A 72,089-nucleotide genomic window follows, 5' to 3' on the forward strand; every position below is an offset into this window, starting at 1 on the left:
CTGACACAACTTCAGGCCATTCTCTCGGGTCCTGTCACTGATCACCACAGAGAAGAGATCATTGCCTGCCCCTCCTCTTCCCCTCATGAGGAAGTTGTAACTGCAATGAGGTCTCCCCTCAGTCTCCTCCAGGCAGAACAGACCAAGTGCCCTCAGCCGCTCCTCATCCGGCTTCCCCTCAAGGCCCTTCACCCACCTCCATTGCTCTTCTTTGGACAATGAGTCCTGTCTCTAGGGGGTAAGTAAATGCTTTGTTTTACAAGGAAAGCCCATGGAAATTGTTCAGATGATCTAAAACCAGCAGTTTACGTAGTTATCAGACATTATAACAAAACTCTACAGCTGGGTACTATATGACAATGCAGTGCTGGCTTGTAGCTTCAGTAACTTAAGTGAACCTTTAAATGACCCTCCATCTGTAATTTCTTTTTCTTTCAAATTCCATTTGACTCCCTTTCTGCAAAGTAGAACACTGATCTTTATTTAAACCCCAGACACAGTTTATGCTTGACCATATTTTCACTTCTTAATAAATACCTTTTTTCTGTGGTGTCTTAAATTTACCCAGCGAGATCCACAAACACAATGTGTTTGTTGCAGACTATCTCACAATGCTAAAATGCATCCCTACTTTCTTCTGAATTCCCATGGTTAGGTTTCAAGCACATATTTACATACATGCATCCACATTTAACCACCTAAGCCAGTATGTTTTTTTAAACATTGAGCTTTAAGTGCCCAGGAAAGTGCATGCAACAAAAGTTTAAAAATTAAATAAATAACTGTCTATATGAATGTAACACTATCACATCCAGGTCAGATGATACAGATGGTATGTATAAATGCCAACACTGACAACTTGAATCTTTAGGATCACCCTCATTTGGTCCAGAGATGCTTTTTCTCGATTACAAGCTTTGTCAATTACGCTGAAATTGCATCTAGGCTTTATTGTGTCAGTCATTTGGAAATTATGAGCAGGAAGGAAATAAATTGGGAAAAAATGGCACTATTGTTTATATTAAGCTAAAAATGCCTTGTTTCAAGTAGCACGTCATTTTGATTGAAGTAAGTGTTCAGCTACTGAGTTATGAACTTGAGGCAATGCAGGAGAGTGGTATCCCTCTCCAGCACTATCATTCCATGGAGTAGTATCTCCAGGGAGCCAGAGAATGGTTTTGATCAGATGTTGAGTCAAAAACCCCCATCATTTCATATTTACAGTTTTGGTTTGTTTCTTTAAGTAAAGCATCTGCAGAAACATCTGCAGAGACCTTTTATAGCACATGTCTTAGGAAGGCTGGAGTGACTGCAGAAAGGCCATTACCAGGGGCATGGCTGTCTAGATGGTTCCAGTTCCCAGTGAGACTGGTTGTGTGCCATCATAATGCCATCTGTGTGGAACAGGGTCTGGTACAAGCTGCTGCCCAAAGGCTGGGCCATGGTAGTACATACACTCTTGTTCTGTGTGCTGCTGCAGCTAAGGAAGTGCTGGCAGGTGAGTCTGGCAGTTCGCATGCCCACAACTGGAGAGAGGAAACTTCAGCCATCCCAGGCTTAACCAGGGATATGCAGCCTTGGCTTACACAGGATCCTTTGTGTGTATGCTTTGGTATGATCAGTGCTGGGCTACAGCACACAAGGTTTGCAGTAAAGTTGTGCCCTACCATGATACTGTTTCGCTGTCTGCATTAGCCTCTCTATGTACTGGCATCAAGTGCTTTTCAACACAAACTTATCGAAACTGATCTCTGACCTCAGAAAAGTTGCAGTTTTGATGAAACTGCAAAGAATGTACTGGAAAGGTTTTGAGCACTTCTGTTTGAATACAAAACACAGACACAGTTGCTGAATTAGGGACTTACTTATCCTGCTGGAGGAAGTTGTACTAATCAGAGAGGGGGTGGCGCAATTTGCTTGTTAGCCATACATGATCCAATATATTTCTAGTGAAAGTCTGAGGCAAATGTCTCAAACACAAGTAAATATTTACCACAGCATTTTCAAAAATGTTTGGTCACTGCCCTCTTCATAAGTAAATCCTGCTGTCTGCATGCTTCACCCTTCCAACTCACACCCATGAGGTCTAGTGTGAAGAGGGGCAATACTTATTACTTCTCATCTTCTTTTCTGGAGTATGTGCTGCTCCTTTTCCTACTCCTCCTCAAAGAACAGGACTGGTTGAGGAATGAGCCTCCAATACAGTAAAGAACAGTTATTTCTGCTTTAGAAATGAGGATGTGATCATTTAAGGGAATTAGTTTCTTAGAAACCACATCCGAGGATTAGAAAAAGTCGTTGAAGGATTCAGTGGAACAGCAATGATCTGCAGGAAGGTCACATGACTGTATTAGTGTACTGAGCCTTGTCATCGGGCTTCTTGTCTTCCCCATTTGTAAAATACTGCAAAAGGCACTTGAAGTCACTTCACTCAGACAAAATTTTAAGAGAAATAAATGCTCAGGCTTAATTCACAGTTACCTCTTGGAAAATTCAAGTAAATGCTCCATAAGCTTCACATCTTCTGTAATGGGGCAAACCTTCCTCTGTGCAGCACTGGGTGAGGTTTTCATCTTAACTCACTTGAGTCAGAAATTAAGCATCTACTCTACTTTAGCCATCACTGATCAGTGATGGGAGAGAGAGGCATGTCCAGAGGGCAACTCCTCTCTCCTAAAAAGGCCTGGTAGCTAAGTGGTATATTCACCTCGCAGCACTGACCAAAGGAGAATCTGAAACAATGTGTTTGGACAAGGTGTCTTTATTGCCTTGCGGAAACTACTGTGAGTTTCACCCTTAGGATTTGATTGTAAGGCCCGTGTTACCACTTCAAAACCACCTTTTTCTCAGTTTTTCTGAAGAATGTCTATCTCGGGACAGATAGCAAGAGAGGATTAAATAAACCTCAGGCAGAACTTCCTTTTCTTGAAATTCTGTTTGGGTTTGCAACTAAATTATTTTCTTGGTAGTAAACCTCATAGCATGAGAATTCACATCCAGACAAATATGGTGAATGCTTCCTGGCCCAGCAGGGTGCCAAGAACTGTTTTCGGTGTCACGGAAAGGGAGATTCTTTTCATTCTGCCTAAATAATGGACATAAGTGCTGGAAACTCAAAGCTGTAATATCCTGCTCAAGCTCCTCATAAATAAACTCCAAATAAACAGCAAGTGAGATATATCCTCCTGCCAGTCAGAAAGCCTCTCATGCTAGAGAATTTTTATCATATGTTCAGAAAAACAAGTTTGGGTCTCCACTGGATGATAAACCAGACAAAAAGAAGCCCCCTATGGCATATTAACTTACTTTGGAGATAAAAGTACGCTATGAAAGTTTTAGCAGCAATCAGGTTACTGTGCCATAAAATCCAAATGAACATTGTTTAAAAAAAAAAAAAAAATCAAACCAGACAGAGCAGATAATGATAGCTTAGTTTGCTTGACTTTGAGTGGGAAAGAGTACTTACTGCATTAGATTTTTGTGTTAAATTCTGTTTGTTGGCAATGAACAGTTATCACACATCTATGCTGTAGCCATCTTTACAAAACCTGCATGTCAGTGGACTTTTACACATTTCTTAAGCTGATGGATACTGAGGCTTTCTTTCCAAACCACTGCACATTCTGACCAAGGAGAAGTTCTCCAAAGAAGTGTTTCCAGGAGGGAAGAGAACACTGTCTTCAGCTTGGTGGTAGTCAGAGCTCAGTTTCGGAATGCTCCCACTCTGCTTGCTTTGCTAATGAAGTTTTTTAGGAGGTCGTGGTCCATTTCTGCAAAGCCTTGAGTTTGCGTAACAACAGTTAAATGGTTTATGCAAAATCTGAAGCAAAATTCTTCCAAGTCCTAGGAACAAATTGAGATAATTTGTAATATGAATGACTGATAAAAAATTATTATTATTTGTTTCAAAACTGTCATTAGCAGAGAACACACCAGACTGTTCATATTACTAACCCCTTTACTGATCTGTTTGATGAGATCACAAATGATAGGATGAAATTTGTTCATAGAAATTATTCAATAAACCCTCTTTGAGAAAACAAGAATAGCCACCTAAATAAAATCAAGAACTCCATCACGTTTACTGAGGTCATTAGAAAAGTTACCAGTAAGTGAAACCATCAATTTTCCCTACATAGAACTACTAGAGCATCAATAACTCCTTTCTTTTCCTTCCTGCCCTGAATTCAGTAGTACTCCTTTAAAAAATAGCAGATATTCTAGTCTTGCTGAAAATAAAAGCAAAATAGGATGCAATATTTGATGATGCTCACTGAACACAAACTGGATGTTAGGATACATGTATCTGTTGTGGCAAACCTAGGAATTGTATCCCCCGTCCACTGGGATTCCTAGATAGAAGAAAAAGGTTCTGGCTTGTCCTGGTCAGGCTGAAACAGGATGCTCAGATATTCAGCACAGGTTAAGTACAAGCCATTAAGCCACATAACCATGATTTCATGCAGCGAATTTTGCCCACTCAAACTCCTCACAACAGTGGCAATCCTTCTCTCCATGCACTAGGTCAGCCTCCTTTATGCAACAACTTGCTGTGAAGCAAAATGAATTACCTCCTGCGGGAAGCAGACCTGGAGCCAGCAGCAAGTCAAGTCTAAATTGGCAGTATGATCCATAACCTACGAACTCCTCAAGGGTTGCAGCAAAAAGAGGTCTCTTAACCCATGCCAACTTGATTCTGTGTTAACTACACTAACATTGCAGCCTGGAGATTAATATTATAAAGATACTCAGCACAATACTTGTGCATTTTCCCTTTGAAACCCTTAAGGAATTCCTTAGATTCCATGTTTCAAGTCTATTTCCCCTGTCAAGATGTAACTAAAGCTTTAACAGAAGCACAAAATATCCTTCAAGAAATAAGATATAATAAGTATGCATAGCAAGTAAATTGCATCTCTCATCAACAAGTACTGGAAAAGTAAGGAAAGGAATGAGAACAAAAGAAGCAGCAAATTCCAGAGGAAATAAAAAATGCAGAAGATCAAAAACAAGGACAGCTTTAGTTCCAGCAGACCTGAAATGGTACTACCAGAACATCATTCTCAAACCAGGAGTTACTGATGTCGTAGAGTAAAAAATCCTGGCTTTGTCCATGATTCCTTAGGCAGAGGCTATCCCATGTCTTTGATATGGGAATCTTTGCTGCACTTCCCCAAAGCACTTCTACCACAGCCCTTTCTGAGCTGTGGATGTAGGGAGGAGGAGCAATGCACTCCTGAGTTTGGCACATGCTGCAGCCAGAGCAGGGGAACCAATTCATCATCTGACAATGGTGTAAAATATGACATGTTTTGAAGGAGTAAAGCACTGAATCATAGAAGGAAGAGGAGGATAACATACATTTAGTCATCTAGCCAATCCCTTTTATTATCTTTCTGCTGTTATAAACTTTAGAACTCTGTCCAGGCTAGTTTTACTACTTCACAATACACCTAAATATATCTTTAACTACTCCTAATTACTTCACCTGGTACAGGACAACTGAAAATATTTCTGCTTCAAAGATGTTGAAACGTTTACAAGAGGAGAAACTCCAGAGTAAAGTTTTAATGACAAGACTGCTGTTAAGAGAACCACATCATTGGGTCATACCTTCCTGTACAGTCTTCCCCGATATGCTGGGCTTGTACCAGCACAGTACACTGAAAGTACAACTCCTCTTTGCCTCAGTTGTTCATGCCCTCTGTTACTGATACCTTGGTCACAAATACAGCTGGCAATCTTCTTATCTACTAATCTGTTGTTAACCCCTCTTTCAATTTACAGAACTCACTGACTTCCCGGCCTCCTCTTCATAACTCCTATACAAATTCATCTCCTCTAGTCACCATACAGCACTGACTACTGGAACATTTTTAACACAGTTTTTGTTTCAGTTTCTTCTATTTGCTTCCTGTACTGGGAAGGTATAGGTAGATTGATCCACCCTGTTATGCTTCTAGCCTCTCCTCCTTTAAAACTTCATCCTGCATTTCACAGCCAGGCAAAGGCAAAAACCCAAGTATTTTTAAAAATAAAAATATTGTAACCAGCTACACAACCTGACTCTTCTCATGGGTAATCTTCTGTTTGGCTATATCAATTTTATTCTTGTAAAGCAGGAGCCCTTAAAAGAAAGATGAGGACTTCTCAAACAACATGTTGATTCATAACAATGAATTAACTAAGTCTAAATACACAAGCAGACTTTTTGAATAATAAAGTCCACCACATCATTATTTCCAAAATCAGCACAGCATTAAAAAGTTGAGAAAAGGAATACATCTTTGAAAGCTTTTGTTTACAACAAAAAGTGCTTGCAGTGCACTGATAACAGGTTGAGTGCTGGTGACACATTCCAGAGCCAAGGGCAGACCAGATGACAGGATATGGGGAGAGTAATAACAATAGGTAATTTGTTGTATGTCAGCACAATTCACTGTAAACAGTACTGAAAAAGCACTTTATTTAAGCACAATAAATAAGTGTAAATAAGGAGGGACTTCACAGGTAAATTCTCCCACTGCCTGTAAAAGGCAGTACCAGAATGACTGTACCAGACACTGGCAGACAAAATGATCAGGTGTCGAACTTGAGGAGCGAAAGGCAGTGCAAAATTCAAAGGCAGGGAGAAATTTCCATGCCATGCCCTGACATGCCAGGAAGCAGATTAAGAACCCTGACTCACAGGTGCAAGCCAAAAGGCCAGGAAGAATACACTAGTACCTAATTGGTTGGTTGGATTTTTTTGTTGCTGTTGTTTGGTTTTTTGTTTTGTTTTGTTGTGGGTTTTTTTTTGAGGGGGGGGTAGTAGTGTTGGTTTTTTTATAGTTTAAAAAGGAGAAAACAAACATCTGGGAAGCCGGAAAGGGAAATTACAGTAACCATGACTCATCAATTAAATGCAGCGATGTTTATATTAAGCAGCTTCATTTCTCAGAAAACAACTGCTTGCCTGAAGAGAAGTTCTTACCTGAGCTTCGTATTTGACAGCAGCAGAAAGAAGAGCAATGGCATTCTCTTCACAAATGCCTTGTTTGATCGTTTGCTGGCAAAGCTTTTTCAATCTGTTTTCTCTATACAGTGTTGCCAAATCTAGCAGCCCTGTGAAAATTCATACAGCTTTAACCTTCCTGGTGCAAAACATACTAATTTCTTTTCAAATCAATCAATTACCATATTATTTTAGGCTGAAACCATCAAAGACGTAATATTTTTTCTCCTAGATGATGTGTGCATCCTTTAAGGTCCTCTACAGACATATCAAAAAAGAAACCATTTTATTACTATGCAGGTGTTCTCTTTTCTTGTTCACTGTATTGCATCTCATTCTAGGTATCAATTACTGACTTGCATCCTCTTAAATTCATCTGGGGAACAGCTCTCTTTTCATTCATGATCAAGTCACCGCAGATAGTCAAACAGAAGAGTTTTAGGATGGAATTTGTGCCTTTTAAGTGGAAAAAAACCCCAGTTCTTAGTAAGAGAAATTAAGAGTCCTTATTGAACATTTTGCATCTTTGATCCCACTACTCATTCCCCATGGACATGTTTTCTGCTGTTGCATCCCTTCTTCCAGACACATGCCAAAGTCAAGATTTAAGTGCAAATAAAACTAAAATTAACAAGCCCTGCTTTCCTCACCCTATTACGACACACAGCTTGAACTTTTCAGAAACAGTAACCTAGAGTTATTTCCATTTCTGGCAAATACCTATTGCATCTTCGGGAGGGAGCCTAATGTTGTCTGTATACAGGTATTCCAAGAAGGCTCGGTAAACAGGATAAGAAAATTCACTCATTTCTATAATTTCATCATCACTGTTCAGTGTGGAGCGAAAATGTTCACACCTACAAAACATGAACAGAGATTGCACACTGTAAAGAGTTAAGCTTGAAAGATGTTAGTAAAGAAGTTGGTAATGAAGATGACAAAAAAAAAAAAAAGGCAAGAAGTTGGTAAAAAAATAAATCAGTCATAACAGACAAAATACACAAGCATAAACTCTAGCTACATGATTTCTTGGTTTGAACATTTTAATTTCTTTAAGCCTTATAAGACTGATATATATAATTCAGATTTTTAATTCTGTTATTAATATTTCATGGTAGGCTCCATTTCTACTTATAATATCTTACAAGGATGACCCATGACGGTTTTATGCCATTTTCTTAAATACATTATACATTAACTATGAATTTTATTAGCTGGTTCATAACAGATAAGAGATTAATTTAGACAATTTTGAGATTTGACCCTGATTTCTCCAACATGAGCTAATGAAGAGGGAAATTATTAACACTTTTAGATATCATTTATTTCAGAGTCCATCCACAATTTAGCATTAAACACTATATTCAATTCAATTATTACATTATTTGAAGACACTCTCAGATTTTTTATTACCTTTTTCTTCTAAGTCTGAATACTTTCGTGACAGATACAAACAAGGACAAAGCATTGCCTTTGATAGCTGTAATCTGCAATTTACAGTTCACAGTACTTTACAATGCACTGTAACTTACTGTTCCTTAAAAAACATCCTAATCCATGCATTGTTTTCAAAAATTTTTGTTGAGGTAAATGAACATCCCCACTTCTGATAACCTTTCCTATAACAACCACAATTTAATTGGACTTTTTTATACAACACTAATTTATAACTCTCCCACATCTGAATTTTCTCTTCTTTTACTAAAACTTGTCTATAAAAAGTAGGATGGTTTTCTTTTAGTGTCCCTGGGACAAAACTACAACAAAGACAGTATCACTTAAATATAGATGAAAAATAATTATTTAACTTATCACTTCTTCAGATTTGATTTTACGAGTTATCGAAAGAAATTATTTTCTTAGTATTCTGGGACTTCTAATAAATTAAAAGGAAACTCAAGTCAAAATCATAAAGAAATAAGAAGTCATTATCTAGCTTCTGGCATGTCTTTTACCACATTCTGGCATTGGGAGAGGCAGACCAAACCCCACTGTTTGGCTTCCCAGGGCCTCATGTTAAGTAGTGGTGACCATGCTATCCATCCAGCGTGGAACAGGCCTTGGGAATAGTCTGTTGCTCCAATGGCACCACACGGAAGTCAGGGAGAAGGTGGTGCACATTGCTCCCTTAAAGATTAATAAGTAAATAAATAAAAATTGGTTAGTATACATCCTCTGGTCTGCAAAGTATCTCGGAGTGACTCATCCTTTGGAGCATCTGTCTCCCTCTCACTATCTCTCAGTGGAGACAGACCAGACACCTAATTTTGGCTGGCCAAATGCAGAGCTGATGAATCCCACCCACAGGCTCATATGTGTCTGTTTCTGTGGCTTGGGCTGCCTCTCTCTGAGCGGGGCATTCCCTGACATCTCGCCTCCATCGCAAGCCAATAACCACCAACAGTTAGATCTAGTTCAAGAATAGGAACAGAACAACACAGAAAAAATTCCTCTCAAGTAGTAAAGAAATGTCTGGATAATGAAGAGGAACTTTACTGCACTCATGACAACGGTCTGAACAGGCCGAATGTTGCAAAATACCATTTTAAATACATTATCCTCTGATCCAGTTGCATCTGAGACTTAAAGAAAATATTAAGTTTACAGACTGTGCCTGATGCTTTATTATTCTTCCATATTATTTTGATAATGCCATATACTTAAATTCATTTTAGAATTAGACACATTTCCTTCACAGAATGCCATATAGTCCAAGAAAAGTAGAGCAAGAAAAAGGAAATAAGGAAAAGTTACATATAGTCAGATTATCACAAAAAAGAAACTCAGGAACATTTTGGGGATACATGAAATTTGCTGAGGTATCTGATGGAGGACACATGGCATTCCAAAGAAAGAGGGGAGACTATAGGCACGAGTGTAATGCACAAGCAATGAATCCAGTGAAGGGAAAAAAAGAGTAATATAGGTAATTGAAGCAGTAAGAGGAGAGCAGAAAAGACCAAAGAAAAAAAAAAAAGGACAGGCAAGAATTGACAGGGAATTTTAATTTTATGTAGTAATAGACAAGAAATCACTACCAGGACTCAGGAGCAAAAGTAGGAAGATAAAAGTGGTGATTATCCAGATGAGATAGCCAAGCATTTTGAGAAAGAAATAACAAAGAGAAAAAAATATTGTAACAATGAGGAGGACAAAATAGAAGCAATTAGCAAGGCAGAAAAGATCTAAAGTAGCGTCTCTAGAATATCCCAGCAGAAACTGTTCTGGCAGTAGCAAACTAATCTCTGCATGTTTATAACAATGTGATTACTCTGTAGATCTGTGTATGTCAAGTATCACTGTAAAGCTGTAAAACCAAAAGAGAAGCCATTTGAAAAGTCAGACTGTTTGAAACAAGTAGGATAAGAAATTTGATAAAAAAGGGGAAAAAAATATAATCTGAATAGCAGCTACAGAAATTGGTGAAACAGCTGAAGGGTCCTGTGGAAGGAAAAAAAGGCAAGAATAAACACAAAACCCTCAAATCATTTCAGTGGAGGAAGCCAAGCATATAAAGGAGGAAAAACTGATTCAAACTTCTGAGAAGACAGCAGAAGGAAGTGAGCCTTTTCCTCAGTAGAAAAAGGTTATTGGAAATCAAGGTCAAGGCCATTTAGGTAGCATAGAGGATAAATGTCAGATGGAGAGAAGTGATGAAAGGACTGGTAGTAAAGCAGCACGTTTGATAATCACAAGGAGCAACGAAATGAGGAAAAAAGACTAACAGTGAAGGAGAGCAGATCAATGCCACGGCTCAAAGAAAAGGGAGTTTGTAAAAATAAGTCAAGAATTTTTTGCAGTAATTACTCAGCACAGTGGACTATGGTACACAGTTTAGTTTAAATAGTTTATACAGTGCATGCCTTACCTAATTTTGAGAAGAACTTTATGAACATGAATGTATTTTCCATCCACTAGAAACTTCAGGTCTGCAGTTTCAGGGTTGTCAAATTCCTTTTTTAGTGACTGGGCTACTGTTAGGTGGTCATCAGGCTCTAGAACAAAAAGGGGACTTAATAGTAAGTAGTAATCAATACAAGTATCTCACATTACAACATCATGGGTATCTGTCAGCAGTTAACACTTTTAATAAATATGACATCTCCTTAAGGCTAGTAAAAAACCCCAGCAGATGATGTGTTCTCTCTGAGTCCCAGAAAAGCAAAGAAAGGGCAGCTTTCTTCAGTCCTTACTAGTTTCCTACTCCAAGTAACCATCTTTATTAAAAGACCTGTAAGTTCCATTCCCCTAACTCATCTATAAAATGCTAGAAAAAAAATGAACAGTCCTAGGAGTTTACTGCTGCATTTGATAGTAAAATGTTATCAGCCATTACTGAGTAAATTATTCCAAATTAAAAGTGCTACTTATTATAAGATACCCAAAAGGTCAATAAAATAATCACAATAAAATTTTCTAAAATGCTCCCACAAGGAGACATTATCTTACAGCAAAAATAAATCTACTGCATAAACAACATATGCATTGCAGTGAAACTGCCCAGTACAATATCCCTAAAAGTAAATACCAACACTCATAAGTCTATTCAAAAAGAGTAGTTTTCCCTAGATTTAATGGTGTTAAAAGCACTCTGTGTGACTGTCCATATATTCCTGTGTGTCTTGTGTATTCACAAGACACACAGGAATATATGGACACTCAGAGTGCTATTTTGTGTATATCCCACTCAGCACATGACAGCTTTGAAAAGTCATCCACTGTCTGCATACAAACTTTTACCTCCTAAACTGATCCAAATCTCCATCATATTAGGCAATATCAGAGAATTATCCTCTTTAATAGGAGTAAAAAAAAAAAAAAAATCAACAACCCACCCCCCCTAAAACCTCATTCTTAATCCTGAAAACATTTTGTCTTCTTACTATATAAATACATATTACGGGTTTATACAGGTCTTGTGAGTCAGTAATTAGTTTTCTCTACAGAAAATTACATAAATGCTAGGTCCTCTAACCTACCAAACTAGAAATCAAAATAGTATTCTCCTCAAAATGGAAAGACCTCCTCCACAAGCTCTAGAGAAAACTTAGCACATACACACACACTTTGATACTGTTACACTTGGTTTAGCACAATCATTCTTCATTTCATTTAGAAGATGTCACTAATGTTCAGCTGTAACCAATTAGGGCAATATTATCAAAGTGTGGTGGATTACAGGTAAAATGATTGGAGCGGGCAGGGGAGAGAAATCCAGTGTAGCAATAAAATAAAAAGTCCTTCTGAAACAATGATACTGTAAAATACTTTGTTAGGTCTTATTTTGTACAACGTGTGGTTCATTTATTCAGACCTCTGCTATCCAAACAAGTAATCATTTTAAGCACTAATGCAAAGCTCTTCTTCAAAGTTAAGTGGCAATGCAATGTTCACCAAAACACATCTCCAGATGACTTCTACACCCAGCAGAGGAAAACTGAGTAAGATTTTCAGCTTTGAAATTCTTAGAGGGAAAATAGATGCTTTTATTTGTTACAGCAGCTAAGGGGGAGCCAGAGGAAGGAAACGAAGAGGCAGTTCACACTGACAAGGCACAAAGCCAAGAAAACTCCTTTATAACAGTCAGTGCTAAGAACTGCATTAGAAATGCCTGAACTACCATAAACAGGGAGTGGATGGGAAAGCCTGGGTGTGGGAGCACCAGAATAAAACAGACAGAGAAGGGCTGAAAGCATGGCAGATGTCCATGGCATCTAGTTCAGCAGATTTAAGATCCTAGGATGCAGCTGCCTGAGGATTCTCACCACGCATAGATCAGATGAAAAACAACAGTGAGTCAGTCCTGACAACTTGCCAAAGGGGGACCGGACAAAGAGGTTAGTCATTCTCAGCTCCCAGAGCATGCAAAAAGGCACATCCAAAACCAGCAAAGAGTCACCTAACCAAAAGGCATCCAGGAGATGTGATTAAGTCCCGACAGCCAGCATCCTTTATCCTGTGTCATCACAGGGAACCCTCAGACCACCTGAAAACACATTTTAGTGCCGGGATGCTGGACAGACCATTTGGCACATTTGAGAATCTGTGCCACAAATTTGAAAGTGCATCTGAAACTATTTTTTTTAATAGTAAAGGAGCCTTCTCCTCCTGTAAGGTTCCACCATATGCTTCCGCACAATGTTGCTACAGTGTTGCAGCGTTATTTCCAAAGTGACCAAGATGCCAAGGTAAAAAAATAAAACCCCAAAAAAACAGGGAGCTGCCACAGCTAAAAATTACTCCCAAGGTGCCATACAGCAACACAAGAGCAATTATGAAGGCAGTACAGAAGTGGGATGAAGCATGATGGACTCAGTACAGTTCAAATTACAAAGTAACAAATTGCTGCATTCTAGCTTTTAGCTTAAGCTCCCAGATGACACCTACAGACAACCTAATCTTTGATTAGGTCAGCAACACCAGTAACTTTATTAGCAAGCATTATGGGATTGAACTGTAGCTGAAGAATGAGCTCTCTGTTAGACGGTGCTATATAGTGAACTCTTTCTAGTCGAGGCCAGCAAGACAGACCTTAATGTTAATCAAATATCTGCAATCCAGCAACTGGTCTCTTCAGAAGCCCAGGTCATGATTACTTGTGATGAGACTCTAAGTGCCTGTGGCCAACTCTGAAAGTGGGAATTTGGGTCCCTCAGTTAGTAGTCTACTTAAGGGTATCAAAGAAAGCTTCAGTGTTCCTCTAAGTTCTCCATGGCTTGCTCAAATCTCCAAATTCAAACTCAGCTTTTCCACCCACAGCATTGGGCAGTAACACACAGAGGTTATACACCCTCCCCCCCACAAGCCTAAGGCATTTCCCCATAGAAATGAACGACATCAATAAGACAGACAATTATTTAGAACTGCCATCAGGCTTAAGCAATTTTTTACAATTCCATATTACCATTTACACATACATAAGACGTGATTATGATTATGCTTCCCAGTATAAATTTGTGCAAGAAACTAAGTTTAGGCTTAATTACATGCAACTGCTTTATGAACTAATGACTCTATTTAGAAGACGTCAGAACAAAAAAATATTTAAGCTCACCTACTGACAGCAGACGCCACATGACGGCAGGAGTAGCAAAGCAAGCAAACACATCGTCAGTGCAGGCAAAGTGAGTGAGGTGGGGGAAGGTCACCGACTGCCCTCGGCACTGGCCCCACATGTACACCTGGCCACTCTGGGTCTTGGCAGCTGACGTGTTAGCAGAGTGGCAGGCTGCAATCTCTATAACTCTGAATTTACAAGCAAACAAAGAAATTAGAGCAAGTCATTCTCATAAGAACAAAATGCAGTAAACACACTACTGCCTCCTGTCTTTGGTGCAAACGGTACTTTTAAGCATGCATGTAAGCAAGAACATTTTCTGATCAGACACAGCAAAATTAAAAGGGCTAGCAGTATTTCTTCAAATAGTATGCTCTCAGAATGTGTCTCTGTGGAAAAGCAACTTGGGAGCGAGCAGACACTGCTGCAGCAGAGCTGTGTATCTGCTGCAGCACATGCTCTTCTGACCTCCTTGGCTCCCTCAAGCAAAGCTATGATGAGTTTCAGGTCTCTGAATGTCCTCAGTGGTGCTGGGCAGTGAGGTGAGTGGCTGCATTAAGCTGTAGAGAACAAATACTTGGAGAAGACTGAGAAGGAAATGAGGACGCATTTCAAAAAAAATTTTAAAAAATGTGCATTTTGGCTTATAAATGAAAGGTAATGAAAACCTTTTTTTCTGCTTGCTTATTGGTAACAGTTATAAACTAACAATTTAAATACACTTCTTTTAATTTTTAATAAGTGAAGTGTTGTTACTCATATAATTATTATTACTTATGTTTAACAGATTTTCATTTTGAAAATTAAAAATTAGAACCAAGCAGCACTTACAGCTGTTTCTACGTGTGTTTTAGCTAGGCTATCTCTCTAATCTTAAGGTTGATGTAGGACTTCCAAACTCCCACTGTGTACAACATTACACAATCCACTGTTCTGTAGTCTGAACTATTGCTTGTTTACTTGTTTTCCCCGCTGCCTGGGGAAAATGGCTGGGAAACAACTTGTTTAAAGCTGCACGCACAAATCTTGCAGGCTTTCATGAGGCAATATTCTCACTGACACTAAGAATGCGTATTCTGGCAAACAAAAGCAAAAGGCGGCATACAGCACTAAAACTTGTATAAATTACTATAACATTTTAATTGTTGTCAAAGTGTCTGGAAAAAAAAAAATCCGTTACATTTTAAGCAAAAACACAAACACACACAAAGAAATAGCAATGTTCAAGACCAGGCCATGTCTCATCCCCAGAGTGGAGATGACACTTCCTTACAACAATGTACACAGACACAAGGTTAGGAGGTACATCTCACTTTTCTTATTATTCACAACAGAAGGCCAAAATCAAGACCTCAGTCTAGAATGGACTAAGATTTCTGGTCATATACATAATATACATACATGGCTTTACAATAGCAATAGAAATAACTGCCCTGCTACCTGTCAAGGACTTAAAGGAAAATACTTAGCTTGCAAAAATCTAAGCTCAATTTTTAGACAACAATACCAAAAAAGAACTCCTCCCTTTCTCTCTCTCCTGAATTAGGAGCCAGATTTAATAGCAGTAAAAACACATAACAATTGCAGATGTTCACTCTTCATTTTTTCTGCGTGCTTGTCAAAAGTAGCATATAAAAATAAAGCTTACATTCAGAGACAATAAAACTTTCATCATTGACTTCCAACCATGAAACTACACACCACTGAAGGGAAACTGCAATTAGGGCCTATAAAGTACAGTGTGAGCTGAAGCAGAAAATAGCGCATTCACACTCAGAATATTCAGTTTCTCTTTCACAGGGGTGGTTATGGGGCAGGTTCAAGAACTTTCAGTGAAAATTCCGTTCACATTGAGCAGATGAACCATTGCAGAAAATTACAGGCTACTTCTTCCAAAAATAGATTAAAAATACCATAATTTTCTGTAGCTCTTCTGAGAGTATATCAACTAATGTCTGACTGCAGGACTGTAAGTATTACCTGTCCTTATCCACAACAATTGATGTAGGGTAAGACTGGTTACTTTTATTCCCAGTACCTAACTGGCCGTATGAATTGGATCCCCAGGCATATATCTGACCTTCATCTGTTAGCACTAATGTATGTGCATGGCCACAGGCAACCTACAAGGAATAATAAAGAAAAAAAAAAAAATCTCATTTTTATGTAACATAATACAGATAGATACATGTTATACTATAGGTTAATGCTATTGATACTATACCAGTGTAAAAATTACACATATAGATAAGTTCATTCAAAAGGAAAGGAAAGTAGATGAGGTGACTTAAAGGAAAAAATACACCAATGAGACACCCTGGCAGATAATCTCAAGAGCAGAGGAAAAAAAAAAAAAAACAAAAGAAAAATATGGAAATTGAGAAAGGAGGAAAGCTATATGACAAATACAAAAATAATGCAGAAAAATGAAGATTGTCTGTCTTGCACTGACCTTCCTTTATGGGCAACTGCACTAATGCGAATAGCTTATCTCTGTAAAAACAGGTGAGGTCTCCCTACCTGGTCCTCTTCTCCCTGACTTCCAGCCACACAAAATACCCCCACCCTGTGTCCACTCTAATGCTCACTGGGCCCTCTGCTGAGATAATACCCCAACCCTAGAAGGCCAGGTTAGATGGGGCCCTGAGAAACCTGTCCAGTGGAAGGTGTACCTGTCCAAAGCATGGGGGCTGGAACTAGATGACTTTTAAGGTCCCTTATGACCCAAACCATTCTGTGATCCTATGAACTTAACATCACTTGAAAAAAACTCTCACAATAGGGTCTGAGGACCACTGGTGCCCACATAAAGTAAGCAACCAGAGCAAACAGCCAGGAAAGAGAGGGATGAGACAAAACTCTCCATCTCGATGGCAGCACACAACTGTGTGAGCTCATAACCTCTTGTAGAAACCCAAGCTGTCCTGCTGAGCTGCCCTCTCAGGTTCCTCACGTAAGATTGCTCAAATACCCACTTTACATAATGCAGCACATGCCCCACATACAGACAGATACACAGTGGCAATATTAGCAGCAGCAGTCTTGCTCTGATTGTGTTAATATATCCTGGTAAAGCCAGATGGCTACCAAGAGCCAATTTACATTGTTCAAAACTAGTTCACATATATTTATATAATCTGCAAAGCATATATACTACAAGTACATTTAGTCCACTGACATTCATGAAGCATGTGATGTGCTTTGAATGAAGAAAATCCTTGATTTATTTACTGATTGGAGGTCTTCAACATGGTAGTAATCAGTATCAGGCAAAGCAAGTGGATGGAAATAGGATCTAAGCCAAACTTACTGGAGCACTCACTCTCTAAATAGGAGAATAAATACAGGGGAACATAACACTCACTTTATTACATTACTCTCCATCAGCAATTGTTACCAGAAAAGCTACTGTCTACACTCGAGGCACTGAATGTAAAACTATGTAATTAAATTAGTTTCTTTTAAAGAAATCTTTTAAAGAAAAGATCTAAAAAAATCTTTAAAAAATTTTACTTTAGAACTGTATTTTGTATATGATCCAAAGTTCAAAACACTCATACATTTTCATTAACTTCAAAACCACTGTTTTCTAACAAACCGTATCCTCTATTTTGCTTAAATCAATTAAAAACTTTCAGTACCAATTCTGTAGTTACTTTAAATATTTCTTACCAGTCAAAAGAAATTATCAGTTTGCTAGTTACACTGATGGCAGCCCAGCTATTTGGTCAAGTGTGATAACCTATAAAGACCAAGACTAACCATGAAATCATACCAACCAACTGTTGACCAAAAGCAGTTGGAGACAATTAGTTCACTCCAAACACCAGTCAGTCACTGGGGCTGGACTGCATTTATAAAACTGAGATTCAGTCTGCAAGACAAACAAAATGCTAAACTGCAGCATTTCTCCAGAAAAGAAGGCAGGAGTTAATGAAGAATAGGATATCCTAGAAAGACTCTTACGATGCATGTTTTTTTATTCTGATAAATGGCACTTTAAACAGCGAGAGAAAGGACTGTCTACTTCAAATGTAGCATATGCCTTAGGATACTTTCAGTGGTTCACAAAGGGTTTGCCATGGAGCATCACACACATACCCGCTGCACACGAATGCCTTGCAAAGCTGCGATTCGGCACGGCGTTGGCTGGTTGCCACTGCTGCCCAGTCCAAGCTGGCCATTCCCATTGTAACCCCAGACATACACCTTGGAACAGAGACAGGGATTTTTAACTGTTTGCTACTGTCTCCTTCTCTTGAAAGCAATATAACTACTTCAGAGTCTGAATAATAATAATTTTTCTCAAGATTTCCCTCCCCACATTTCAGGATCTGTACTTTACACGTAGATACACAGACACACACACACATGTACACATAACTTTATAAGCATACATATGTACACACATGCATGTTTTTCTGCACTGCAAATTTTGGCTGCCATTTCTCTTTAAAATACCAACTCACCTAGAATTCTAAACTTCCAATGTTGCTCTTTAAGAGTTAGATTATGTAAGACTACAATATTTTAATAAGAAGAACAGAAAATAAGTGATTCATATGCCTGCCTGCCAGCACAGAGCAAATTCAGCATAATACTTCCCTTTTTCACAGAGCTAATTTCTCATTCCAAAATCCTCTAACAGAAAAGAAAACACACTAAAACAAGCATAAACTGGAACCTATGCACAACAGTTTGAGTAGGCAGCTTTACGCTGAACGTAAAAAGAAGGGAAAATACTGAGCTCTGATTCTGTTTTAGTGACATATGTTCTATTGCAGTCAATAGCTACTTAGTTTTAAACTGAAATGCTGTCCAAAATCTTCAGCTCACATGAACTGAAAAAACAGTAACTCTACAACCTATTTGTATCTTTGCAAGGAGGATAAAGAAGTATGAGAGAATAGAATATAACATGAGCTCTAAAAATCAGTAAATCAGTGATAAAATCTTAGTTACTTTTACATACGAGAAAATGCAATTGGCATGAAATGCTAAGTATACATACATATATATTCAATATTATTTAATCCCCTAATGTATAAAAATCTGACCTTCACAATGCTATTTTTACTTTAGAACTGTATTTTCAATTAAACTCGAAATTTGATACTTGAACTCCTACAGGTCAAAGCCAACTGCAATAGTTGATACAAAGTAACAGCTGCTAAATTTTATGAGAAATTACAGAAACTGAAAAGCCTTAAAACAAACGTTAGTGAACAATTTTACCTGTTTCACTCTACCTCCTCTCTAAAGAAGAAATCACAATCAGCACAGATAGGAGGGTGTGTTTAAGTATGTTGGAATGTGCAGGACAATTCCTGATAAAGGTTTTTAGGAGCAGTATAAGCAGGTAGACTTGAGGGAGTCTGGAAAGGTATACTTTTCTGAGAAATAGCTCATTACTACCAGGTTCAAAATTACCTACATGCCAAATTATTACATGAAATAAAATTCAGCCCAAAAATTCACTTCAAATTTCTTACCTCTCCATTTTCCACCACAGCCATGGAACACATCTGTCCACAAGCTATATTAATTACTATTTTATTCTGTAGGCAGCTGGTAACTCTTCGAGGAATTGGTTGATTAGCAGTCGAACCAGATCCAACCTGGCCTGAGTTATTATAACCCCATGTGTATACCTGTTGCAAGACAATTGTCATAAAAGGCAGCTATATAACGTACAGTTTGAAGTACATATTCAAGAGACAAAGAAGTGATACGCATAAAAAATGATATCTTAAGTTCAAGTGGATGTATTCTAGTACTAGGAAGCTACTAGGAAGCTACACAGGTAGTTTTACAATTGAATTGTTTCTAACAAAAATACACCAACCCAAATACTTATAAATCCCATTATTTTATGTTCCTCCACTCAGAGGTAAGAGGCAGCAGGACTGCTGCATTAATGCTGGAATAATTCATTTCTATTTTTCCAGAACCCAAAGTAGAATGGCTAACTGGCACAAACGGTATCTCCAAGTAAATGACAGGAAACTTTTCACTTTGGCAGGTAGAATTCCTTAGATTAATGTACTTTACATTAAAGTCAGCTTTAATGCCATTAAACATTTACAGTAGAAGGCAACATAGGAAGGAACTGGCTTCCTTCTACAAAGAAGTCATAACTTGGTATTACAAGCAGATGAGGCACAAAAATCAATATTCCCCAGGCACTTCAAAACCACTACAACCTAACAGGTTTCAATTTTTTTCAAACATTTTTTTGTTGCATCAGCACTGTGAAGACGGCAAAAAGCAATCTCTAATGCTCTAGGTGCAGAATGTATTCCTGTTTCTCACATATGTGAGTTTCATTACAAGAAAATAGGTATTTACTCCCGCTATTCTCACCTCTCCATCAGATGTTAACACCATAGAATGATGAGAGCCACAGGCAACTTCAATAACTTTCTTGTTCACCAAGTTAGTAGAGACTTGACAGGGAATGAAGCCATGATTTGTTGTACCATTGCCCAACTGACTATAAGCATTGTGACCCCATGTATACACTTCTCCTTCTACAACAAAAATGTAAAGAGCTGGTTTAAAAATCTCTATTTTTCCAGTAAGTACACGATGTCAAGCTACAAACTGAAAAGTCAAATTCAATAACAATACACATATTTAAGTGCATAAATATATATATATATGGCCTTTGGGGCTCTTCAGCCCATGGACATACCAATGCTACCTTCACATAGTGTCAAACACAAACCCAAAAGGATATAGCATCACCATAATCATAGTAAAGGAAAACAATGTTACAAGAAAAGGGGTGGTGCAATACAGAGAAGAAAAGGATGAAATGACAGTCCCCATTTCAATTTCTTTGTTACTGACAGTCAAAGTTTCTTGTCTACGCCCTGACACTGTTTCCCACTTTGGAAAATTCAAATAACAAGCTTACAATATGCATGAGGATGCTTGTAAGAAAAACCTATTGTTACTTACTAATAAAAATTGTATTATTTACTTATTATTTAAACATACTATTCATGCCCTGTATTTTGGAAAACACTCTAGTAAAATTAAGACTGCAAGAAATGTCTGACTGTGTTAGACCAGTAGCTGACCCAGTGCAAAATTCTGTCTCCAACTGGCAATAGCAAAAACAGCTCCTGTTTAAGGGAAACACAAGGTTGGTCACTTTCTGCAGTTCCTAAGCATTGACAATCATCAGAGTACAAATATTACAAGGTACTTCCAATTCTCTTCAGTGTACATACATTGGCCTCTTATCTATGATTTAACACCTTTTCATGCTCACTTTCATTTATTTGTTTTAAATCAAGTGTCCTCTAGTTACAGTAGTGCAGGACTTGATGAATAGCTGTCCCACATTCATCTTGTCTATTATCACCATCATTTTCTAAACCCAAATTATGCCATTATTGCAGGAGAGCTAGGTTTGATATACAGCTCGATCAGATTTCTAAGGAGATCACCAAACTTCTTATCCCCAAGAAGAGTTCCCTCTTATAAACTATAAAGGCAAAATATGCTACACTAAACCAATACTTCTCTATAATAACTGGTTAAATCTAATCACTTTATACTGTCAAAAGTCAACAACATTTTCTTTGTTTGACCAACATGTGAATACAAATTTCAGTGAAACAGCCACACAGAAGCATACTGGAAATGACAATAATTAACACAATACTGAATAGAAGTTATTCATGCGAATGGAGTTATGGATAAAAATGATCAGGGATCAGTTCTGGATCCCCAACTCTTTTGCAATACTTCCTCATCTGGGCGAGAAGTATGAGTGTATCAGTGAGAACTGCTATCAACAGAACTCAGAGTAATACAGATACATATATAAAAAAAGGATGCAGAATGATCTGCCATGAGGACTAGAGAAAGCGGTGGAACATAACTGAATATAAAGAATATGTTTACAGTATCATTCCCCTCACCTGCTTTTAGTCATCTAACCTAGACTACTCAAAAACATTTCCTCTCATTAATGTAGAAAGAGAGACAAATGTGAATATCATCAGTCAGGCTCTAACAGAACATCACTGGGAACAAAATATTAAGAATTTGTCTTTGAAAATAATCCACTTAATTATGAACAGAGGGGCCACTACCATGACATGGATAATAGAGTGTCAATGCAGGAAACAAAAGGCTGGGAGGCAATAAAACAGGTCTTTAAAGCACATCCAAAAGTAGGTACTAGAGAGAAAAGATGAATTTTAGCTAAAGGACAGTGCTGTCACAAGAACATACGGGCATAATATAGCCACTAATGCATTTCAAAAGCAATCAGAAGTTCCAAACTTTACTGAAAAGTGAAAAAAAACCCATCCTAAAGTAGTTACAGGATCAAAGTAGAGCTTGAAAAACTTTTGAAAATAACAAGCTATGAACAAAGCTAGCTCATATGTCATATTCACCAACGAAAACATGTTGGACTTAACAGCCCAGAATACCTCTCTCTATGTTACCACTACAGACCTTTCACACCCACTGAATGAATTAAAGTGGACTATCAGAAAAACCAATATTCAGATCATACTTTACCTTCTGTAGCAAGAACAACGTGAGGGCCACTTCCATAACTCAGACAGGCTATCTTTTTGCCACATAGGGAATCTAACCTCTTTGGTTCAATAGTACTCTGCATGTCTCCTGTTCCCAAACACCCACTGCAGTTCATGCCAAGCACAAAAACCTGTTATAAAAGAATCACAGACTTAAAATTTAGGTTGGAACGAAGCCTTCTCCAAAGGTCATTTAGTCCACCCCCCATGCTCAACAAAGATCTAAACAGATCAGTTGACTCAAGGCTGTGTCCAGTCAATTCTCGAATATCTTCAAGTAAAAAATCCCACAATCCCTTCAGGATTTAACCCCTCTAGTGATAACTTCTATTTTCTAGTACCGAATCAGAATTTCCCACCTGCCAGTTTATGTCTCGTTCTGTCACTATGCACTTGCAAGAAACGTCAAACTCCATCTTCTCCTTATCCTCTGATTGTGGTAGGAAGCCATTAATTTAAACTCAAAATGTTTCAGTAGCAAATAAAATAATCAGACATTTTTGCATGCAACTTTCTCTAGGTATACTATCATAGCACTGGCTTTCAGGATAACTTGATACCTAAGTGATTAAACATGCCATTTTCATTCACGCTCTTGGACAATTACCTCATCATTTTCAGTTGCATACAACACTTCATTACCAGCACTGCCAAATACACAGGCTTGACGAATTAACTTGAGCTCCTCTTGGGAACAAAGAGAAAAAATTGGCCATTTCCCAACATCCAGCATCTTCAAGGCTGACAATAATGTTGCCTCCAAGACCTAGTATTATAAAAAAGGCTATCAAATACCTAAACAGAGAGAAATATATGCTTTTGCACAGTAAAAAACTGAGAAACACCACTACCTCCTCCTTCAACCACAAATCAGTATTTTAATTCTAGAACAATACTTGAAAGGAAGACATTAAAATAAACAAACAAAATATGTCATGATGTAGAAAGAAGGGATCTATATTCATAGAGAAAAGTACCATATAAGAAGCTAAATGGAGAGGTCATCATAGTTTCATTGTATTCATACAACATAACAGCTAGCTTATTGAACTCAATGTACAGGATTCTAATATAAACTGTAAAGTATATATTCAAAACTTGAAATTTGTGTATTTTCCTCTGGGGCTAAAATTACTGCTAAAAGAAGAAACCAGAAAAAAAAGTCTGCCCAAGATTATACTTATCTTTGAAAAATATACACATTTGTTTTCATGCACTGAAACTGGAAACTTGAGAAAGGAAAAAGTTTCTCAAGTTTTCGTCTTTACTTCTGAAATTTACTTCTGTGTTTCAACAAGTACCAAGTCTTTGGGAGCTTCCTAAGAATATTTACATTTTAGGAAAGAAGACTTTTAATAAAATAAAAAAGATAACTGAACATTTTCCAGCTTATCCAGGGACAGATTAAAGGAATGTGTAAATGATCTGTCCCAACATTAAAACTAGTCAAGCAAATGTCTGAACTTCATGCAACATTTCTACTGCTTTGGTATAGCATTAAGTAGAAAAATACTGCAGTATCAAAATTTAATAACAAAGTCTACATGGTGCGTGCATCAAATTTTCTTCACCAAAATTGAAACAGGCTCTCCACGTGACAGACTTTACTTGCCAAATCAGAAGATAAGCAGGAATAGATTTTACCTATCACAGGTATGATATATTTTACCACATAACAGTGAGGACTGCATCATTAGTTTATTTTAAGCAGACTTTTAAAACGATCTGTGACACTGCACATTCTTTTCTACCTCTGACTGAAACAAAGACGTGAATAAATTCTAGTTTGGAGTCTGAAGCACGCTATGTCTGTCACAAGGATAACATTTACCGTGAAAAAATGTACACAGAAATACAGATAACATTTGAAACTCAAAATATAAACCCTAATTTAATCCTGAATTAAAAAGAAATTTTTAATTTTAAAGTAACAAATATCACCTAATGACACATTTCTTTATTATATACTTCTGAGAAGAGGAAGGGAGGATTGGTCATTTTCACAAAAAAAAAAATAGTTGTGGTTTTGATCACACCAGTTCTTTCTCCATCTCCTCATAGCAAGTAACTGACCAATTTTAGCCACATTTGCAAGTGAAAGGGAAGTAAGATTCTGCTGACACAATCCATTTGGTAGCAGTCAGCTGGACAAACAGACATTATATTATGAAATAAGTCAGCAAGCAAGTAGGTCCAAGTTAGTCCTAGCAAATGTTGTCTTCTATGACACAGCAGGCTTATCAGAGACGAAGGACCAGAATCCATATGGAATCAGCCTTCATTCATCTGCTGTTTGCAGAATAATTTGTTTTATGTCAAGAGGTTAGCATTAATTCTACAGCCCTCTTAAAATATGACAATGGATACTGAAAGCATCACAGACTACTCTTCCAATTGCATCACCAAAACTGCATCCCACTTTTGCTCATGACTGATGAAGCCTGAGGTTCAAAACAACAGTCAAGGTGTCCTTCATTTGTACAGATTCCTTTACTGGAATAATATATTGATTTCTTTACAATGTGGGCTCTAAATTCCAAATGCTCAGTGGGTCAGAACCTATTCATTTTAAATAGAAGAGGTTTTTTCTGTAGCTTCCTTCTAGAAAGTACTCAAGTCCTACCCTCACAAATAGTAGGTTAAAAATACCCCAGATTGTAGCACTTCTTAACACTAAAATAGTGCACTGAAAGAAAAATCCCTAACTAATTGTATAATAAGCAGTCAAGGACATACTTGTGATACTGATTTTTTTTTTACAAAAAATATAACCAAAACTGTATCAGACAAAAAATATCCACAATCTAAATCATGTCTCTGGAATTATTAGTTATATTCAACTCAGTAAGAGTTACTTTCACCTTTCAATACTTTCTCCCCTCACACCCTTCTCCATTATATTTAGTTTCAAGAAAATGAAAAACAGCTTGAACTATCAGCCTGCCAATACTTATATACCATAAGTGATCAGTTACCTCATTATATTGCATGAAGTCATGAAAGGCAGAGTTAGATCTGACTCTTAGGACACAGACCTGAATCATATGAATATATTGTTCTTCTAATATTTTGTGGGTTACTTAAGCACGATTTCTTTTGCCAGTATCCTTTCTTCTACCTATAGCTTTTTTTTTCTGACTATCTTTAAAGCCACTAGCATTTACTAAGCTACTGCTAAATGGAACCAAGATTCTTCCTTTTGAGCAGGGTAGTACAGAGTACAGAACTCTCAATACAAATTCACACTCTGACCTTGGCACCGACTCCTTGAGGAGGAGGTTCATCCTCCATATGGATTTGTGCTTCTGTCCCCCTGCAGAGAGAGAACTGTGGTTAAAATCACCATATCGTATTGCTGCAAAACTACATTATGAAACTATACACACTTAATATTAAGCCAGAGCTATTTGATTCTGCGGGGTGAGAAAGCAAGTAATACAAAGCTCACTCAGTTCTGCTTTTCTATTCAACTGTACAGCTATCAGTTAGACAGACTGCACTTGAGAGCCTTGCTGACATAATTCTTCAAGACATTTCTTTCTGCAAAGAAAAAGCACACTGGCCAGAGGATTTCATTTCCGGCCTAAGCCTTCAAATGCTTTTTTTCCAGTTACATTATGAAAACTAATATTAGAAAAATATTTGGGTCTTTTCAGGTTTACTGAGAGTTGTTAACATATTCATTCTACTTCAGAAAATATTGCCAGAAAATACTGACTTAAAATTACATGTCTGTAAAATTCTGACTACAGGCAAAATAACATCCAACAAAACAGCTATCAATTTACTGAGTTACTTTTCAGAGGAATATCATGCTAAAAGGAGTATCAAATGCAGCTGCATAAAATGACCTTATTTCTCAACATATTTGTTATGTAAGACTTCATGACATAAGACCTAAGCCAAGGGCATAAAACACATGAAATTCATATGACTTAAGTATTATAAATGTTAATGATTTAACAAATATAACTTAATTTACTGAATAAACAAAAAAAATTATTTACTTAAAATTAATAAAAAACCAAATTGCTGCAGCTCAGCTATACTGAATATGCACACTGATAAGCTTACTCTTTAACAAAACCCACAAATCTACATATACACAGTGTATTTTATACACTTAGTTTGGACATTAAACGATTAATTCAGCTCATGTGTGAAAGTCCAGCTACTCTCTTGTCCATGTTGACTTTGAGCTTAAGGCTCAAACACGCAACCAAACAGAAATAACTTGAAGCTAAGTTATATTCCCTTTCAACCAGAGAAGACTAAAGGGCTGATAGAGTTGCCGTCACATTAGCACCTACTGCTATTTGAGACAACCTTGGTGATCCCCGACACCAAACAGTGCTGGTAGATATGATACAGGACCTATAGGGCATCTGTGCCAAGCTGGAACAGCAGCAAAGAATTAAATCTCTACTGAAATTAGAAACAACTAACCTAATCAAGGCCCTGGGCATGACCACAGCCTGAGCAGGTCACTGAACTGAAGTTCTGAAACATTTAATTTCAAGTATGTAACTAGTCCTACTGTGTAACTGATTATCAAGGCTATCCAATATTTTGCAGTATCAATTTCCAGCACTGCCTAGCAATGCTGATATGGTACCCACTTCTTGGCCATCCTTAGCCTACACCCAACAATTAATTTTCTAATTTAAATAAACACAGAATTCCACATTTTCTTCCTCAGGCCATTTGATACATAACTGATATCCACGATTTTTCCGTTTCTAATATTTCCCTTCAATTGCATCTGTTCAGACAAAAGCATGGTTTGACTTTAAAAGCAGTTTGTTAGTATAAAGAAAGATATGTTAGGGTCTAATCACCTCAGTTACCTAATAAAAGGTGCTCCAGTTCACTACTTTTCAGTCCCCACAAACATGCTGACAGTTCTGCCCTGACTTCTCAGACCAAAGATCAGTTACAGGTCCTTGCAACTCAAAAGTTATGTTTTATCTTCTCTAGAACTACGAGAAAATTACCCTGCAACTCCATTTTCAGTTTGCTCTGCAAACACAGACACCTTACTTCTGAGCAATCCCACAGAAGTATGTGGGGTGACTCAAATTATACCAATATATTCTTTTATTCAAACTCATGTATTCTAATACAAGTATGTTTTGATTGCCACATATCTACATAAGCAAAGGTGATTTTTCTAAAAAGCTGTAATTGATTTAAGAATACGCATTCGCCCTGGGATCCCAAAAATAACGAGACAAAAAAAATAATATTAAGCCTGTTTAAGTATTATTCTTATCTGTATACCTTTAAAATACTAGTGATGATTCATATTTGCCTACTTGTAAGAATTTTCCCTCCAGAAATATAACCACTGTATATGCAGAGTGAAGCACAGAAAAAACAGTACTTTGATCAAAAATGAAGAGAAAAACCCTGTATATTTGACTAAATCAGGTACAGAAGAAAAACATATCATAGCTATTTCAGACAAGTTATTGGGTTTGTTCATCTACTAAATCTTACAATATTCACATAATTGCTAAAAAACCTTACTATAAAATAGATAGTTACTACACCTATAAAAAAAAAAAAAAAGATAATGCTTACTTTAGAAAGTAAAAGGATAAGCAAAAAAGACTTCCCATGTATTAAAACTTTATATAATTTTCACTAGCTGCATTCCTGCAAAAAAATTCTAAAGTGCAGATCTAAAGGAGAAAACATCGTTATGGTAAACATCCATTTCTTGAGGAAGTGCACAGCATTTTGATACGAAAATATTTATATTAAAATTTCACAAATCTCTTATCTGGAATCCAAGAACAATTAAGACAGCATACTCTGGCAGTCTGAGTTTAGGACTTGGAATCTGAAAGTTCTGACCCTCGTTTCAGTCCAGCCATGATAGGTCTTTGGGTAAAGCACACATGCTTCTGCAGTACAGATAAGACCGAGTAAAGGAACATAAATACTAATTCTAACAGCCAAGCTCTACTAGCAGTCCAAGACCATCTAACCCTAAATATTTAAACAGGTTCACTGACTCATTAGAATGTAAACATTCTTGTAGATTCTCTCTCTAGGAACTTGGCAAGCAAACAAAAATTTTGAGAACTCCACTTAGTATTTCCTCCCACTTAACTTGAGCATTTATGAATCTCATTTGCCAAATCAAAGGTCTGCCTGCAGCTTCTTCCCCAAGGACTCTAACCACAGGCCTAGGAAAAGGAAAAAGTCACAGAAAAAATGTGACTTGATGAGACTTTTAGGAAGAGAACCAAACTTTCTCTATTTCTGCCTTCTCAGCAGTTTCCTACTGGAGTAGTCATGACATGATGCTACCTTGTCCAAGCAATTTTGCAGGAGAGATAAGACCAATCATATTGCCAACATGTGCTCTGATTGAACAGGTCGCATTCCTTTCTAGGAAGAATATTTTAAAAATTATCTTCCTTTTTCATGTACATGGTGTGACTCTTAGGGATTATCCTGTGCAGGGCTAAGGACTGGACTCAGTGATCCTTGTGGGTCCCCTTCTAACTCAGCATATTCTGTGATTCTCTGATTCTGTGAAATGTCACTACTTCACCCAGTGCTGACAATAAATTGACAGAGTTCAGCTTATCATTAATTCCTCCACTGATGCAGCATTTTCCATCACCAAGAAATTGCAGACCTTGAGAAACAGCAACTGGTTGTTTGAAAAACTGCTGACTCCAACTAAAGCATAGTCTTCTCTCCTTCTCTTCTTGCTTCATGACACCAGACTGTGAATTCTTGGCTCCAGACACAAGTTCCCCTGTCTGGCTATTAATTGCTTGAGCAAATCTATGTGCAGTTTAGAGGTGAGATCCAAGAAACTCTTAAAGCCAGGAATACTTAGTCTAACAGATTGACATCCTTGACCTTGCAAGGTAGGCAACTGCTAGAGAAATTTATAGTTAAAATTATTTGAGATAAAACAGCTTTATTGTCTCAATCTCCAGAGGGAAAACTTTAGTCAGAAACATCTTGTCAGACACCACCTCTCTTTTGGCATGACATCCAGTTCCACCTGTGTGCTCCAGGGATGGACCTCCAGCATGACTCTACTGAAGTTTTCCGAGGTTCACCTACATGCAATATGCTGTATTGGAGCCAGATGATTGAAACCTATCTGCAAAGCCCTTCCTTCCAGTATCATCATCACCCCCTAACAAAAACTGGTTGCCATAAACACAAGCAGTGAAAGATAAGATGTAAGCAACACACACAAAAAAACATGGGCACATGAAAAGCAAGGAATAGAGTGGGAATACTGTTCTATTACCCACATTTAGCAACATCCTTCAATAGAGATTCAACACCACTGCAGTGAAGAGCAAATACATCAGCGGAAAATGTTTTGAAAGGCGTGAGAAAATAGGATGGAAAACAGAGGGCATGGTTTTTCAACTTTCCAATGGTTTAAAAAAAAGTGTTAGAGTCTGGTGTGAAATTTCTGCCCTAAGTGACAAAATTGCTTTGAAAAATCATACATAGATTCCTGGGGACACCTTCCACTCACCTCCAAAAAATTTAACCTTGGGATTTTGGGCTAGCAAGACAATTTGTCTAATTTGATTTTTAGAAAGTCACCTAGGACTATTAAAAGTCCTCTATGATGCTAAGACAAGTGCTCATATTAAGTTTCTTTATCTTTCTCATTACTATTCCAATTAATTTCTCCGCTTCAAAACTGTTTATCACCATCACTGATGTAAAATGGTGGATTGTTTACCAGCCAGCAACAAGAGTGGAAGTGACCGAAAAAAATCATTATCACCCACAAGAAGGAAAATCTTTACAGCAGAAGAAAAAAATAAACTTGTCTTGTTAAAAAATCAAATATTCTGTCAGACAGTCTCTTGAGAACAGGATGTCATTCCTGTATCTAAATCTAACCTAATGTAGTCTAATTTAACCTAAACATAACCTGAGATGCTAAAGAAAAACATTTGTTCACAATTTTGATGTGGTTGATCCAAGATTTTCAGAAAATTAACTTGAAAAGTTCTTCCTCTTTGCTGAATTGTTAGCCAAACTCTAAACAGACTTCAGTTCCTGCAATCTATACATACACCAAACATAACAAAATACAACTGATGCAGCTGCTGGTTCTTGCCTATTTTAAAAGCTACATAAAATTTTATTTACCATACAATTGATTTGGTAGAACTGAAAACTTATTCTTCATTTTTACTTTCCAACATGAAATTTGGAAAGACTTTAGGGGAAAAAAATTACTTCAAAGACTTGATTTTAAAAGAACTTTATTAAAAATATGAACCATGTAACAGAACAAAACAATTCGAAATAATGCACTAAGTATGGGAAAGAAACAGCTACTATTTTTTTAATAAAGTTAAAGAATCATAGCACAGAAACTATTCAAGTTTTAAGAACTTAAGAAACACTAATAGGCCATGCAGTTTTTCAGGATAAACCATGTACAAACTTCGGATGTCAGGTGCCATTGTACCTGCATGTGGAAGCCTGACTGAATATCAGTTCAATGCCATAGGAACTCCATGCCTGGGAAGATCCCTTCTGTTACTATGTAATCATAGATATTATATTGCATTAACAGAAAACCAGCATGCAAATGCACACATTTTGTTATGTCCCCTCTAAGAAGTTCTGACCCAGCCTAAACTGATCGCAGCCTGCAGTTACCTGAACCACCCAAATGCTGAGCCATACATACAGACAGGTCTAGCTGTTAAAGAAGAAATACTGATAGTTTCTACAGTTCTAAGCTTTAATCCCCTCCTTAGATGTCCACAGAAGGTTATTCTATCCTTAGACTAAATGCTTTAATTTATAAAATATATCTTCTTAAACACTCTAAACCTTAATAAAAAACCTAAACGTAAGCATTACTAAACCACACCTGGCTTTCTTCCCTACCTTCCTTGTTTACTTCAGTTTAGCACAATCTGCACATCAGAGCCTTGGTCTGTGAGTCTCCTGCCTACACCTAAGAAGGCTGCATATTGAGTCACCAAGATCTTTTTCAAGATGATGTCTAGCACAGCTCCAGCATGAATCTGGCTGTAGCATCCCTGTAACACTGGGCACTTGCCAGAGCACTTCCCATGAACCCAGCATGCAATGCCTGGGTGAGTGGGAGGATGGTGAAATCGTTCCCTGATACACACATATACAGAAGAGGCATACTCATCACATATTTTTAAAAAAATTAATCTTATATATATACAAATACACACACACCACAGGTATTATATTCTTATAGCTAAGAATTCTGATAGTTTAAATTTTTATAGTTATAGCTGTTTGCATACAAAGATACTGTATGTTAGAGAAGAGATACAATCTCTCTATATATATTCTATAAGTAGAAGGTGTATATGAAGCTCACTTCCTCTACCAGTAAATGACTCTGTAACTGTCCATTTGTGTATCTAACCAGTCTTCTGATACTGGAACTGCTGAACTTTAAGTGGCAAGAGCATTGGATTAGATGTAATACATAGAGGCTTCCCAACTCCTAAAAATAACTAAGAGACAAAATGTTATTCTTTATGGTATAAGTATAAGCATATAATATTAATTCTACCTACTGGAGTAGTCTCCTCAAAACTGCAACAGACCCCATGCATCATGATATCATGGTCATTTTATCTCAAATTTATCTGTCAGTGGTCTTACTTCTATTATTGCTTTTATCTTACTTCTATCTATTTTACTTACATGATTAAAGAAGCTTTAAAAAACAAATTTCTATAACTAACTGAGAATTACTTATGTCAATTCTCACTGTAGAACTGCACTTTACCTCTTAATTTTTATTTTACTTAACTATCATTTTTCTACTCTTTATTCCTAAAATCCTTTTTGAGATGGGCAGAAGTTGTTTTCAATAGATCTTTTCTCTTTTTTTGGATATAAATTCCAAATAGATTCTACCTTTGGCACAAAACAGCTTTGTACCCTCTTTATTTCTTCTAGGGCCCTCAGGGTTCCTGTGCAAACAACATCACTAATTAATCCTCCTGATTTTTTATAAGTTTGCCTTTCTAAAATTGAGAATTTCAAACCCTGTCTCTGTTTAGTCACCTATTTTATTTCTATTTGTTTAAAAATGTCCAAGATACAAGATCACAAACTAATAAACCAGTTCTTCCCAGAATTTTTCACACTGCTTACTGAGCGCAAGTCTAAAGCAATTCAGTGCTTATTTGGTAAACTTACAGCAGCTGTATGTAAGATCAACTGGATTGCTATACGCCCAAATGATGCTGTTATCTGTATCTAATGGTTGTTCAGCCTGGAAAAGACAGGGTTCCAGGGAGATCTCACTGTGGCCTTTCAGTACCTAAAGAGGCCTTATAAAAAATGAGGGAGAGCAACTTTTTACAAAGGCAGGTAGTGACAGGACAAGGCAGAATGGCTTTAAATTACAAGAAGACAGAATTAGATAAGATGTTAGGGAGAAATTCTTTTCTCAGAGGGTAGTGAGGGCACAAACAGATTGCCAAGAATGTTGTGGGTGCCCCATCCTTGGGAGTGTTCCAGGCCAGGCTTGATGGGGCCCTCGGCAACCTGGTTTAGTGAGTAGCATCCATGACAGGGGGCTGGAACTAGATGAACTTTAAGGTCCCTTCAAACCTAGACTATTCTGTGATTTTATGATCTAAGAAAGAAATCCATCTGTGACATAATTCCTGATAGCATCTCTCAGTAAGTGATAGTCTTACCCAAATCCAATTCCCGCTGTCTATGGTAGACACAATCAAAAGCTCTTATAATTTTATTTTCTCAAAGCGATGATACATATGCTTTATCCTTTTTTTATCCACACAATCTCTTCCTGCTACTTTACGGTCCATCACATCATTCACATCCCACATCATTCTTACACATTTATTTCTCCTATCTGGGCAGTATTCTCTCTCCTACCCACAGTCAGCAGGGCAATAGATTCTCCACATTTCCTTTACCCCATGCTTGCATTCATATCCTCCAACACAGAATCACTGAATCATAGAACGGTTCGGCTTGGAAGGGACCTTAAAGATCATCTAGTTCCAACTCCCAGCCATGGGCAGGGGACACCTTCCACTAGACCAGGTTGTTCAGAGCCCCATCCAGCCTGGTCTTGAACATTTCCAGGGGATGGGGCATCCACCACTTCTCTGGGCAACCTGTTCCAGTGCCTCACCACCCTTACAGTAAAGAATTTCTTCCTAATATCTAATCTAAATCTACTCTCAGTTTGAGCCCATTCCCCCTCGTGTTGTCACTACATGCTCTTGTTAACAGTCTTGCCCCATCTTTTCTGTCAGTTCCCTTCATGTACTGGAAGGACCATCAGTTCAGCCCAAATGGTTTCTGATGGTGCGCAAGCATCACTTCCTAGAGACTTTATTCCGTTCATAACCTGGAGTAAAATCTTTTTACTAACTGTGCCTGACATTAAGAATCCACCGATATCAGAAACTTCACCTCCACAAGGAAACACGGTTCAATCCGCCCGTCTCCCACACAATTAACGGTCCATGGTTTCCAAAGTATCCTCTCTTTTCCTTAAAACCTCACATCGTCACCAAGCTCAGCTTGTCTAAGGTGCCGCCGCCACCGCCACACTCCTGTGCACCTGCGGGCATCGGGCACCAGCACCACACAAAGATAACTCGTGTCAGAAGTGGAACACAAACACAGACACAACATCCCCCGCCTTCCCCCCCGTTATCGGCCATTTCCAAATCCGGTGCCTGGCAGACGCAGCCCCGGGGAGCGGAGCACCACCCCGGCCCAGCACAGGCAGCGCCCTCCCCCTGCCCCGCTCCCCACCGACGGCCGCACGGGGAAGCGAAACACAGGGAAGGGGGGGAGCCAAACCCCTTCCCTCCCCTTCCCTCCCCGCCGCCCGCAGCTTACCTTCCTTCCCCAGGCGGCGGCGGCTCCTCCTCCCCGCTCCAGGGAGCCAAGGGAAGATGCTGCCACGCTCAGGCACCTCCTCGCCGCGAAGGCGGGGGAAGAAGGGGAAGGGGAGGGAAGGGGGTTGGCACCTCCCAGGGATCCACCCACTGCAGCAGGAGCCTGGAAAGCGGCTGCTTCTGTTCTACGAGCCCGGCGGGGGAAGGGCTTCTGTCCCCGCGGCAGAGAGGCCGGCTGGCTGCCTGGGAGTGCTGCAGGGGAGGGCAGAACTCCCCGGGCCTTGTCCCGTGTGATGACATGTCTGCTTTAGGAGGACATGGTCAGAGAGAGTACGGTGTCGTGGGAAACACCACCACTTCCCACCTCAGAATCAGAATCAGTTAAGTTGAAAAAGACCTCTGAGATCATTGAGTCCAACCCATGACCGAACACCACCATGACAACTAGACCATGGCATGTCCAATCTTTCCTTAAACACCTCCAGGGGCATTGACTCACCATGTCCCCGGACATCCCATTCCAGGCTGTTGCCTGGGCCTTATTACATGTGGCAACAATGTATGACAACACATGACAACAAACACTGCATGAGACCTTTGGTCAAACGCAATTGTTAGGGGAAGGATAAATATTGCTATGCTGTTCCAGTGTGCAATCACTTTTTTTTTTTTTTCCCCCCACAAAGGAAGTGGGAGAATATTAAATACTACTCTATTTCTCCTACAGCTTATGTTTAAAATTAAGCACTTCCAAAGAGGATAAACTTGATAAGTTTCCCTAAAAGCAACAACCTGGCAGTTTTGCTTGGTTATGTCTCTTACCTGAGTGTGATAATACCCTACTATCTTGCTGTGGAAGATATTCACTGAATCACAGAATATGCTGAGTTGGAAGGGACACACAAGGATCATAAGGTCCAGCTCTGAAGTGGATGGCCCCTAGAGGGACTGAACCCACAACCTTGGCATTATTAGCTCCAGGCTTTAACTAACTGAGCTAGTCTTAGGGTAACTGAGTACAGCTCCTGGCTCTGTACAGGACTATCCCCAAGAGTCACACCATGTGCCTGAGCTTCAAGAAGCCAAACGCTTCTTGAACTCTGTTGGATTTGGTGCTGTGACTGCTTCCCTGGGGAGCCTGTTCCAGTGGTAAACCACCCTCTGGGTAAAGAATCTTTTTCTAATATCCAATCTAAACCTCCCCTGACACAGCTTCAGGCCATTCCCTCAGGTCCTGTCACTGGTCGCCACAGAGAAGAGATCAGTCCCTCAGTGCCTGTCCCTTCTCTTCCTCTCACAAGGAAGTTGTAACTGCAACGAGATCTCCTCTCAGTCTCCTGCAGACTGAACAGATCAAGTGCCCTCAGCCGCTCCTCATACAGCTTCCCCTCAAGGCCCTTCACCATCTTTGTTGCCCTCCTTTGGATGCTCTCTAAGAGCTTAATATCTTTATTTATTGTAGCACCCAAAGCTGCACACAATATTCAAGGTGAGGCTGCACCAGGGCAGAGCAGAGCAGGACCATCTCCTCACTCGACTGGCTGGTGATGCTGTGCCTGATGCCCCTGAGGACATGCAATTCAGAGACCTTTGCTGTGGTATCTAATGATATTGTTACACTTAGGCTGTGGAAACCATATTCAGAAGGAGGAAGTTTGCTCTGGGGCTAAGGAATTAACATCCTATCAAAAATGAAATTCCTTTAGCATCTAGGGAAGGTCTCAACTTTTTTTGTGGGAATGACAGCCTCATAAGAATTTATTTATGTTTAAAAGACTGATATACTTGGATGCAAACCTTTGGCTGTCCAAAAATTAGGTTTGTCTAAGTAAAAGTAAAGTAGCAAAAAAACTGTCGTTACAGTTACCAAAGGAGTAGAGACTCCATACTTGTATGTTCTCCCTACTTGCTAGGTTGTGTGAGAGTCTCAGTCACTAAGCTTGCATCCCATTCCTCACCTATATAATGCATGATGTGCCTGTAGTGCTGTTCACTATAGACTACCAGTGTTCTTCCCTAACATGCTCCTTAATGCCCATGTGTTTTCTGCCACTGACTGCAGTGTTTTCTGGAGTCACTATCTCCTTTTAGTTTGTCAGCTATTTTTTTACACTTGAGAATTCACCCAGCTTCCTATGCACGCATTCTGAATGCATTGTCATCTGCAAAGATATATGTTTACTGTTTGTTGACTCAGTCACTTTGGTTCTTCCAAGATGAGAGTATTTTTTGCTTGGAGTGGTTTCTTCATCTGAAATTCATTCATCCATAATGATGTGTGCAAAGTGTGGGATGGAAGACAATGAATTTTTGGGGACTGGGCTCATTAAGGACTATATGCCACATCCGATAATTTCATTTTCTCTTTGTGTAGAATAAAATGATTACTCTGTAACACAAAGCAACTTGTCTGTTACCATATTCCCCCTCAGTTTTCTGTTTTCTTGCGCACAGTTCGAGGGGGATGGGTGGGGGGAGGGTGGGGGGAATATTATCAGAGAATCACAGAATGCTTTGAGTTGGAAGGAACCTTAAAGATCCTCTAATACCAATCCCTCCGCCATGGATAGGGACACCTTCCACTAGACCAGTTGGCTCAAAGCTGCATCCAGCCTAGCTGGATCTCAGATACATGTGTAAGTATAACAATACACTGGATAATTTCAGCCAAGCAGTCAGTGCTAACAACACCCAGTGGAAGCTGAAGATATTAATTTTCAGATTGGCAGTAAAACTAAGAGTGATTGTCCCATAAAACAAGTTTCATTGTGAGCTATATATTGATTCTTCGGTGCCCATTTCTAAAAAGTACTGGATATTCTTCCAAAAGTTATGCTCTATTTAACTCAAAGTGCTGTGTTAGGCTGAAGGTTACGCTTACAAGCAGTGGAACAGGTGGTGTATTTGATCCACTGAAACAAAATGCAGTTTGATACAGTGAAATCCTTAAATCTAGAAGCAATGTAGATCTACAAGCATAGAAACTGAATTCTGGAACCTTTAGCTAAAAGATTAAGTTCAGTGAATAACAGCTGAAAGTGTAATGCCAGAGGATATAGAAGTGAAAAAGTGAAAATTTCATTCCTGAATATGCCAAAAGAGTAATCAGCAGTAGTTAAAAGGTAATTTGCATCCAATAATTAGTATTTTAAGCCAGCCGGTAGGATGCTGTATATAATGGTGGTTTACATTTTGGTAAGGAAGTTGAAAATGTGATAGGCTGCATGAAATGATGAATAGTTTGAAAATAAAAGATAGCTAACGAAATTATTTGTTTAGTTAGTTGAAAATGGTTTTAAAAAACCCATTGCAGTTTTTAGCTTCCTTACAATGACAAAATATTAGGTAATGAGTGGCATTTTAATTTAATGGGAAAAAAGCCATAAGCAGCAATAGGGAGAAATTAAAACCTGAGGAATTCAAATTAGAAATGGGGCTCAAATTTCTGACGGTGAAAGTCTCCATTTCTTATGCCTTCAGGTAAAACCTGGTCACATTATTTCTGCCTTTCCTTATATGCCAGTTCTTGGACTCCAGTCTCATTTTCTTCCTTTCATTTGAACTGTCTCCAGTTTATTTTTCTTCTTTCATAAATGTAATTCCAGATTTAGAACTGAGCAGCAATGGAAGAGAATTGGAATGGAAAGGAATGCTCATTGCATGGAGGTTGGACCAGATGACCTTTAAAGGTCACTTCCAACACAAACTATTCTGTGATTGTATGATTCTAATATGTGCCTGTCTCATCTTACAAACACTCTTACATTTCTTTCCAGTATTTCCATTAATGACTTGGACGATGCTCATTTTTGTTTGATACCAAGCTGGGAAGGACTGGCAGCGCACTGGAAGGCAGTCTAATTTTAGCTTGTACAGTAACATCACGTCATTGCAAAACAGGTAAACATCATACTAGGATGTTTAAAAATAGTATCCTAAGATAGAAAAGAAACATTGCCAGTATCCTAAGATAGAAGAGAAACATAGCCAGGTTCTGAGAAAATGCTATTACAAAGAGCAAGGAGAATTTTCCTTCACTGAACACTCAGGAGAAAAATTGAAGTAAAGGAGGTTCAGCTTTAGCAATGGGGGAAACTGCTCTCACAGTGATAATAAGGAAGCTGGGAATAGACTGCCCAGTGAGATTGTAGTTTCCATGATTTGAGATTTATATCAGAAATTAAATAAAATAACTTTTGTTGATCCTAATTCAGGACATGAAAGTCAATCAGATGGCCCGTGGAAGCCCTTTCTACTTTTAGGATTCTATCATTAGTTCCGTGAAATAAAAAAAAATATTTGCAATAAAAGTGATAAAACCTGTAGTCAAAATAGGAACAAATAGCCGTTTTAGTCAAAGCAAAATATCTTTCATGTGCATTCATTAATAAAAAGATTATTTCACAATAATCTAATTATTCCAAATACTCAAGCAGTTTTAGTGGCTGAATTCCCTTTAGAAATCAGTTGAAGTTCACTGTTCTTTTTTTAGGGGAAGAATAACAGACTACAAGTTAGTCTTCACAATGCTGATAGAACAAGTCTAGAAAGAATCGTATACTTTGCTTTCATACCTAGTAATGTCTTAGAGGTTGGTCCTGTCAAATATTTGTTTATATCCAAATGCCAGCTTGTTCGTGATTTTTTTATACTACCCAATACATTTGTAGCAAATCAGGATTTCCCTAGTTTGAAAAGTCATGATTATGGAAATACAGTTCTTCAGGATTTTTGAGTATACATTTCAACAGATAATCCTTGGCTCCTCTTCCTGCTGAGTATCATTCTTTTGACATCTTCAATAGTACTGCTTTTTCAATCTAATTAACATCTTTTTATCTTTTCTAGTTATATTAGCAGAAATACTGTTTCACTGTCAGTCTCAGTGAGTGAAGGAACACGGCTCCACTATCTCCATTATTACATTGCTTAGATCTACATAGAACAAATTTGCTTTTAATTTTTTTTTTAATCTGTAAAGTTCAAACTTTAATGAATGCTTTTGTAAATTCTGAAAACAGTTCTTTTTCACAGTTACGTCATACTATACACAAAGAACAAAACAGGACAGAAACTAGATCTGTGACTGTTGCCATTTTCTATAAGCACTGTCATTTAATTCCTTACAAAGACGCTATTTCTGGCACCACAGATATTCTTTTTCCCACAAAAAATGTTACAGACAGGAAATGTTTTGGATAGTGTAAAAACATTTCCTGATAAACATTTTATCACAGCTTGATAACCATTTCCTGTTGGTAGAATTTAACTATTGTCACTGTGTTTGCTTTCTTGCTATAATTAACACACATGTGTGATCTCTCCAAGGGTGCTCATCCTGTCAAACAAAGGTTTCAGCAAGTCACACTTTTAATTATAATGTCATACAAGATTTTATATTGTCCATTTCCCTTCATTTAAACTTTGTCTGGAGCGGTAAATGAAATAGCAATACATATGCAGCAATCTGGGAACTGGGAATTCCCAGAAGGGTGGAGGTTCCTCAATATTCCAAGTAGAGCATTGTCTGCTGTGGGCTCAGGGATTTCAGTAAGCTTCTAAAATAACTTTAAATAAAAAAGTGGGACTTCATGTAGGATCTTGTTGTTCAATGCAGACTTGAACTTGAATTGACCTGGAAGTGTATCAGAAGAAACTTGTCACTTTCTAAGGAGCTCTGAAGCACTGTCACTGCAACCCAATATTAAAATAACACTACATTCAAGAATTGTATTCTATCAAAATATCATCTTTTCAGTCAACAGAACCAGGTTTTGTAGCCATTTTTGTAGCTACCTACTTACTTTATAAGTGGTAAGAGTATCATTTCCATACAGCTGATTCTGATTCTGATTCTGATTCACACAATGATTGGAGGGGTATTTAGTTATGCCTCTACTAAATAGCAGATGGCCAGGACACAGCCTCTGCCCTGCCTAAGGGCATAGCCTAGCTCATGTCCATATTATTTAGTGCTGTATTTCCCTTAAGATCAGACTGACCAACCAACATTACATCTCTTATGGCCCTGGAGCTGCTCTGTGTTGTTTGTCATCCTGTGGCCTTCAGCCATAATACTTATTTATGTCTGTGGGGGGTCTTTTTCAGTTCAGTGTCTTTGAAAGTGACTGTTTACTACCTTTGGTTTAAAAGTTTCACCTCCACAGTTTTCTTCCCCACAGTTTTTGGACAAAAGTAAAATTAAGTCACTTTACTGAAAGCACATAGTATTTGAGAGTGCAGTGCCTACTGAGACAGCATTGAGGGAGTCTGGAGGGAAAAGACTTGGAGCAGTGTTGTCCATAGAGTCCCCTGGAAATAGTGCTTAGTGTGCACTATCCTTGAACTGTGCTAGTTGGCACAGGCCAAGTCTGCCAGGAAGTCAGCTAACAAGCAGTCTGGATGTTTGTTCAAAGGTCAAGTGGTTAGGTATGATGAGATTATGGAGTCTAATTAGGCTCTGCCGTAAGTTTTATTTTTATTGGAAAGGCCTGAGTAAAGAAGAGTGTGGAGGTTAAGGTTTTAGGCAAAAGCCTATATGCATAGAGCTGAATTTAAAAAGAAAAAAAATAATTGATGTATTGTGGATAGGTATATTTTGCATGCACATCCCCAGTGTAGTGTTGGAAAAATATCCAAGGAAACAGAATCTGAAAGGTGGTCTTTTTTTGTTTGGTATTTTTAATTGTACTGAAAGAGAGTGAATAAAGTATTCTTACAAAGTGTAACTCAGTGCTATAGCACAGGCTATTCAGGCATCTGAAAGGTGACATTGATGTAATCACATGTGTCACTCGCTGAGGATGACTGTAAAGATATGAAGTGTTTGTGCAAGAGGAAAATGAACTCACAACCTTGATTTATAATTCCAAAAGGAAACAAAATTGGTTGCACTGGATCCAGTAAGGGTGATGATAAAGTAGATTGATTTTCTATTATTGTACTCTAGAAATAAATCATAAGTAAGGCAAAGTGAATGCTATTTATGGATAGTGTATCATATCAGTTATCATCATCTGCTTTCTATGGAACAAATATCTCAGAGACGTTTCCTTTGACCCTCATGAATAAAGCAGTTTTCTATACTAAAAATGAAAAAATTGTGGTCGCATATATTTGATGAGGTGTAAAATTTACAGTAAATTGCCCTCAGCTCTGTAACTGTGTTATTAAAAGACAAGGTAATTGCTAACTTTAAGCAAATACTTTAGCACAGATAGCTTTCTGGCAAGGAATATATACAGTAACCTTATAAGAGGTAATTACTTATATCTCAGGTTCTGTAGGATTTATATTGCTTGGTGCAAACATTTTAAAAACAGTCTGCAATTTTTTCGTTGGCAGTAATTTGTGAGTCACTCTATGGGCTGTTGAAAAGCTAAATAGAATCAGGCAATAGGTTTTTGTTAAAAAGAATGTTACAGATGATAGCAGCATCCCATTTTGTCAGAAGCCAAGAGCAATAATATATTATTTATGATTGCTATAAAAATGTGAACTTGTAAAGCTTATTGTCAGAAGAATAGAAAACTTTTTTGTTGTTGTTTGTTTGTTTGTTTTTAATTTACAGCCTGAATCCTAAGAGTTCAAACAAAAAGCAGTTTTCCTCTTGCAATTCAAATGGCAGAACTTCCCCTTATAAGATTCTGAAAGTGCTAAAAGTTTGCATGAACAAGTTGAAGGAGACTGAGATTGCTCACAAGAGTCTCCTGCTGAGGAAGTCTCTGAGCTATGAATGTTCAATGCCTAAGATAATATTTAAAGGAAGTTTCGTATTTACTTACCCTGTTCTTTTCTAACTCCCTGCCAGGGAACAGATTTTGTTAGAAGGCCTGACCCCTTATGCCACTTTTTCCATTCTGTGTCCTTATGTAGAGGATGTTTAATTATGTGTCTAGCTTTTGAGATAACACTGATATGCACTTTTTACTTCCTGTGAGGAAATGCTCAGTGATTTCTGGGATTGGAGTACTTTTTTGTGTTGTTTTTTTTTTTTTTTTAACAGAAGTGTTGTTGCTGCTTGTTGACGTGAGGATTATTCTCTGTTAAAGTTCAGAGGGACTGAAAATTTTGGACTAGTCTAAGAAATGTGGTGCAAGACCAGCTGGACAGCTAGGCAGGCCCAAACCCACACTGAATCTAAAATTGAAGTGTTTTCTACTATTATACGAAAACATACAGAAATAAATAGCTTTAAAAAGGAGGCATACTGTACATTCTGTATAAATATATTTTATTATATGCACATTATAAATATAATGGCCAGTCTTCGCTGACGAAGAACTGGGGAAGGTCTTTCCACCTTCCAGCCTGCGCATTGGATTTTTTAGGTGAGACACAGTGTGCGCGGAACCGAACCCACCCTTTAATCCTGAGGTTCATCTGCCGGGGCCAAGCGAGCTTGGATGGTGGCAGCGAGGTCCTCAGGATGTAGATGGATTGCCTTACAGGGCTAACGAGCTCCATCTGCCCGGGGAGTGTCCTAACCAGGAATCGAATCCGGGTCTCGGTGTTGGCAGCGCCGCGGCTTAACCACTGCACCACCAGGGGCACTCAGTGCACATTATAGAGTATACACCATATATAGATGTTGATACACTTAAAATGCTGCATTAATCTGTGATATATCAGCCCTAAAGATGACTTACAGAGTGTCACACATAAATGAAATAGATGGTCATGTTTATCAAACAGCAATATCAAAAAATAAAGCAAGAATTTGCAATTAAGATGAATCAATTAAGTGACAAGTCTGGGTCTACTTGAGGAAGTGAACATGTTATGTTTTCCCCAAAGTGGTGTGTAAATATTAGTTCTCACAATACATAGGGATAAGAAAAATAAACAAGTTGCTCAGGGGAAAAAGCTGGAGCTATAAACTGAACATGGACAATTTGAGTTCTTGGATTCATTTGAAATATTCTTGAAACCCTCAGTCTTTTCCAGTGTGAAGAGTCTCTGGATTACCACAAGGTATTCAATTTGTTGTAGCCTGGAAAATAGCTCACACTGCGCTTCACAGCTTTTTCATATGTTTCTGTAACTGCAAATCATGGTGTGTGACAGCTCATCAAACCCTGTCAGTTTCTCTTTCACTGGAAAATTGAAGATGGCTCTAAAAAGTGTGATGGAAGCTCTGCCGTTCAGGGGAGCTTTTGCTGTCAGGAGGGAAGTTGGAAGAATAAGCAAGTGCCAAAATGCTCATTATGTCCTAATTCTAATGTCAAAACCCTTTAATCCAAGTAAAATTAATTTATTTGAGTCGTAATGCAAATTGTCCTTTACAGTTTAGCAATGGAACAGAATAGATCATCTGAAAAGTAATTTTTTTTTTTTTGGTTACACTTTTAACTTGTTTGTCTTTCAGGGCTACGTTTTTTCTCTTTCATTACTGCTGCACATTTTATACAGCACACATTCAACAGTATTCCTTTCCTTCTCTTTCCCAAGCCCCCTACCTCTCCAGTCTTATAGTCTTCTTGAAAATCTCACAGATGAGGTAAAATTGCTTCAATCCAGTCTTGCAGGTCTAGTTGTTAAATGCCCAAAGCAGGGCTCTGACCACACCATTATCATACAAGACTCACTTCTTAAAAACAATAGATACAGAAGTCAAGGAAGCACTTTAGATATGTCAGCCACATTCTTCAGTAGAGTGCCTAGCTCAGACCTGTAAATAAGCACCACGACAAGATGTCCCTCCTCTTTGCTACTTCCTCTGGATTTGTGCATCATGCATAAACATTCCTAATGAAATAAATAAGTGTTTGAGTCAAGTTTGGGGCACACAGCTCTCCTAAGTCAGTGTTTAAGTAATACAAGTAGCTTTCAAATGATGGTCTATTCCACTTTTTTCAGTACCAAATGTCACATGGTTTTGTGTTCCTCACGAGTTTACTGACCGTTACTGGTGTTCCCTCTTTAATGGTTTTGAGATAAAGGCAGAAGTGTCCCAACTGGTCTTGACTATTTAAGAAATGTGTCTGAATTGGGAGAAAGTATAATCACCCTAAGTTAAGTAACTTATATTCCATCAGTGGATTAGTTATACAAAACATTTAGATCCTACAATGTTAGACATTCTTGCTGTGAACTATTTCTTCTTTTCTTTTCAAAACGAATGCAGAGATTAAACTACAAAATGCCTTGATCAAAATCACAAAGAGTTTCAGGTGCAGCCAGGAATGTAACAAGGTCTTGTGACGAAGAATTCCATGCTTTAAAAACATGCTGTTCCTTTGTTTCCTAACTTCAGTAAGGAGTTACCAACATTTGGTACACTGATTGGTTATGTAGATGTTGGTTCTACATATTAATTTGTAGAGAAGGTTAGCATTTGGGTAGTGGATCCAATCAGCTTAGCACAAAAATCCTTAAGAACTCATTACGGATGAGTTTCAGAAGATCACTTCATATATATGCCATCCACTGAGTTCATTTTCAAAGGGTCAGCTTGGGCTCACCACCCAAACCTTTCTTATCAGTAAATCAGATCTACCATCACTAAAGGTATTCTGTTCATATGAAGGAGGACTTTAATTATAGAACAACCTTTTAGCCCACAACTCAATAAATTATTTAAGGAGGGCAGATTAAAAAAAACAAAAACAAAACCAAAACCAAAAAAACCCAACCAAACAAAACTAAATTAAATTAAAATAATACATGTATGAAAGCTATCATTAGCAACCAGATGGTAGGACTCCAACTGCCAGGTAACTGGGTACATCATGGCTTTATGTTAGGCCTGAAGTTACTTAACCCTATCAGATAGGAACAGCTCCTTCCAGAGCATCAGGACACAGCTGGAGCATATTATGATTTGCTGGAGGCCTCTTTGCTGATGTCAGGGAGCCAGATTTTGTTCATCTTTCATGTCCCTTGCTACTTCCCTTTTGTGATGAGATGGACCAAGCAAACTCAAAAATCCCTGAAATGACCATCTGGAATTGTGCCCAGCACACCAGTCTTTTCGTGTCTCTATGAGTGCTGGTCAGGATGAAGAAACAAAAGGGAACTTAGACCTTTGAAGAGGGCATGTATACAACTGAGCTCGCTTCCCCAAAACACTCATATCTGAGGGTGGACAGTGACTCTGTGGCAGGTTTATAACAACATGAAATCAGGAACCTACATTCCACCCAGGTCCCAGTTTCAGTAAATAAGTTCTCTAAGAGTCTCAAAGTTAAGTGCTTGTTACTCTTTCCCATGCATCACTAATGGGAGCACTACAGTTTTATGTTTCTTCTGCAACAGTTTACCTAGCAAAGAGAATAAACCAAGATTACATCAGCATTACAGGATTTACTTCGTAAACAAAAAATATTAAGATGTCATCTATTTTTTTAGACAGATTTAAGTGAGCACATCAGTGATTAGGGAATAGAGCAACATTAGCACATTCACAAAAGACTGTTTTTATGTTTTGGAAGATTGATTTGTGTACTGCTTATCCATAAAAATGCAACAACTGCCCTTCAGACACCTTTCCAAAAAAAAAGTCCCCACCTGAAACAGACAAAAGGAATGTGCTGTTAATGAAACAACACAGCTGTGTTGGAAGCTGTGATTGGTACTGTTGTTGTAAGAGAAGCTTGGACTGGAATATCATATAATAAGTATTATTACAGCCACATAAAAATGCTAAGTAAAAAAATTATCTCTAAGTTGTGAAGCAAATTTTTGAGATGCTCAGTCAGCTAGTTGACACCACATATTAAGTTCCGATCACCTCAGAGTTGTGGCCCTTATGACATTTTAAGGGACATAGGTAGAATTTACTTGGAAAATAAGTTTGGATTAAGAGGGTTAGGCCCAATGTAATTATGGTACCTAATTCTCAAGGTTCAGGGGTGCACACCAAACCACAGCCTCTCAAAGCCTTAAAAATCCAAGATTCTGCTTAAGAGACTTAAACCTGAAGCTTAAAGCATTTCTGAAACCTCTCTCTGAATATCCACATTTCTTCCATCCCACTTAAAGGCTGTGTATGTTTCCCATCTGCCCTGGCCGAGAGCGGGCCAGTGTTCCTCCAGGAAAGAGTGTGGAGTGGTTTGTCTCTCAGACTTCTGATATAACTGAGATGTTTTGTAGATGTCATGCACAGCAGGATTGGTTCATATGGATAACAAACACCTTGAGAATCCCCTGACAAAGTAGGTATGGTTTTCCCTGGACGTACAGTTTAGGCTGCCTCTGAAGACTTCCACAGGTTTTTTATAAGCAGGCAGTAAATCCAGCCCCAAGTTAGGTTAAGTTTACTCTTGCAGGGCAGTACTGACTAATGGGGCAGGATGCAGCTCCCCTCACTATTTTGATGATGCTCACACTGGACTCCAGACTGTCTTGCTACTTCTCTCTCTGCACCCATCATGTTTAGCCCAGCTTTGAATCATCCCAGTGCTTGTCAGGTTGCAATACAAATGCAATTGCATGAGTGCTACTGGAGTTAAGTGGGAGTGCAAGCAACATAACTGAAGAATGAGGGTACTCAGGTTGAATACTAAGATTCTTTTAATACTTTGCTTTCAGACCATGAATGGGGTTGCATAATCTGATTTCCTACATTTTCAAGACAATTTAATGTCCAAGGAGGTCCTTTAAGACTTCCATTCTGTGGCCATAGGAGCACCTTACTTCATGCGTGATTGTGACACGCAGGGTGGTCGTTCTGCACACTACACTGACATCAGGAAAAGGTTGCAGCCAGCTCAGACGAGGAACAGTGCTGAATGTGGCTCAATCTTGTTTAATTTCTCCCTTGTCATCCTGACCAGTGCTATTTCTTCGAGAGGAGTCAGTCAGGATGCTTTAGCTATGAAAAACTACAATAACAATCAGGAGAAACTCAAAAGCAAGAAGTTTCCACGAGCAAATTGCACTGAATAAACAAAGAAAACTTCAAATTTACTTAGAATGTTTAACCTGAAGTCTCTGTTTCTCTTGCCTCCACCACAGCCTACTTTTCAGGTTTTCTAAGCACTTCTGCAAATGCAATTCTCAAAAAACCCTTTAGGCCAGTGGAGCCATGTACAGTTTTCTACAAAAGCAAACAGAAGGAAGAATGAAGCCCAGTGGTCTCTTCTACACTATAATAACAGCAAATCAATCATAGAGGATAGTCCACATATCTCAGTTCCTGGTAATCCTTCTTGGTAACTACCATTTCATGTCTGTCTCAAAGTCTCTTGTGTCCCTTCCCCTACAGAAAATGTTTAGGGTAGAGAAAGTTTGCCCTCTGGTTCAGTACCTTGGTGTTGCCAGGACACAAGTCTATGCAAACATATTTTAAGCTCTTTAGGGCTAAGCAGTAATTATCCAGCTTTGCCAGCTGACTGGTTGACTTGCTGCCAGGGGACTGAAGCAAGGCTTGCGACTTCTAAGCGTATTGCCTGACAAGTGACAGAACATGCAGTGGGGATAAGGGTACAGATTAGCACAGTTCAGTGAATAGAAAAAGAAGCAAAATGGGGCTAAATGGGGTGTGGTCAAAATAGATATTTATTCATCTGAAAACCATCTGGCTGCAGGCTTCATATAGTGAATGCTGGGATGGAACTATTCGAAATGTCAAGTGGGGTTTCTTCCAACTCTGGTTTGCCAAAAGCATTTCCTCTGTGGGGTTTTGTCCCCTGCAGGGACTTCATATATAGGGAATTGTTCTTCAGAATTTTTCTTTGGCTTTTATTCTCCCTTAGTGGAATTTCTTTCTGAGGAAGAGCTGTGGTTACAATCCTATTTAACCCACTTCTATCCTCTACCCAATATCCTAAAAGAAAAATGTATCCCTCTTTTAGTTTTTCTGCCTGTTTCTTTGAATCCAAATGGCTAACCAAACCTGAAATTTAATGGAGAAAAATCAGTTACAGTGAAGCAAAAAACCAAACTAATATTGGTCTGCCTTTGGAGATACTAAATTAGGGATGCAGCTTAACTTCACTATCACAGCCTAAATTAAGGAAGTTTTAAATGATATTTGAAGCTTCAGTTTGCTCAAAGTAATGAAGTATTAAATTATGAACCAAAAAGTACTGTTCAAACCATACCTTAATCTTCCCAGCACATGCATGCTTTGCCAGCTACTCTATGGGATACAAGTTTCAGAGACAGGCAAAAAATTACATAAGCAAATAAACACGGGTAGAAGTAAATCTATGTAAAAGAATGCCAGACTAAAAGTGAGTCTTTTTATAATGTGGGATATCAAGGGGAATGTAGCCCAATTCTCCATAACCAAGAGGCCTCACAGAAGTATAGATGACTTCCCTTTTTAATGAATCTAAAATACTCCTTCCTTCATTCTGTGAAAAGCTGTGATCTCTTAAACAGGGACTGGAGTTCATAATGATGTGAGCTGAGAGCAATGTCTGTGTTCCTTAGTGAGGCCAGATCCAGTCCCCACACAAGCAGGCATCATGGGTAGGAACACCTTTCCTGCCTTTAGATAGCTACAGAGTAGACCTATACAGTCACCCATGAATCCCTCATAATCAGTGAAGAACAATCCGCATTTTGAGGGGTGATTTATTTTATTTTAAAAGTCTCCTGGAGGACAAGATGAATTAAATCCTGGCAATGACTCTTTCTCTCTACTATTATAGTTGCAATTTTGGATTGTGACTAGCACAGAAATCCTTGTCTGATGGGTAATTCATCACTGACTATGGGCTCACAGCTGTTTACAAAGCAACAGCATGATAATCTGCTGAAATGTACTGTATTGGATGATTTTTGGATAAATAGAACTTGAGGCTGCCTATTTGGCGGTGTGTGTAGTACTGTAGTGAACTACATATGATATGCTTTCAGTTGATTTTCATCACAACAAATAACTTTCATTCACACTTTTTTTACTCTGATTTGAACAAAGAATTAGAAATGCCTGTTCTGTTTCATCAGGAAAAGCTAAACATAATCTTTGAACACACCGGTTTAATTTTAAATTGATAACTTTCCTAGACAGAAGTAAAAAAAAAAAAAAAAAAAAGATCCCTCTTTAGAACAGTGACATCAAAAATAAAAAAGACATTGGATATTATTAGTTTCAGTATGTACTGGGTTACTTAAAATGCCAGTTGCTTTCTGGCATTAAACCTGAAGGCCTAATTATTGATATATATTCTTGTCACTGATTAGTCCTCTCTTTTCTGGACATGCTAATAATAATCCTAGTACTATTTCTCACTCTTCCTATTTTGTGGGACTTCCTTACTACATTTTTCCTGAGGTTTTAAACCAACTTTTCTAGAAAAAAAAAAAAGAGGTCTATATGATCATTTCATTTGCTGACCTCTCCCCATCCTATCCTCTCAGCAAATTACTTTTAAATTTCTTGTCCTATTTCAATCAAATGTAATAGAGGCATAGAGGTTTCCAAAATAATTACACTCCTACCCAATTTGTGGAGACTGACAGCTAGGAAGAGGAGAGAGCTGAACGAAAGCCTCTGTTGATAGGTAAACAAGCAGACCCGGGTGATGACGCTGCTCTGCCACCAGCGTGCACTTTCTTTGGTAGTACTTAGAGGAGCCAGAGGGGACTTGGGAGGAATTTGCATAACTTTAGGAAGAGTACGTGGGTGCAGATGAAAGGAGGGAACCCAAATCAAGAAGTCTGATTTACCTATTACTTGTGTCATTCATGAAGTGATTCTATGATTTCTTTGCCTTTCTCTCCCTAATTTGTTTTTCTTTGCTTCACCCTCTTTGAATGAACTGATATGAGCTTTCTAAACTTGTGCAAATAAGCAAACAGACTGAAAACAAAGTCCATTTGACCTTGGTTCACTGCCTCAGAATAAGCTTTTCAGAGTGTTTTTAAGAAAAGTATGTGAAATTCCAGGAAAAGGGATCTGTAATCTCAGAGTTTTAACCTGAACTCCATGAACTCAGAAGCAGGGTTGTTATTTCTGTGCCAGATAATGACACACACTGTGTATGCACCACAATTAGTCTTACATTTACTCATATGTAGAAGCCTCAAAGAGGATTGTGGCCTCTGAGTTTGATGTTTTGCAAGTGTATATGCATGAGAGAGAGAATGAGACATAAACCAAAAGCAAAAAACATCCAATAAAGTTTTCTATTTAGAAGATTACAGATAGTCAAGAACTTTTCACCAAAGCAACTACCATCACAAATTGCAAATTATCTGAAATGAAAACTCCTTTTGCAAATGCATTAGTTTCAGCTTAATTTTTTTTTTTTTTTATGAGATAGAAAGAAGTCACAGACTTTGTCTACCCTATGCAGAAACCTGTTTTGTCTGAAGAAGCACCTGCCAAAAGCACACATCTGTAAACAGGTTAAAAACCTCTCTGGAAATTCAAATACTGGATGCTGAAGCTGATGTTTATGATCAATTCATAAAGACTTATTGTGACACCCTGCCTGCTTGTGGAGGGATCCATGTGAGCCTGGTTGTGAGAGCTGCTCCTTGGAAAAGCACCCACAGCCCCTAAAATGGGCAGACCAGCACCTCTGCTCTGGGACTTAGGCTCTAACTTAAACTGGGATCTCACAGCAAGAGGGATTTCCCACTTTGTTAGGGGGAGATCATGATGCATCTGACACCATTAAGATTTTGTACTAGCGACTGGGTGAAGCCCTTAACCCTGTAAAGTTTGTGACATTCTACCACAGAACATTCTTTATGCCATCTTGGCTGTGAAAGTTAGATATTTTGAAATTTCTACCTTGTTACATCTTGAGGTAATGAAAAGAACAAAATAACATTTAAAATTAATATTTTTTAGTCCTCATCACATATAGAACCATGCATCCTGTTTCTTAAACAATCAAAATCTGCTATTGGGGTGCACTGGGTCATTTACTGAGCAGCACAGAATCAAAGAATCATAGAAGCATTTGGGTTGGAAAAGACCTATAAGGTCATTAAGTCCAACCATTAACCCAGTACTCTAAAGCCCACCTTTAAACCATGTCCTGGTGTGCCATATCTACATGTCTTTTAAATACCTCCAGGGATGGTGACGGGGGATGGTGGGATCAACTCAATCTTCCAATAAAGTCCTGATGAGCTTTGAAGCTTAACTACCTTTTTTCCTATTGTTATTTCATAGGAGTACTTACAATAATTTTAAACATAAAAACTTGGGGTTTTTCCACAAATGGAAATAAGATGTTTTTTTTCAGATGATTTCATATGTTGTAATTACTTCAGCTGTCCCAGTCTTTCATATTTTGAACCACAAACTGTAAGGCAGATCATTTTGTTTGGACTGATGGACACATAGAGTTGCAGTGAACCAACAGAGATAGCGTGATGAATGGGTTTTTGACCTCAAAATTTACATCTTCTGGATTAGAAAAGAGAGCCTAAGGCAAAATTAAGTGTGCAAATCATTACAGAAGCTAATTCCCTTAGTTTGGAGAACTATAGGAAGAATGAAGCTGTCTTTGCAAAAAAAGCCAAAGACAGTGACACTTATATAATTATACTCTATAAATGTTTCCATATACAGCTGTGTATGTTCCAGTATTCTGTGAAGTGGCTTTTCCACCCAGAGCTGTAGGAAAAGGGGAAGATGAGAAGTGATATCTCAGCAGCAGTTCTGGCCAAAGGCATTTTGTTGTGTGGTGTTGCTCAGACTGAACTTCTTTGTGGCTCCTAGGAAAGCTCCATTTCAAGCTGCTCAACACCAGTTTTAGAGATGAATTCTACATCCTCTCTGGAAACAGCTATATTTGAATAAGGGGACTTGTTTGTAACCTCTTTTTCAGCCACACACGGGACATATCTGGGTTGCCTTTAACACAAGTGCAGAACAGGGAGAAGAGGACTGTCAAAGCCACAACTCTTCCTCTCACACAACCTAAAGGAAAACCAGAATCCGATCATCACTGAGATATTTTTATTTCCCCCCAAAAAAAAGTATTTTTCACGCAGATATGTTTTGATTACCTATTGTTCCTCCTAAATATACTGTGTATTGTAATATACTTGTGTATATATATATATATATATATATATATATATATTTATGTGTAAGCATATTGTGTTTAAAATAAGAGCTTACATGATCTAAAAACCTATCTCATGCATTCATTGACCAATTTTGGAGTTTAAAGAAATCCTGTATACAACCAAAACAGAAAATTGAAAACTAACAAACAGAAGAAAGGCAAAGTACCATTACAAGTCTTTGGTCACCATTTTGGCCAAGAACCTAGACTGGTATATTTAGATCCAACAACAGAGACACCACGAATACACAAGAGCTATCTCCACATCATGCACACCAAGCTATGCCAAAAGAGCATAAAGGCTTTGGACCCAAACTCTCAAAAGTTATGAAATACCAGAAAAAAAATGCACAGGAAACCTTGATTTTTCCCCTTTGTACAGACATGTTATTATACAGTCTTTAGCTATTGGTTCCCTGGCTATTTTTCCTCCGCAGAATTTCTGCCTTTATCTGCCTAAAAAGGAAGAGTGCTGATTGTTCAAGAGCTGCTCCTCAGCAGTTTGTTTTATCCTGCTTTAGCCTTCAGCCTTTGACCTGGTTTACTGGCACTGGAATTAGGGGACGGATGTCCAAAGCTCCCTGTTGAGTCAGTGGAGAGACATTAGTGCTTCCTCAGAGTTTTTCAGTTTGATGTACAATGTGACTTACTTTCTGGAAGCATTTCTTTATCTCCTCTCTGCAACAGGGAGCCTAAAGTGAATAAGTGCTGGTATCATATACTTTGAGTATTTATTTAGGTGAAATAAAGGTGGTCTATAAGTCTTGTTTACAGAAAGTTGTTCTGCACTGAATGGTGCTTCAGTGTCTGAATGCTTTGAAAGTTGCAACTTTTTTTCAAGGTCCTCTAAAATGAGGGGATAACTCCCACTTGTCTATTGAGACCCTGAGTAACATTAAAAAAAAATCAGTCAATTTTGACTTGAGTGTACCATGCATTATTACGTAGATAAGGAGAGAGTTTCTCATTTCCTTTGGCTATAGCTCTGAGTCAATACATGATGCCCAGATCACCTCACAGTATTCAAGACAAGCCCAGGAAAATGCACTTTGTGAGCTCCTGTGAGTGGTCTGGTGTAGATGATCTGCCCAGGACCTTTCAGGATGGTCTCTCCTGGAAAGGGCATTTTCCTCCTCCGCAGCAGCATTCCATCAGCTGAAATGCACAACTATCTTCTCCTTTCCTTGCCTCATTCATTGGTTGTCTTACAATTTCTGTTAGTTCAGGTTTTCCCGTTCCAAGTCTCCCTTCCTCTTGGCCCCCTTCACTTTTCCAGATACCTCAGTCTGGGCTTTCATTCCCCTGAGCCATGTCTGGGACCTTCTCTTCCTCAGCTACCTCAATAGGGTGAAAGGGTCTCCCAGGAATAGCTCTTTACAGGAATCTTCTTGAAGAAGTTGTCTTGGCATTAAGTAACCATCTTGCCTCCTGTTTGAAGCTACATCTGAAAGGTAGCAGCATATCAAGCAGTGCACAGATCAGCTCCAGCACCATGTTGAGACTGGTTCAGATAAATTATCTTCCACTTGCAGTAGGTTTTCTTGTCACATTTTGGCTTTGCTAGCAGGGTTGTCCTCCAAAGAAAAGCCTGACCTCATTAAAATATTGGCCCTATGGACATTGTGTCATGTCATTACTGCTAGTACTTTCTGCTTACCACAGGGGAAAAAAGCATGCCAGCCTTCAAAGTTCAGAGCTGGAATCAAACATGACTGCCAACCTTCTTACATTTCAGGTTTTCCATATCGACATCTTGACATAAGTCTGAATATTTTGCAAATTTAGAGGCCAGAAAGTCTGGAGTCTGCTTTTGGATTTAAATTTAATCCCAGTGCTCTTGGAATCCAGCACACAGAATTCCTGATTAGACTGAGTTTGGACACAGTATCAATAAAACACTTATTTTAGCTTGTAATGTTTTGGATCACTCTCTCTAGGAGTGTAACACTGAAGTTATAAGCTTAGTTAAACAGAAATCAGGAGGCAGAGTTAACTTACGGTTGTTAAAATGTATTGAAAAATCACAAAGAATAACTTTATATTAGCTTATTATGTTTTTCATGCTCACAAGCTACTTTTTGGGCCAGAAGAAGGGAAAGGGCAAGATATAGAGGCAATGAGCTTGGGGGGCATTTCCAAAACTATTCCTTAGCTACTGCCTTTTAAAGCCCAAATCATCTAATTTTCAGTACATTTTGTTGCTGTTCCTCATTAGTCAAGCACCAGTTACTTTATGTCTATGTCATTATGGTGTTTCTATACCAAAATCTTGAAATGTCCCAGAGACCCTTATGATTCTTTTATCTCCAAGGATCACTATGTAGCCTTAAAGGTGGTGTGAGAGCAGGAGCTGGGTGGTTCAGGAGCTGAAGTGGCACAGAAATGTCCTGCCAAATTCATTGGCTTCCAAAATGGCTAGAAACAGTAGGCTTTGATTAATCAGTTTTATGTGCTCTATGGAGTTTGTAGGTGATGAATCCCCTATAGGCTCTGGAAAAAGGCCAGGGAATGAAGTTCTGGAGCACTGTTGGTTGAGTATATTTGTATCCATGTCTAAAATAATTTGCCAAAGATTCTGCAGTTCTCATTTTGCTGGCTGTTAGAAGATTTACCATATGTAAGTCATAACGCATCAAATTAATAAAATAATTGATTTTTAGGAAGCAAAAAGCATAGCAATTAGGAGGTAACTCAGATCTTTCTCCCCTCCCAGCATGGATTGCTTGTAAGTGAATATTTCAGAATACTGTGGTTTTTATAAAGACAACTGGGGTAGACACGTATAAATTCAAACTACATACTGTTTTTCCCTGAAGCAATTATAATGAATGTAACTCAAGTTACAGAGCTAGTTGCAAGAAGATCTGCAATGGAAAACATATGCCAGATGGCACATGTGAAGGATCTCAGCAGGCAATAACTGCTTGGCTGTAAACTGTGTGGGGGACAATTCTGTGTTGTGGCGAATTGTCCATGGTAAACTACCATAGCTCAATCCATTAAAAGTACCAAAAGAACAAAACAACCTTCAATATGTCTGAGTTCAAGAAGCATTTGGGCAACATTCTCAGGCACATGGTGTGATTCTTGAGGTTTCCTGTGCAGGACCAGAAGTAGGACTCAATGATCCTGACAGGTGCCTTCCAACTCAGCATATTTTATGATTCTGTGATTCTATGATTCTGTGATCTGCTAGCAGAGTTGATGGCACAGCAGACATCCCCATTCTCAAATGCCTTGTCACAGCCTCTCTGTCACTCAGTGTCAAACATTATGATCTCTCTCTAAATCCATTCACACTGAGAAAGCAATACATGACAAAACTTCCCTGCCTTTTATTCAACAGATGCCTTCCTGTTCTTACTTCCCTTACAAGAACTGAAGTAGGGTCCCAGCCACCTTGGCCTGCACTGCCTGCACCACAGCAATGACCAGCTGACATGGTCAGCAGCGTGTGGCTCAAAACCACAGACTAGTCAAGCCAGTAATTTGGCAACCACAAAGGCAGATGCATCATACTTTCATACTTTCATTCAGCCTCTCCCACACTGCTGGTAAAACTGGCCCTGGTGTTTCTACAGGGTAAGTCTATGAACCTATATGACCCCATCATATGACCTCCTTAAAGATTATAAAACTTTTATGTCTTGTGTTTTTCCTTTTTTTTTTTTAGATAATTTTTGGATTGAAATAGTACTTTCTGAGCAGCATGGATGTGCAGGCAGGTTTGGAATTCAGAAATCATGCCCTATCTAGTCTCATGGAAACACAGTAAAGACTTCCTATCCCAGTTACGAAATTTGTTGACTCAAACACACAAAAGAAACAGGTAGAATCAACCTGAAAGTTATTTGAAGCCAAGCAGATGGAATTTAAACCCTAGAGAGGGCACCTGATGAAGCTTCATGCCTTTGAGTAGTCATTTATAGTGAAAGGACAGGAGAGTTTCTTTATTCAAGGTGGATCTAAGAAGAGCAGTCAGTTCTGTCTTTAGCACAACAACACATGAAGAAGAGAGGATTGCAAAATCAGAGATGTGTGTGTAGAAACACAGCTCAGGTAGGTGCTCTCAAGACATGGCAGTTGCAGATGGAAATTTGCAGCTAGTGGGATATCCCGGATAGCTGATCCTCTGTGTCCTGATGATCAGGCTACTTTGAGCAGTGCTGTGGCTCATCTGGTCTGGTCTTTCTCCTGTGTCACTCTATTAGCAGACAGGACAAGCTGCAGCTGCTGTATCTCCCTTGTTACATTGATGTCATGGGACACCTCCCTCCTAAGCAATGGGGAGAGACTTCACATATTCATTATACACCTGAGTGGTGACTGCTGTGTCAAAATTCAAGGTTCCATAGTGTCTAAAATATTTGTGAATACCAGACTGCAATAAGGGTAGCATGAAGTGTTACTTCTCAACACGCCACCAAGACCAATAATGTTTTCTACCTTTGCTCTCCCATCTGGAAATGGTTCCTTGACTGAACTAAATGGTCTATTCCATGCAGCAAAGAAAGAAAACACCCATCATTCCTCTTCGCTTTCCCCCCAAGCCTACCCAGCAACAAGCCACAGTCATATAGACCACTGCAGTGCTCCCGTCAACCATACAAAATGCCTCGCTGTGGCCCCTCCAGTGACAGGAAAAGTGGGGGCAGCCACTGCCTATGCGAGCCCTAAAAATTCCCACTTCATGGGGGAGACACATCCAGGGACTAAGTCATATGAAAAATATATGTAAAAACTGGATTAAAACACTTCAAAGTGTTTTTAGAATCACCGAGGGTTGGAAAAGTGGAGAACGTTCTTCGCTGAAACTTGTCCTTGCAATTCATACAAATCCTGTGGAAGCGAAATGCCCTATTACACTCTGTAAACTAGGCCGAGCTGCATTTTATGCTCCACTTAACTTTTTTTTTTTTGGTGTGTGTTTTATTCCTCTCCTAGGTGGCGCCAGTGTCTCATTACTGAGACAGATCCTTTCTCTTCATGGATCTCATTTTCATGATTTTATTTTAATGACTGCTTTTGTAAATGACTGAAATAGCTGTCAAGAGCCAGGTTTGCATCCTGTTCTGCTAACTTTTGCCACTGGCAATTATTTTTCACACACTCCTGACTTTTTGGTAGGGAATGCTTTCTACAGATGTTCATGTTTTTAGTACTTCTTTTACACCTGTTTTATACTTTATTATTGTTATATGGAACACACCAGTTAACAAGAAATATGAAAGAAGATTAATTATATTAGTCTAATTTTTCCATACTCCTTGGCCCTCAGGAGAGCAGCCCTATACTAACAGACATTCTCTGAGAGCAAAATGGAGCCTGTGTGTGCTGAGGCATCCCAGTTCATGTGTAAGGAAGAACTCAGGGGGTTTGTGGTATCCTTTCACATGTAGCTGGTGCAGTTCAGCTTGTCTTCTGTATGTTACTGTAGTTCTAAACACTTACCACATAATGTCAATTGGTTCTTTCTGCAGGACAGATGTCTCTGGTAACAAAGAAATGTGATTTTCCACACTCCAATTGTTTCAAGAAAAGCTGATGCCTGAGGCGGGGAGGGAGAGAGGGAGGGAGGGAGAGAGGGAGAGAGGGAATTAGGGAGGGGGGGTGAAGAGGAGGGAGAGAATTAAGGAAGTGGGAAGGGGGAAAGGGAGGGAGGGAGGGACAGAGGGAATCATACAAAGACCCAAGAAAAGGAACTGTTAGTTAAGAAGACCAATTTTTTTTTTAAAATAATGTTTTTTGTTACAAGGATGATGATGTTTATGTTGCTTTGTAAAGTCTGGACCAACATTTTTTTTGTGTGTCACCTCCCCCGGCTAACAAATTTTTTATTACATCGCTCTGCTAGTCAAAATCCATACCTGTCACAAGATTTTCTAAAGCACGTGTCATCCAAAACCCTAAGTGCCCTCAGTGGAACTGGGATTTTCTGGCTTTTCTAGTAAGAACGCTGAAATAAGAAAGAGGATTTTGCAGCATACCTAGAGGTTAATCACAGTTTTTATAATTTTGATTACCTTCTGCGTCTCATTCCCCATTGGCAACCTTGAACTGAAAACATCTGTCTGTTACTCACTGCTTTGATGCTGAGATTTGTTTCAGCAGCAAGCAGCTGCCTGGGTGGCATGGGGAAGAGGTGACACTCACTGCTATAGTGAGTGTCTATGTCCTGGACCTGATGCTTTTCTGTCCAGCATCCAGGACAGGTGTTGCTCTGCACCTTCAATGCCTCGATACCACAGCCTTGGTAATGCTGAGGTTGCCTGTTTGAGCCTGCCGACTCAGAGCTACGTTACCCCTCTGCAACTTCTCAGTATAACTGATGTGGTAGCATATTTCAGAGCTTCTAAAGTGATGCTTTTCCCCTGTCAGGCTCATTCTATAATCATTTTTCGTGGTTTTGTACTTGTAAACCCAGATATTTCTACAATAGGTTTTTACAGGACATATCTACCACTGGCATAAGTCTGACACCTTATTTCCCCTTTTTCCTTATTTCTCATTTTGTAGATTTTTAGTCTGAATTGTAGAAACCCAAAATCTACTTTGTAATAAAGTAATAAATTTTTGTAAAAACATAAAGAAATAATTTGAATATTGTCCAGTAATATACATGCAGTGCTTGCACCTAATGGGCATATTCCCATCAGCACTAAGAGCCTCATGAATGGGAGCAAGTAGTAGGGTGTTCAAGTGGGTCCCAACGAGATATGTAGCTGTAGGGAAACAACACTCCTCATCAATGCCACCAGCTGAACTAGGAGACACAGGGGAGGATGCTCATCTGGGTCTCCAGTACTGCTCTTCCTGGCTGGTCACTCAGACAGTTTTTACTTTCTCCCTTCTTTCTCCTGCGATGTTTTTTTGTTTCTTCCAAAAAGTAACTTTCAGCATTACAACAGATGTAAGCCGTCAGCTGCAGACCCTGCAAATAAAACTGCATGTGCACCTCTATGAACATTCTTTGTGCAACATAAGCACAAAGATGGCAGTCCGCTGCCAGCCTGCAGTGACACTGTGGTGTCCCTAAAAATAGCCCTCAGGCTTCAATCATATGAAAACATGAGACTCTCTGGTCTCTCTTTCAGCATACGTTAAAGAGAGAGAGAATACAAGTGTATATAAAAGCAAGTTTTGAGTTCAGACTCAGAAAGGCTTCATTGAGGGGTTTTAATTCTAAAACCTTTTTTTGCTTCAGTGAAAAAAGTACTGTTTTAATCCAGATGATTGTGAAGTGTCATATGAACCACTCTGCTTGTAACAACTTGCTTTCTTCCTTGAACAGGAACTGACAGGGACTTTGCTAACTCTATAGATATAAATGGAGATCAAAGAATGCTCACACCCACAGATCACACAGAATTCAGTAGATTACTGGAAAGGTTAAAAACCCCTTCATCAAATAGCAAATGGCAAAATCATGTGACAAATAGGCATCCAAGTGACTCATTAAGAGAGTGCAAGAACCAGCATGCCTGAAATTCTGCTCTCCCTATTCACACAAGACCAATTAACTTTGCAAGAAGATTGACACATCTCCGAGAAGTAATTCCAAGTCAGTTTTTAGGCATTTTTAGTATTTTTATAACACAATTGCTCATTTTTCCAAACACACAAGTGAGAAGTCTGACCTTTTCAAAGATGAGCTGAAGCTTCACTATGAATGGCTAGAGGCTTTGCCATCCCATGTCTTGCATTACATAAAGTCTGTTAGGAAAAGCTACTAAAGCCAGCTACAAGAAGGGGCAGGAGGCTTGTGGCTAAATGAATTATCCAATTTTATGTGAAGTATTTAGCTTGTGGGCCCTGTGGCTGCATCTGCTGGCATTCTGTCTGTATTTTCACTAGTATCACACCGTCAGCAGTAACCCAGCCCAAATCCTGCATCATCTGAGCTCAATGCTGTCACACACCAGGATAGCTGAGCTTCTCTCTTACGCTATCAAGGACAGACTTTCCCAGCAGGACACAGCTGGCACATCTGGTCTCACTCAGACTTTGTACCACGCTGCAATGGCATCTCTTCCCTCAGTGCTGCTTCACTACCAAGGTACTCAGATTTACCTCCCAGCAGGTATGTGCCTGAAGAGATTTAATGCTTGAGTAGCTGCTGTTCACAGCCACAGCCTATCCTGGCTTGAACATGTGTCATCACCATCGCCACATCTTGACAGGGGCAGCCAAGATAGACAAGACCTTTGGGACACAGAGCATTGCAGCACATGGCCAGATTCAGAGAACAGATGGAGACAGAAAACCCAAACGACAGCAATCTTAATATGACGTCCTGATTTTGCCTTGGTGATTTCCCCTGGAGTGTGGGTTGAGTGTATGGGTGCATGACTTCTCCTATGAGTCCCACTTGGGTACACAAGGAAGCGTGCATCTCTCTTCGGGGAGCCTCACTGTGCCAGGGGCACAGGGTGGTGTGTGGGACTATAACCACCAAAGGTTCTCTTGGTACTTACTATCTCCTGCTGAAGTGCCCTGGGCAGGCTCCCCTTGTGTACTCAGTGTACCAGACTGCAGGCAGGGTCTTGTGTGGCTTCTACAGGGTTTTCTCAGGAGACTGTCTGTGAGAGCCCCAGCTTTGCCCACAGCATCTGAGAGTAAGGAAAGAGAGCAGAGGTGTTAAGCCTGGCAGCAGAAGTGGAGACAAAATGCGTACTGCTTGATTGTGTGTGCCTTGCATCCTCTGACTTATTGCACTGAAGCTCCCAAATCCAACTCCCCTTCTTCATCACACACAGGTATAATTCCCCAAGGACAATTGTTCTCCCTTTACCACAGCCTGGGCATGTGGTCTGTCATGTCTGTGGGTGCTCTCAAGTTTTGTCTGAGGCTTGTAAGCTCCTTTTGTGGAAGAAGGCATTCAGGTATTTACTCCGTGCCAGAAGAAGCCGTCGGTGTGCTCGTGGTTTGTCTGTGAAGTCTGTGTTCTTTCAGGACCACCTGCTCTTGTTCTCTCTTCTGGGACAGGAAGAAGCCAGCTTGGTGAAGACAATGTTCTCATTTGCTGAGGCACAATAAGAGCTAATAGGGATGGAGCAAAGCCTTCCCAGCACTTGCAAAATAAGTTAGGGTTTAGAATTTTACGCTAATAGCTTTACCTCCTTTTTGTCAATGGTGTTAGTATATGCTGGACAAGAGGCACATTTGACTTTCAGATATAGCATGAACAGCTTGGACTAAATTTACTTTCAGATTTTCATATAATAAAGTTCTTCAGAAACTGCATGATGGTAACAATCCATTCCTAAAACTGAGAAAGAAGAAACACACAGTGACAAGTGACAAGGTGAGGAATGTTTGTATCCTTCAAGTCAACATCTTTTCTGAGACAAAACATGTAATAGCTCCTAGGATATAACACACTTAGTGACCTGGTCGGGAAAATGAGAGTTCCAAGACTGAGTAATCTAAAATCATTTTAGTCTGTCTGTTCAATTTGTCAGAATTAACTGCAGGTATAAATTCTTTTCTTATTCATTTCTGGTTCCTGTAGAGGGTGTTGAAGTACTTCTTAATGTGGTCTCTGTATATGGATTTTTTGATGGTTCATAAAACTGCAGAAAATTCAAAATGCATCTCCTGAAATCACAACCCTACTTGCTCACACTTGTTTTTCATATTTTTCCCCTCTGTCTTCGTGGAGATATTATTGAACTGGAGACCTGAAGTTCAAGAAGCACTGTGTTAAGAAGAAGTCCACCATCCACATTTTGACCCTTTAAAATTCAACTACCGTAGTCTAGTTTCTTTGGAGCACTCCAGCTCTGCTGGGCTATTCAGTTCAGGAACTGCAGCACTCTTGGGATCCCGTCTGACACTGCTACAAAGCACTGACTGCAAGACGGTCCCTTCTGACAGTCAGTGACTTGTCACCTTGACATATAATCTCTCACCCACAACAAAACCAGCAAAGCCCATCACTCTTCATTATCCCCTGGCAAGGAAAGAGAGTAAGCACATAATGAACCTTTGAAATATTTTGCCCAAGGCTCACTGCAGTGGCTTGGGAGCTGACATGCTGGGAACAGTACAACTTGCAATAGAATGGTACCAGAGAGACTATTTTAGGTGCCATATAATTTATCCATAGTTAGTAACCGGAAACATATACAACTGAAATGAAAATACTGCATTTGAGGATCAGTGTCTCTGTGCCTTAACTAACACCTCTATATTTTGCAATCTTCAAATCCCTGGGTGTTCCAGGTAGGCAGTGCTGTTACCAGCATAACAGAGTGTGGGAAGGAAGCACTCTAAGTGAAATCTCTTATAGATATTTCCCTAAATAGATATATTTTAGCTGTTTCTTGGTATTTTCCAGACTTATTTTCTATACCTTTATGAAGATGGTCACTTAGTAGAAGTTACTTCCACTGGTAGGCTGGAAAGGCAAAATCTACAAAGTGCCTCAAGCATTACTTTCTTCTGGCATATAATCATAATGAGACAACAGCCCAAACTTATTTCAAATGTAATAACCTTACCTTTTTTTCATTTTCATTATTTTCTCACTGGTAAAACCATAATTTTCATGTGTATCATAAATGAATGCGTATTGATTCACTTCAAAGAACCTCTGTTAACTGCATAGGTAAGTAATTTTGCCTTTAAAAAAGAACATTACCTATTAGTCCATGCATACAATAGACTTCTGTAGTAGACATCTGCTGATTGCTTAGATCAAAGTTTTTAAGCTATTTCCTGAAGGCTTTTTTTTTTTCCTTTTTCTGATAAGTTACCAAGAACAACTGGTCAAGAAAAAAAAAAAAAAGTGAATTTCTGTAAACAAAGATTTAGTTTAGCCCAGGTAGCCCAGTTTTTCATAGTCAGATACACTCTAAAATAACTCAGACTCTTTCTTCAACTTATTTTGAGAGTTTTGCAATAATTTATGTAAGGCAGCCATTTGCACCTTCTAAATTTGGGTTTGTGCACATGGACAGCTTAGTCAAATATCACTACATCACCTGACAGATATTCAGTCATAAAGACGAGACACCAAAGTGTCAGTTCAAGACTTGTTTTGGAGTCAAAATGAAGGTTACTCTAATAAAATACCTGGTCTTTCAGACCGAAGAGCCAAACACAGGGGGCTTATAAGACTGTCCATCACTTCCCTTTGTGCACGTTTTGCTAGTACTTCTGCAATGCTTTGCTCACCCCAGCTCCATAGGTTACCTTGGCTCAAGAAAATTACTCTTTAACTACACTTCAGGCAGCACCCTATGCCACTAGACAAGTGCTTGTGTGTCACCAGAAACAAAGTGAAAACAAGCACCCTTTGCATTAACTGGAATATTGTCTACCAGTTTTCTGATACTGTTGTTTTCTCTGCTGCAGTGGAATGAAACAAGTTCATAGCCCTGATATGTTCTCTGTATGCTTATTGCACTGAGGGAAAAGGGAATAGGGACTCACTGGTTAGTTCATTCATCACCACTGATTTGAGGTACAATTTAGTAATGTCTCCCAGAAAAGCAACTCCTTTGGCAAAGTTTCTCTTCTGGACATCTCCACATAGGTTTTCTCTCTTTAGCTTTTAATGGAAAATGTTTCAAGTCCTGTAATTGCTGAATCAGCATGCATGTCCCGCCAAAGTGGCAGTTGTTCCGTAAAATCTCTTTGTAATTTACTCCATGGGAAAGATATTTCTACTAATAATAGGAATGCTAGGTTCATTAAGATTAGTGTTGGTGCCTTTGCCTGATAGGCCATTGTTAGTATATTTTTCAATATCTTTTCCCTGCTATGGAAGCCACCCTAAATTGTTTTTGCAACCAAGGAATTCCGTCTCTCTGTTTTCTCATAAACTCTTTTTTTTTAAAACTCAGAAACCTGCTGTTTGTCAGCCAGATCGTGCCTCAGCTCTTGTTTTGAATCTTTGAATTACTGGAGAAGATGAGTCTGCTCTAATAGGTTTTAGTCATTCCTGTTCTTCAGATCACTTTCCAGATCAGTTGCAATTCCCAGGGTTCCAGCTATACTAATAGTCAGTGTGCTGAACCATTCTCTCACACTAACCTGAACGGCCCACATGCAGGTTTCAAAACTTGGACTGCTTCAGTCTTTATGAACCTCTGTCTTTAAAACCTATAGTAATGACCTTAGTAGCTTCCAAAATATGCATGGAATTCAGTAGACCCCAGGCTGGCACTCTCAGTATCAGGCTGTTTTAACCATTATCACAGTAGACTATGTGGGAACATTTCTGACATCTGAAAACATCTCTGAGCATGTATTATTTCACTCTTCTAATTGTAGACTGTATGTCTTAAAATAGCTGTTTTATAGACTCATTGCACTTCCCAAGAATATCTAAGATTTCCCAATGGGGATTTCTCAAGAAATAACATCTAAGGTTAACATTTTATTCTTCTCTAAATACTACTAGTGTTTACTGTTCATCTCAAAAGTTAAATACACAGATTCATTCGTAATTGCTTTTAGAACCTCCTCATCTCTGTTTAAAACCACAGGGATAGCCTTTAGTGGGCACAGTACGCTGACAGTCTTTCCCTGTCTCAGAAGTGGAGGCTATTTTTTTGCCCACTGTATTCCCATAGTGTACCCAATCCTGCCCAGTTTCCATGCACTCCTCCCACCATCCAGGAGTTCAGTGCATCCAGTCACCAACCTCCAGCATATGATGGTGGAGTCCACATGAGAGTGTGATTTCTTTACCTCTTCAATGACTCTGCCTCTGTCCCCACTGGGTATCCCATTTTGTTGAGACCTCCTTTCTCCTGCTGCACATCTGTCTTTCCCTGCTACTCTCTGCCTAGATGCTGTTTTCTTTCATTCTGTCTGTCTGTTGTAGACTTTCTCTGATACCCTTCCCACAACTGCATGTATTCCGTTAACAAAGCCATTCTTTTTTTTTGTTTCTTGATTTAAGAGGCCTTGTCCTCCTGGAGGACTGAATTTCACCCACGCAGCAATTGGATGCTCAAACCCAAGACAACTTCAAAGGACCTGACTCATCTTCCTAATGAAGCAATCTGGGCACCAAAGGTCTCATTCTCTCCCATCATTATTTTGAATGATAGTACACAAGGTTTTACCAAGCCCAGCTTTACCAGCCTAGTCCCCAGAAAAGAAATAAGCATTTTCAATAAGCTGTTCTTTCACAGCTGTGTTAGCAACAATCCATCTCATTATATAATAAAATTATATAATCCATCTCATTATATAATAAAATGCTGTCCACATTTTATTAATACTTTTCCAAACATGAGCTGGCTTCTTTGCTATGAATGAAACACAGTTCCTACAAGAAAACTTCTTGTCCCTGTCAGTTAAGGTGTTAGTGCTGATCTGTGTGCTTTGCTGTTCAGCCTGTCTTTATCTATAGATCAGTGATGTCATTCCAACTGGGGGGAGTTAATAAGTAGGGACTGATCACTGCTCAGGGACTGGCTGGGCAGTGGTCAGTGGGTGGTAAACAAATGTACTGTGCATCACTTTTTTTTTCTCGGTTTTATTCCTCTCTTATTTTTTGTTATCTCCCTTTTCATCATCATCCTCATTATTATTATTACTACTTGATTTCAACTATTACACTGTTCTTATCTCAGCCAACAATGTAGTGATTAAATCACAATATAATATAATGTTATTTTCTGGTATATTACTTTTATCAAATAATATTACATAATAATATCACAGAACAGTTGCAGGCACCTCTGGGTACTGTCTAGTCCAGTCCCCCTTTCCTCAGCCAGAGCAGATTGCCCAGGACTTTATGAAGGAACAGTATTAGCATATAATGACTGTGACTGTGGAAGAGATGTTTGGTAGTTGTGACCATGAGGTACTTGGATTTACAACATTTTCAGGATCAAAAGAAGTGAGAATGCCCAGAGAAACAACAACATTGTTATGGCTTTTAAATTTTGCAAAGGGGAGCGATACAAAAGTGAGGGTGTTTATTAGGAAGGTGTTTACAATGGCACTGAATTTCTGCACACAGCTTTAGTATCAATTAATGGTACCATAGTGGAGAAACAAAGCAAATGCTTTCTGCTATTCAAAAAAGATTTGAGAAAGCACAGAAAGGAGGCAGCATGTATAGACACCATTGAAAGAAACGTTATTAAATACAAGAAGAATTCCTTTGAGCATCTGAAGTTGTGCCCAGATAGGGTGGATGGGAAGATCTGTATGCTGTAATTAAGTGCAAAAAGGTATCAAGGCAGGCCAAAAAACCTCCTTCTAAACACCCTCCCTTCCCAAATTCAAATGATCCAGGAAATTATTTACTAAAATCAATTAAAAAATTCTAAAAACGCATCAGGAGCAGAAAGACTGTCGGGGGTTTGTTTGGGCAGCTCAATGATTGGAGTGAGAAACGTGCAGAGAAGAAACAAATGTTTTCATAATTTTTGGATCTGTCCACTGAAGAAGAGCCCAGATAGCACTTCTTACAGAGGATTTATCAGTGAATATGTCTCAATTTTAACTAAAATTGTCTTGGAATAAGCAGACAGTATTAGCATTAACAAGTCCCCATTACTTGATGGTTTTTGTCCAAAGTGCACCCAAGAAGCTCTAGGCAGAAAACACTGCATTTCTCACACTAATGTGTAGCTTTGCACTCAGAACTGTCATAGTACCCAAGGAAAGGAAGAGAGTGAGTGTGAAAAATGAAGCCACCAATTCAGAAGCCTAACACGTGTACTGGGCAAATTACTATCAAAGAACCACAGAGACTTAGTGGATAGATGCATAAACCAGACAGTGTGAGGAAAAACTTCTTTCTAGTGAGGAAGAAATTTCACACTGGTAAATTGGGTCACACAAATATATTGCATTTCTCTGAATGAAAAATTACAAGAATAAAGGAGAACTGGATTCAGCATATCTGATGATGCCCAAAGGATACTGAAGAACCTAAATCTGAAGGGACCTTTGATTGGGCAGCTAGTGGATAGAGGGGAGAACCTTGTGTGAATAGTCAGAAGAAAGGATAGAAAATGATAATTTTTTTAGAGCAAAAGGAGGTTGCTACTGTTGTGTTCCAAAGGCATTTGCTAGGACTTTGTTGTTCTACATAGTAAAATAACTAGAAAAGAAGTAAAAAGTGAGAGAGAAAATTTGAAGATGATATGCAGAATACTTGCTATTCTGAAAAATAGCAAAGATGAGGATTGAATTTGAAGAACTGCAAAAGCACCATGTGAGTATGAATAACAGAGCAATTAAATGACACATGAAATTTAGTGGAGACAGATGCAAAATGATGCACATCAGAAGCCTCCTTGTTCAGCAATTTTACCTTTATCACTAAGATGGGGGGGCTCTGAGCTTATGGCTGCCTCTCAAGCCTCAGGGTTCAGGAGCAGACAAAACCCCATGCTACTACACTGCTGGCTAAAGACAGAGTTTTTAACATACTGTGCAGCATCGAGCTCCCCTGCTTGGTGGTTATTAAATCCAATAAGTTTTACAGTTATAAAATGACCAAGGTGAGTAATCCGGCTTCCAAACACTGAATGCATGTGTAGGCTGTGACTCTTCAGCCTGCCAGAGATGACATGGAGGGTGTGGTGAAGGTCTACAAAACTACCTGGAAAGAGTGAATACCAATTCACTGTACTCACATCAAGTTTGGAAATAACAGAAAATCTTTCACCTGTGTTAATGCTCCATTGGAGACTGGATGTTGCTCTAGGTACATCCTCATTAAACCAGCCAACTTTTTCCTTGTGTGTACGAAGGAACAATTTTTTCCTCTCCTTTTTCAATCCAAGAAGTAAGGAGTCTTAAAGAAGGGTGGCAGCCAGAAGGTTCAATGAAAATGAACGAATGGGATTTTTTTTGCAGGTAATGTGCATATGTATATATGTCTAGTGTATGCGATCTAAATCTGCAGCATTTATTTTCCATGATATGTGCTTATTCAAAGGAATTCTGTGCAAGATGTGGTTGCCAAAGGTCAATATTCATTGAAGAAAAACCCACAAAGGGTTCTTAAATCTCCAGACTGTTCTCCTGCAGCAAATCCTTGAGCAAGAACTGTTGGCAGCTGAAAGGCTATTCTAGGGAAGCATCATTACATACTTGTTTTTTATTGAACTGCTCCACAGGCATCCTTGATTTGTCCCTGTCACAAGAAGGGTATCAGGCAAAGTGAGCATCTTGCCTGATTTTGTGTGACCTTTCTTGGCATCTGCTTTTCTCTTGCATTGACATGAAGAACATTGTGTGTACATTATAGGTTTGATCTTCCAAAACTTGGTCTTCAGGATAAGCTTTTTTTTTATTATTTTTTTTTATTTTTTTTTTTATTTGACAGTCAACTCTTATGTTTTCATCTCTGACTTCTATGGCTACTACTGTGCACTACCAGAGGCAGTCAGTGCTTTCTAGCTATAGTCTGTCATGGTGCTGGTGAACACAAGCATGGCCACCTGGTCACCCAGCAGTGTGTTAATACATACTTTCCAGCTCTTCATCACTAGCTTGATTTCTTTTTCTTCTTGAATAATTGCAAGGGAAGCAATATAGTTATGTTTCTATGGCTGTGGCCTGCAAACATGGTGTATTGAACCTCAAGAAAGAGCCAAGCATGGTATCTCTATGGATGTGAATCTTAAATGTGGCTAAGATTTCTTGTGCTGAAGCCAAGGAAGCTTTCATTTTCAAATATGTATAATTGTGTAAGGTTTACTGCAGTTTGCCATATCAAACAGAATAGAGCCTCTATTGCCCATTGGCGAACCCTTGACATGGTAAAATTGTGCTTTCAGCTTTTCGATGATTCTAGCACTTTAGTCTTATGAATCCAGTTCTAATTTCAGCAGTACAAGTGATGTATCTGTGCAATAGAGAGATGAAAAATGAAAAACAGAAAACATCCCCAAAGTGGGAGCACGCAGTTTCCTCAGCCAATTTGCTTACACTAGCAGATGTTTTCAGGATTGCCTGTCAAAGGGAAGCAGAATTTTCTAGTGTTATATCTGGTGGATATTGTACATAATGCTGCTTTGTAGAGACGCAAGCAGAGGATACTTAGACCCAGCAGTTTTGCTTCACGAAAAGCAATGTTGCTGATATATAGAAACTACTCTATTACCTACAGAGGTTATAGTGACCACGCTTAGTTACTAAAAAAGAAACTAAGACATGATACTGTTTTCAAACTAGAAGATTTGGTTTATTTGCAAGAATTGTCTTTGATTAGTGGTGTAATGAAAGGTTTAAATTATAATGTAATGATGCTAATACAACATAAGTGCTGATACAACTTTGCCAGAAGTAATTTAGCTAGCTCATAGAAATTATACTTACTATCCTACTGAATGCACTTAGGAGATGCCTAGGAAATTAAAGTGGAGAATGAAGCAAATGAAGTGCAAAAGACATATTAGAGGTCTTGTACTTTGGAGCTTCCCTCAGTGATGTTTTTAGAGACAGCATCATATAGTTCTATCACGTCATTATAAGACACAAAAGGTAAATTGCTGCCATGATTTTAAGGCATATTAACTTCATCTTGTTTCCTCTTTATCTAAGCCTGTGACTTGCTGTAATAACTTTAGTATCACAAAATAACCTGGCAAATTTTGTGCATCTGAAGCAGATGTGATGGGCCTCAGTCCCACTCCTGTCCTATGCATGGGTGCTAGTGATTGTAGCAAGAAAGAACAATTACTGAGAAATGCAAAACATCGGTTTGTCAGTCAGAGACATGATCTACACTGGTAAGAGCTTTCCTTACCCACAGCATGGTGCCACACACACTGCATAAGTGAGTCAGTCCCAGCAGACTTGGGAGGGTACCTCTAGGGAATTTCTCTCCCTTCTCCTTAGCAAGCGATATTCTGATCTTAGAGGAATCAGTTGGACAGGAGAGATTCCTGGCAGCAGTGCTTGTCTGATGCATATGAGGGTCTTGTTGTGAGAAAGCACTAGATTTGTGTGACAAAAGCTGTGAGATTTCATCTGAATTGGAAATCTGCTGACAGCCTGCTGTGTGTTTTGTCTCTTATCTCTCAGCCAGGCAAGATGTTAAAACCAGTCTAGCATGTGGAAAGCAACAGCCAGGAGAGATGTCCTAGGCAAACACAGCCTTCACCTGGGAATCCAGGATCAGCCTTGCTGCCAGCAGAGTACAGCATGATGACATGGAAAAGGGATGGTAACTGAAGATGTCACCAGTAGGGTAGACTGCACAGGCTACACAGACTTCCTACAGGAACCATTTCATCTGCCTGGGGATATGGTGTTTTATGGCAGCACAACACAGATTCAAAATCAGAGGGAGGTATGTGGGCAGATGTTTTGGCCAATATCCCCACTTTAGAGTGGCTTCTGCTTTGCAGCCATGGAAATGTGTTAGCTGAGATTACAAGAAGCCTGGGTAGAGAGGAGGAGACTCTGTATAGTCTGTACGAGCACTTAGTCCCCACATGGCCCCTCTTTGTCCTAAAATTAGCTATATCAAAGCTACATGTACCTGATTCTCTAAAGAGCCAAGCAGAGCTAATTGTAGCACAGACAGTGAGTCCAGCTGCAGCTAACCAGAGCCAGAAAAAGTATATTTTCATTGTATTATTCTCTTTAATGAGAGGCAAAATACAAGCTAATGCTGGAGATCCTGGGCAAGAGAAAGCTTTATTACATATAAAAATTTCTGTACTTTCCCCCAGTCTCTTATGTGGAAAATGAGTCATATTTTTGACAGTGACTGATAAGAAAAGTTGTGGCTGAAGGATTGTGAGTACAAAGAGAAGCAGATGGATGGGTGTTGGAACATGCTGAACAAACAGCTTACTTCATTTTGTTTCTTCTCTTCTAAATACTCAGTAGCTGTGTTTTGGGAATGTCACATAAAACTAAAACCATTGTGCTAATTCTTCTCTGGTGGCATGCTCTGGATTTCCAGAGAATTACAGCTTTGGTTTTGTAGGAAGAGCAACAAAATGGAAGAAACTTTTTTGCCAAACAGAACTGAATTAAATTGTGTATTTCTTTTAAGTTTCTTCCTGCAGCAAAAGACCAGTTAGCCTCTGCCCAGCTTCTTTGCAATGCACTGAGGACTCTGAAAGCAAAACATGAGGTAGTGTAATCAAGATGGAGTGAGCTATCTCCCTGTTTTGCTCTAAAACCCCATGCAAGACTGACTGACTATCACACGGTTGTGCAGCCAGCCATGTCAGGCTGCTCAGACCTTCCCAGACTGGTCCCAGTCACTACTTGAGCTGGTTAACAAGGTCACCTGATGGCAACCAGCCACAAAGAGTCGTGCTGAGGTGCCCCTGGGCTTGGTGCCTGAGCACATGTAGGAGGAGAGCACACCCTGGACTTCTCTTGTCCTTTGCCAAGAAACCCAGATTTCACAGAATGGGTAAGGTTGTAAGGGACCGCTAGTAAGATCATCTAGTCCAATCTCCCTGCTCAAGCAGGATTGTCCTAGAGCACAGAATTGCGTCCAGATGGTTCTTGAATATCTCCAGTGAGGGAAACTCTACAACCTCTCTGGGCAATCTGTACCAGTTCACGATCACCAGCTCAGTAAAGAAGTTCTTCCTCATGACAAAAAATACTTACCCTCTTATTTATTATGATTAAAGA

General features: G+C 38.9%; 1 protein-coding gene across 3 annotated transcripts; it reads right to left on the reverse strand.

Annotated features, from left to right (window-relative positions):
• Positions 1-556: 556 nt before the first annotated feature.
• Positions 557-34,628, reverse strand: RCBTB2 (RCC1 and BTB domain containing protein 2). 3 transcript variants are annotated; one of them, XM_027890813.1, is made up of 13 exons: positions 34,514-34,627; positions 25,868-25,928; positions 23,223-23,381; positions 22,596-22,746; positions 20,415-20,581; positions 19,544-19,702; positions 18,153-18,260; positions 16,032-16,174; positions 14,049-14,239; positions 10,863-10,989; positions 7,715-7,851; positions 6,974-7,104; positions 557-3,843 (listed from the first exon to the last, which is right to left on the reverse strand). In XM_027890813.1, exons 2-13 carry the CDS (start codon positions 25,904-25,906, stop codon positions 3,703-3,705), a joined length of 1,653 nt encoding a protein of 550 aa, XP_027746614.1. In that variant the 5' UTR covers positions 25,907-25,928; positions 34,514-34,627; the 3' UTR covers positions 557-3,702. The 3 variants fall into 3 exon arrangements, with proteins under 3 accessions (XP_027746614.1, XP_027746617.1, XP_027746616.1); XM_027890815.1 differs by lacking the exons at positions 557-3,843; positions 6,974-7,104; positions 7,715-7,851 and adding an exon at positions 9,000-9,121 and having other exon boundaries at positions 34,514-34,628; XM_027890816.1 differs by lacking the exons at positions 16,032-16,174; positions 19,544-19,702; positions 20,415-20,581; ... (2 more) ...; positions 25,868-25,928; positions 34,514-34,627 and having other exon boundaries at positions 18,153-18,256.
• Positions 34,629-72,089: the final 37,461 nt, after the last annotated feature.

This window comes from Empidonax traillii, unplaced genomic scaffold (genome assembly GCF_003031625.1).
Source record: "Empidonax traillii isolate 1590-97213 ecotype Southwest subspecies unplaced genomic scaffold, ASM303162v1 scaffold298:size702513, whole genome shotgun sequence".
NCBI lineage: Eukaryota > Metazoa > Chordata > Aves > Passeriformes > Tyrannidae > Empidonax > Empidonax traillii.

Bases quoted from the DNA above. Each gene is read 5' to 3' on its own strand.
- RCBTB2 (XM_027890813.1), bottom strand. From the start codon at position 25,906: ATGGAGGATGAACCTCCTCCTCAAGGAGTCGGTGCCAAG. The intron at 20,582-22,595 runs GTAAAGTATGAT...TTTTTGTTGTAG, and splicing joins CGTTGTTCTTGCTACAGAAG to AAGGAGAAGTGTATACATGG. The intron at 10,990-14,048 runs GTGAGCTTAAAT...TTTTTGTTCTAG, and splicing joins GTGGCGTCTGCTGTCAGTAG to AGCCTGATGACCACCTAACA.